This window comes from Pituophis catenifer, unplaced genomic scaffold, assembly GCF_029215685.1.
Source record: "Pituophis catenifer annectens isolate HBS135680 unplaced genomic scaffold, rPitCat1.0.hap2 SCAF_1, whole genome shotgun sequence".
NCBI lineage: Eukaryota > Metazoa > Chordata > Lepidosauria > Squamata > Colubridae > Pituophis > Pituophis catenifer.
Genome location: NW_027256881.1, coordinates 139,553,196 through 139,625,284, shown reverse-complemented (window position 1 = coordinate 139,625,284; position 72,089 = coordinate 139,553,196). Strand labels below are relative to the sequence as shown.

The window sequence follows — 72,089 nt, the reverse complement described above, 5'->3', positions numbered from 1 at the left end:
TTGAATTCCTCCTCAACTGATACAAGATTACTTGTCCTTATATACAGGCTTCACCTGGATGAAGATGTAATACACAAGGTCACTGCACCAAGGAAATTCCTGTCAAAAGGGAAGTAAGACAAGGCTGTATTCTGCTCCCCTTCTTTTTAATCTATATATTAGCTCTTTTATAGACAAACTGAAAAGTCCATCTGTTCATCCATCAAAATGGACAAACAGGCACATTTTTGCTATTTTGTATGCAGGTGATACCTGGTGCTGTTTCAGACGCAGATTGGCCTGAAACTGGTATTTTATACTGTATACTTGCTGAAGACTGTCGACAAGAATAACTAGAAATTAATTATTGCAAAACCAAGGTCATGGTTTTTGCTAAGCACCTTAAGGCACATGACTGGCAGATAAATAATCATTCAGTAATCCAAGTCAAGAGTTTTAAATAACCGAGGATGGTTTTCCATGCTACAGGCAACCGAAAATCTCACACCAATTATGTTACTTTAAATGTGCACAAAAAACAGCATAGGCTTTACAGTCATTCTTGTTCTCCGAAGGAGCTCAGCATATACCTGAAGCAATTAAAGTCTTTTCAGCTAAGATCGCACTCCAGCTCCTTTTGGGAGTTCAGAGAGGAAAGAGTTCAATCCAAGTTCTTGAGATCAGTTCTTCAAGCACCTTACTGCATTCCTAACGTGGTGCCTTGCCATGAAGCCGGCCTATTTTTATTTTTTTATTATTATTTAAATTTTTTATTGGTTAAAAAGTACAAACAGACATACAAACAACAGTAAAACATACAAAACAAATAAAGATAAATCAAGTCTTTACGACTTCTTTTTAAACTTGTTGCATTGATAGTCTAATTTATATTTATACTTATATATCTATTATAAAATTATAGATAAAAATTAAATACTAATTAAGGAACATAGTAAATTAAATACGTAGATTATGAAAATCCGAAGAGACGATGTGCTAGGAATGGAGATACAAAAGATATGTTAGAAAAATATAAATAGATATATTTTATTCTATATATAAGCATATAGATATAGAAGCCAGCCTATTTATAATAGAATATAACAATATAATATGTAGTTTTCCTTTACTACAATTGGCATAAGCTCTCCTTTTGTTCAGCTTGTTTGACTCCTTTAATTATGACTGGTAGCTTTCAGTCTTCCAGGTGCCAGGCAATATAGGCCAAACTGGCCTTTTCATGAGCAGTTATCACCCTGATGACTTATGAAAGTACATTAGCAGATTTTAAACAGTGGGCCTTTGATTTAGAATGGCAAGCAGATTGACTGGCTCTACTTAGAAATATCCCCCTTAAACCACTTTGCATATCTTCTCCAACCAATCTGATATTTAAATACATAATATTCCAAAATTTAGAAGGGCCTTATTATCCCTGACCAAATTCAATGGCTTCCCAACAGCTATTACTAAAGGGAGATACCAAAAGATTCCCTTTAAACAGACACTGTCCATATTGCAGAGGAATAATTGAAACAAACACATTTGTATTATCCCCGTTACCCAGACACTCACTAGGAATTATCATCTCCATTCCTTAGGAAAAATCCTGGTCATTCCTGTTTGTTTTATCTTCAATTGTTATTATCAGATTTTACTTCTTTGACTACAACTAAGTTCTATAGTTTGCACAATATGCTATATATTTCTTCTACTCTTTTTTTAGATATTTTAGAACAATATTTTTTCTTTTTCTTTTCCTTTTTGTCCTAAATAATGGTTATTTTCTGTTTTATTTTCTGGTCAATTACTAAATAAAAATTATCAATTGATTGAAAACTGAGACTTTATAGTCTGACTCCTTGATAGGAATATAGCAATTGAAAAATATATCTGTTCCTTCAAGGAGAACAGAAATGCCAGAAAAGAGGAGTTGTACTGCAAATTAAAAGTATCCATACTGGCTCAAAAGTACAACTGCATGTACTCGGAAATACTGTGGAGGAAAATACAAAGGTTATACTGTTATCAGTACTGAAATTCAGGTATTTCAAAGAAGTTATTCAGTATGATAAGGAACTTTAATTATTGCAACGTTTATTGGAACTGTAGTATATACTACCAAGTGTGCTCATTCCAGGAAATTTTAAAAGGAAGCTTCAATTGGTTCAAAATGTGGTGGCCTGTATAGTTTTGTGCAAATCTAGATTTCTACAAGTATCACTTCTCTTGCAGGAGCTGCTTTGGTTGCTGATTTGCTTCTGGGCCCAATACAAGATGGTGTTTATTACTTTTAAAGCTCTACGTGACATTATTTGAAGGACCATCTCTTCCCAGTTACATTTACATGGCCCACCAGATCACAGAGGCAGGATATGTAATGGATCCTCCCCATTAAATAGGCCTAGTAGGACCAAGAAGAAGGGCCTTTTTGGTTGTGGCTTCCAACCTATGGAACATCAATCATTTCTGCAGAGACAAGCCTGGCCCCCAACTTGAAAGGCCCTGAAGGCATGGTTTTGCCAATGGGGATGGAGTCATCAAACAAGGAGGGGATGGAGCCCGTCCCCCGTGTGTGGGTAGGTGGGTGAGTGGGTGAGGGTATATTGGTTTCTGTATTTCTGTATTTTATTCCTGTAAACCACCCAGAATTACCATGAGTGAATTGGGAAGCCATATAAATTTTCTGTAAAATTAATTAAATATTTGGTTTGTCTTACTACTTTCCCCTTCAGAAGGTGGAGGAAAGCACACGATCAGCTGTACTTGACTTCATCCAACATAACAAGGAAGATTTAGTCAAAAAAAGCAAGTGAGAAAAATACAGGGGGAATATTAATAGTAGATGCAAATGTATCTAGGACTTTAGCAAAGCAGATTTTAATAAACCCACAAAAGTTATAAAAAATCCACAACAGGAAAAGCCAATGGGATGAAGAATTTAAGTGGAATGGAATTGCTATATAAGAAGGTAATAAAAGCGAAGTTTTTTGTTTTGTTTTTCTGTTTTGTATTTTACTTTTTATGTTAAAGCAATAAATAATATTTTAAAAATTAAAAAGCTAAAAAGGAAAGCATATGCAATATGAAATACCATAAATATGGGAGGGAAGTGAAGACAGAAGCAGCACAAAAAGACTGGTAAAGATCTGAAATCAAAAGGAGACAATTTGGAGATTTTAAAAAAGTTTAAAGTTTAGACATAAGTTTTCAAAATATTAGATATTGCTTGATTCATTAAAACTAGGATAGTTTGATTAGTAATCATTAATTCTTTATTCTGATTGATAACTCAGACTACACAGACCATCTTGTTAATTACTGAATACAGTATTGATTTAATTTTAATAATATTTCTGAAGTGCCAAACTGATGTAAGAGCATCGGTACAATGCAGCAATACAATGCGGTACAAGTAAAATTAATGTAATTTTACTTCCAAAATCCTTGCTCTCAGTCTCATATCTATTAATATAAAATGAAAACCAAAAAGAAAAAGAAAAAAAGTCCTATAGAGCACCAAGGAAAAAATATTAACATGAATAACTAAAGACCCTCAGAAAAGTTATTCAGTTTGCATTTGAGCCAAGCTTCATAGCATTCCAATATTGTTCAGCTGTTATGGTTGTGATATAATCAGTGAATACATTAAAACTAGATATTTTTAACAGCTTGAAAAAGTATGTTTTCCTTCAATGATATATAGTGCTTCTGTTCTATGTTTATGTGTTTGTATGTGTGATTTTCCTTTTATGTAAGGTATGTATGTATGTATATATACCATACTGTATGTATGGTATCTATATGATATATCAGATATATCTGATCTGTTAAGAATCAATGAAAAAGAGAAGTTAGATACTGTAATTTCAAGATAGAAGCATTTCTAAATTAATTGTTTAAAACAAAATGAAATAAATATGATTTATGGATTTTGAAAATAAAAGAATGTAACGTGCAAGACAATAGATAAAATTGTTCATGTTTAAGCTTACAAAAAAACAAAATGCCATATATTTTGATAAATCATTGTGGCAGTTAAAATGAAATTCTTAGAAAAGATATCCATAAAAGTTTTCTATGTAGAATTTTGCATTAGATAAACAAAAGTGATATTTAATAAGAATTTGTGAATAATAGGAGTAGGAAATAATTTTGCGGAATTATTTTGTACATTTTTGTCATTCCCTCATTGCAAGTCTGTATGGATTGAAGTTTAAATGAAAAAAAAAGATGGATGCACTCACCTTCATGCAATATCTCTGTTTCTTTTCCTGTTTCCCATATCTAGTTGTCTTCGTTCTGATTCTATCCAGCACATCCTCCAGAGCCAGTTTTCTCCTTTTTTCTAGCAGCTCACTTGTTTCTCCCGCCATCAACTGCACATACACAAAATCTGAGCACCCAAGGAGAGAGATTGGATCTGTTGCTATACATCAGTGATGGCTAACCTTTTTGCCATCGTGTGCCATAAGCGGGGGGGGGGGGGGGAAGAGGGGGTGTCATGCATATGCGTGCCCACATCCATAATTCTATGTGCCCCACCCCTGTGCATGTGTGCATGACCTCCCTCCCCCCTGCTCCTGGCAGGTGATGGCACGTTTCTCTCTCTCCCCAGGCTCCAGAGCCTTTCTAGGAGCTTGGGGAGGGTGAAAACAGCCTTCCCCACCCCCTGTAGGCCCTCCAGAAGCTGGAAACGGCCCATTTGCCAACTTCCAGTGGGATTGGAAGGCCCGTTTTTTGCTCTCCCCAGCCTCCAGAGCCTTTCTAGGAGCCTGGGCAGGGCAAAAACGGCCTCCCCCCCCCCGGAGGCCCTCTGGAGGCAGGAAACAGCCTGTTTCCCTACTTCCAGTGGGCCCAGAAGGCCCGAAAATCAGCTGGCCGGCGTGTGCATGTGCACTGGAGCTGAGCTCGTGTGCCCACCAATATGGCTACACGTGCCACCTGTGGCACGCATGCCATAGGTTCGCCATCACTGCTATACATTGTATTACAAAATCGGGGGAGGGGGGGAATCTCGAATCCAGGCATCACTAATCAATCCAGATATCAGTCATCAATCCATATACCTGAACTTTTTGTTTTACCCTTATTGTGGTTGGAAGTGCCAGTTGGCAGCATTGCCACATACCCAGAGATTTTTTCCAATGGCACCAGGAAGTTGACTCATTTGGTCAGAGACATCTTTTTCTATAAAAAGGATCAACGAGAAAATCATTCAAGGGATTAGGATTATTTCACAATTCAGAGAAGAAGAGCCATGGTCATGTGGATGGTAAAATAATATAATATAAACTGCTTGAACATTTTGCTGTATTTTTCAGTGTGCACATATGTCTATATAGTGTAGGTCTCTGTCTGTCTTAACTTACTGGAATTGAGTTAAATTTATTTTGTTTCAGGTTGTGAACAATATGCATAATTGGGGGTGGGATATATTTTGCATGAAAATATATATAACCAAATTCTGCGATAGGACTGGTGATATTTTGGCCCTCTGCATTATTTAAAGTTGTCTGAGATGTATTTGTAGCTTCTATCATAGCTAATTGGTTTGATTGCTGAATTCTTACCAGCTCAAATAGATAGAACAATAATTGCTGGAGCCTAGAAGTTTATGGAACCTGCAGAAAAACTAAAATAGATTATGTCTAAGGCATTTCAATTTTATAAATTATGCAGCTTCACTTTCAATAGCAAAAAAACCCCATCTTACTCTTGTTCTCAGTCATATTGCCAATTTATTTATTTATTTATTTATTTATTTATTTATTTATTTATTTATTTATTTATTTATTTATTTATTTATTCCATGTATTTATATGCCGCCCTTCTCCAGAAGGACTCAGGGCGGCGAACACAAGTTAAAAACATGTACAACAAAATCCCATTTTAAACCAAATTAACTAATAAATAATAAATAATAAAACCCAGAATCAGAGTCAGCCTATTTGCTTGAACAGCCAAGTCTTCAGGTCCCAACGGAAGGAGCGTCCTTACCTATTACCTACCTATTGCCAAATTTCTGCTAACTTCTATAGATAAAACACTTTGGTTCTATGTATTTAAACCACAGTGTGTGTTTCTAGTCCAAATAAATGGATTATTATGAGCCACGGTGGCACAGTGGTTAGAGTGCAGTACTGCAGGCTACTTCTGCTGCCTGCTGGCTGCCTGCAATTTGGCAGCTCAAATCTCACCAGGCTCAAGGTTGACTCAGCCTTCCATCCTTCCAAGCAGTGGTGGGTTGCCCCTGGTTCGCACCGGTTCTATAGAACCAGTAGTAAAACCGGCGGGAGGTTCCGCCCACTGACCCTGACCTCATCAAAATGCTTCTGCACATGCACAGAAGCTTCTGCTTCTGTGGGACGCCTTGTGCACGGTCACTCATGCCCTTGTCACCTCCTGGCTGGACTACTGTAATGCTCTCTACATGGGGCTCCCCTTGAAGAGCACTCGGAGGCTCCAACTGGTCCAGAATGCGGCCGCGCGGGTAGTTATGGGCGCGACCCATTACACCCATGTAACACCTCTCCTGCACGAGCTGCACTGGCTCCCAGTGGTCTTCCGGGTGCGATTCAAGGTGTTGGTCACCACCTTTAAAGCGCTCCATGGCTTAGGGCCTGGGTACCTCCGAGACCGACTTCTGCTGCCAGTAGCCTCCCACTGGCCAGTTCGCTCCCACAGCGAGGGACTCCTCAGGGTGCCATCGGCCAAGTTATGTCGGCTGGCGACACCCAGGGGGAGGGCCTTCTCTGTGGGTGCTCCTGCCCTTTGGAACGAACTGCCCCCGGAAATACGTAAGTTTTCTGATCTCCGGCATTTCGCTGCACTCTTAAAACCCTACTGTTCCGCCAGGCTGGGCTATCTTTGTGAATGATTTTAAATTGGATGTTTTAATTAGGTTTTAATTCTGAGCCAAAATTATTTATTACTTTTAATTGGTTTTTAAATCGATGTATATATATTATATTTTAATTGGCTGTACACCACCCCGAGTCCTTCGGGAGGAGGGCGGTATAGAAATTAAATTAATAATAAATAAATAATAAATTCTGCGCTTGCACAGAAGAGTGTGTGCGCGAGCGGCCCCGTTGCGAACAAATAGTAAAGGTAAGTAGAACCCACCCCTGCTTCTGAGATGGGTAAAATGAAGACACAAATTGTTGGGGCAATATGCTGACTCTGTAAACCGCTTAGAGAGGGCTGTAAAGCACTGTAAAGCGGTATATAAGTCTAAGTGCTATTGCTATTATAATCAAAGGCATTCCAGCACATCACATTGCATATATATCCAATAGACCTCTGAAATTAGGTTTATAATTAGGATGAATAAATACATGATATACCTGTAACGTTAAGAACATTTTTTTAAAAAAATCTTTCAAATCAAATCAGGAGTTTCAGGGGTCTTCCTTGATAGCTTCCTTTTCCCAGAGGCAAGTAACTGATTAATTAAGGCTGATTAATTATACGAGCAGAGTAAGCTGCCTTATTAGTCCATCTAACTAGTGCTGATGGCATCAATTCTCCAGATTCTTTGTCTGAGCACAGCTGATTAAACCTGGAATCTTCTGCACACTGAGTCGGTCCTCTATTATTGTTTCATTCCTCACTATCTGCGGCATCAATTATATTTTTTCTCACACTTGAAGCATGCCTTGGGTCATTCTTAGTATGAATCCCTCCACTGATAAAGTTCAAGACAACTATTGCCAGCCATCTGGTTTGGAATACATACCTCTAATTAAAATATAACTGTTGCAATATTTTCAGGATCAGACTCAATAAATTATATAAGAGTTAAGAGTTCAAATATATTTTCTTTTATTTACATAAGGCATTCTATATTCACTGAATATTCACAGATAGAAGCGAAGAAGAGAGTGTGTGCAGCTCCTTATATATACAATGGGTGGAGCTAGGTATGGGAGTGGTGAAATATGAATACATTAAGAAGTGAAGAATAAATTAACCCCTGATATCCCGTTCATATACTATTTACATATTAGAGAATAAGGCATTTACATGTGACAAATCCCCCTCTAAATGCCGATTCGATATGCTACATTTATTACATTCAGATTCAGAACAATATAATACATATAACTTGGAAGTCAAGTATTTATGTTGTTTAGATGGCAAAGGCTTTGTCAATATGTCAGCTAATTGTTCTGATGTCTCACAATGCACTGCTTTAATAAATCCATCTTGAGATAATTGTCTCACATGTTTAAATTTTATGTCTATATGTCTAGATCTCTGTCCAATGGCGTCAGATCTAGATATTTCAATGGCTGCTTTATTGTCTTCATGCATGACAAAAGGTAGGGCAGGTTTTTTCCAAACATCAGAAATTAGATCATTAAACCATACAAGGTTATTTGCTGCTTTAGATAAACAAGCTTCTGTCGTTGAAGTGGCCACTAAATCTTGTTTGCCAGTGTACCAGTAAACTGGACAACCGTTTAGGAGAAATAAGTAACCAGATGTACTTTTTCTGCATGAAGTGTCTCCAGCCCAATCTGCATCTGCGTAACATGTGAGTTTTGGTTCCTTGACATTATTAGGTTCTAACATTAGGCAAAAATCTAAAGTATTTTTTAAATATCTTAATATTCTTTTAACAGCTTCCCAATGATACATTGTTGGTTTGCTGACATGTCTGGATAATAAATTGAGGGGTAAAGCGATATCAGGTCTTGTCCAATTAGAAATGTAAAGAAGTGAACCTATGATTGATCTATAGAACGTGTTATCTTTGAATTCAGGGGATGATTCATCAGCATTTCTTAGGAAATCAGTTTGCATTGGAGTGTCACAGGGTTTTGCATCTTTTAGATTACATTTGTTCAAAAGTTCTATGATCTTATCTTTCTGAGAAAGCTTGAATCCCCTTCTAGTTTTACTAATTTGAACACCAAGATACTTATTTACTTTACCTAAGGATTTCAATGAGAAATGTTCATTTAACTTTGTTACAAATGTTTCTCTTCTTTCTTTATGTTTACCTATATATAAAATGTCGTCCACATAGATCAATACAAATTCTATGTAATCATTACCCTTTTTAACAAAGAAACAATTATCAGCAGTAGTAGCATTGAATTCCATAGTTTTAAGTACTTTCACTAAACAATCATACCATCGTTTACCAGATTGTTTTAACCCATATAGACTTTTGTTTAATAACCAAATCTCATTCTTGTTTGTGTATTGACTGTGAGGTGCTCTTACATATATTTCCTTATCTAATTTTGCGTGTAAATACGCAGTCTGTATGTCATACTGGAATACATCGAGATTGAGTGCTGATGCTACAACTAGAGCCGTTTTGACACTTTCAGTTCTTACTGTGGGGGAGTATGTGTCAGTATAGTCCTCTGGATATTTCTGTGCATAACCTTGTGCAACTAATCTAGCCTTGTATAGAGTATTGCCTCCCTCTAAATTTTTAATTTTATATATCCACCTAGTGCCGATAATTGTTTTGTCCTTTGGTGCAATTGCAGGTGTAAATACATTTAATCCTTGTAAACTTTCCATCTCTTTTGCCATTGCTAATTCCCACTTTTCTTTTTCTTTAGGAGGAAGTTTTAACACTTCCTCATATGTGTTAGGTGTCGTAGATTCTCCATCCATATGCATTATATAATCTTTGTATTTGTTTGGCATTTGGTTTCTAGTGTTTCTAATTGTTTTCTCAGGTTTACTATTATTGTCATGCAAATATCTTGCTTCCTTTTTTGTTAATGTATCTGTCTTTATTTTGTGTTGACTGTTTGTCCATGTCTTAGTTTTGTTTCTATGTTTGTTGTCATTTTGCTTTTCTACAGTTCTTTTCTCTTGGGATTTTGTATCTGTGTTGTTGCTTGGGAATATTTCATTAAGATGTATTTTAGACCAGTTGGCCTGTTCATGAAACACAGCTGTTCTGGAAACTATAAATTTGTTATTATTATCAATGAATCTGTATCCTTTTGTACCTCTGCGGTGACTCCAAATATGTGCATGTGCGCTAATTTTGGTTTCCTATTATACATCACTTCATATGGTGTCTTATTTATAATGCTGGACCAAGTTCTATTTTGTGTGTAATTGGAATATTGTAGGGCTTCTGACCAGAATTGTTTGCTTAAGCCAGCATCTTCCAATGTGCATCTAATCATGGTTTGTAATGTTGAGTTCTTCCTCTCTACAATCCCGTTCTGGAACGCGGAAAATGGGCTAGATGTGTAATGTAACATTCCTTTGTCCTTCAGCCATTGGGAGAATTCCTTAGACATGAATTCACATCCCCTATCTGTCATGATTTGTTTTATTTTGATATTGTGTTGTGTTTCTACGCGTTTGTAAAACTCTTTAAATTTCTGAAAGGTTTCATCTTTGTGTTTTAATGTGTAAACAAATCCATAGCGACTATAGTCATCCACAATAGTTAAGAAGTAACGTTTTTTATAAATGATTGATGGAGTTAGTGGACCAACCAGGTCCATGTGTACTAAATCAAAAATTTTGTTAGTTGACCTTGTTGATTTTCTAGGCCTGGGACTAGTTTTTAGTTTTGTAGATTTACATACTGAGCATTCCAAATAGTTTTCACAATTTTTTATTTTAACACCTTCTGCGTGTTCAGTCATTTTCTGTACTACAGGAAAACTGGCATGTCCTAACTTCCTATGTAAGACATGAGCACACTCATCATGAATTGGCTTACCTATTTTTGGTTTTTTCTCATTATGTGCATCCTTGTTATCATGAGCTATTTTACATTCATCATTGTCACTGTTGCTAATGTTTCCATTATCTGGTTCAATACAATCTTCCATATTTGAATCAATGTTGTGTAACCATTTCTCCTTAGTTATTAAATAAGGTAGGCCTCCTTTAATCATTACTGTACCTATATCTGTTTTATTTTTCTCCAAAGTTGCTTTTCCTTTTGAAAACACAATATTAATATCAGAATCTCTGCTTAGTTTTATGGCACTTAATATGTTATGAGGTATCTCAGGTATCAGTAATACCCCCTCTATTTTTCCTAGACCAGGTAAGGTTACATTCCCTCTACCTAATACTTGGACCTTTTCTTGGTTAGCTACCTTTATTACAAATTCATCTTCTATAAATGAAGATAATATATTTTTATTATTAGTGGTATGATTGGTTGCTCCAGAATCAATAAGCCAATTATTATCCTCAGTTTGCTGTATGTTAGTGTTGTCTTGCTTGTTTAGTCCATTTAGTGAACCAGATTTTCTGTCCTTTGAATTATCTCTGCCCCCTCTATACTCTTTGTAATTTGGTGGGCTTCTATATCTATGTCTATCAATGGAAGACTGTCTATAGGTGTATTTGTTTCTGTGTTCTGACCTATGTCTTTCTTTTGTAATTTTGGGACAATCTCTTCTATTGTGTTCCCTGGATCCACAATTGTGGCATCTGAATGTTTCATTATATCTTTCTTGGAAAGCTACTTTTCTATATGGTTTGTGTTCTATGTGATTGTTAGAGCGACTCTTCCTTGAATTGTCTTCAGCTATTAACTTATTGGATAGACTTTCTATGGATAAGTATCCTAGATTGATTGTGTCTAAATGTGACATATAATTGTTCCATGATGGGTCAAGTGAGTTGATGATAACACTTTTCATTGTTTGGTCTGAAATCACCTCCCCCCTTAAATGCAGTTCAGCTCTTATTTTGTTTAAAGATATTAAATGTTCACTTATGGAAACCCCTGGTTTTATCCTAGAAGAAAAGAAATCTTTAGACATTCTTGTGGTGGTAGCTACACTATCACTGTGAAACAAATTGAACATGCATTGAATAATTTCTGAGACAGTCAGATTTTGCTTAATGCTGTGATACATGGCAGGAGATACACTAGAAATTAATAAGAAAAATGCTCTATGGTGTAAGCAGTCTAACTTTAAAGTCCAAGGTCTTTTTGGGGGATTAGTGATGAAAAACAGTAAGTTTTCTTTCATAAAGACAACCTGGAGCTGCTGATACCATTCTTGTAAATTAATGCCATCTATTCTCAGCTTTGGGAAGTCACTGGGCAAGTTTCCGACATTATTAGGTCCATTACTTACAACCGGAGGTAGTCCGTGGTCTTGTAAATGGTGGAAATTACAAAACGGCGTGGGAATGCTCGCGACGAGTCTGCAGGGTCCTTTCAGCAACTCATGTCTTCCCGGGCCGTCTGCATAGTCTCGCGCATGCGCGTTGCTCATTTCGTTCCTGGAGTCGTCGTGAGAGGTTCTCGTCGTTGCGGCTCACTCGTTCAGCTCCTCCTCAGATGAATCGGTCTCCGGCTCGATCTTAGGGGTTCTGACGATGGCGGTTGTTCTTTTTCTTCTCTTGAGAGCGTTGGTGCTTGCATCGGTCTGCGGTGTGGGACGGTATTTGCAGGGCTCTCTTGGTTCAGGCGTCGGTGCTTTCGTCGTCAGGATGGGAGCGGGTAGATTTTGAGACGTTGGCTTGCTCGTTCGTTTTTTTGGTTGACTTTTTGGTAATTTTTAGTTTTGGTCCAAATGCAGCAAAAAGCGTCTTCATTGCTGACTTTATTTGAGTATCTGTTGAATCACCTTCACTTTCTGATTCTGATTCTTCTGAGGTGTTTGATTTTTCTTTTTCGTTTTCATTATCTAGTAGTGCCTTTCGCGCCAGAAGTTTTGAATCAAGTTTTCTGATTGGCTCTGCTTCGCTCACTCTGGAGGTCTGTTGAAACCAAGATGGCTGCCATTCAAAATTTTGCGCGGGATCACCGTTTTTCTTCTTTATAGCGTTCTTTTCTGTAGTCGTATCACTTACTATTTTTGAGTCTTTTGACTTTTCGGTAGCGATGTGCTTCTCTCTCGCTGCTCCGCTGTTTTTCAACATGTCTTGGAGGTTCGCGATGAGGCTTTCATCGTTTTTCTGGCTCTTTAACAGTTTTAATATTTCTGACCTGAGTTCGTTGTTTTCTATTTTAATTTCCTCTCGGTCATCATCTTCATCTATTATTTCTTCGTCTTCAGTTGTGTATTCTTCAGATTCTCTCGAAATTGCATTTGTGGACTCATCTATTATTTCTTGATCTGTTTCCATTTCTTTGCTGTATGCCCTGGTGTTGGGCCTATCTCTCTTAGACATATTTAAGTTTTTATTGAGTCAATTCAACCATCCGCTGCTACCAGCTTGTTGCAATATTTTCAGGATCAGACTCAATAAATTATATAAGAGTTAAGAGTTCAAATATATTTTCTTTTATTTACATAAGGCATTCTATATTCACTGAATATTCACAGATAGAAGCGAAGAAGAGAGTGTGTGCAGCTCCTTATATATACAATGGGTGGAGCTAGGTATGGGAGTGGTGAAATATGAATACATTAAGAAGTGAAGAATAAATTAACCCCTGATATCCCGTTCATATACTATTTACATATTAGAGAATAAGGCATTTACATGTGACAATAACATCAGTTGCTTCTGAGACCAGAGAACTGGTACATCTTTGCTGGCTTCCAACAGGCAAAGTCAATGGAGAAGCCAGCAGGAAATTGCAAATCATGGGCACATGATGTCCTCATTTTATGACCTGCAATTAACAGCAACCAGGACTGCAAGAAATGTCATTACCAAGTGGCACAGTCATGTGATTTTCAAATTATGACCACCCACTTAATGATGTGGTTTCTGGTTTCAATTAGTGTCGTTAAGCAAAGACTATTATAAATTGATTATGAGTCAGCAATGTGGGTCGGCTGCAAAAAAAGGCAAACGGAATATTAAGCTCCATTGAAAGAAGTATGGTTTGCAAATCACAGGATACATTTACATAGAAAAGGGATGGGATTTCAATCACCATGCCACAAAACCATCTTGCCTCTTTCAATCACCTCAGCAGATCCTACCATGGTATTGGTATTGGATGTATTGAGCCAGGCCACCACAATTTAGAGAAACTGGTACATATTCAAAGCAGGGGAGGATCAGGGCTCAAAATCCTTGCTCCTATGAAGAGAGAGTGAAAAGATTTTCAAATGTTAGCCTGGAGGGGAAGTAGGATGGATCTCTTCTTCACTGCACGCATTTAAAGGCCAGAGAACCACATGATTTGCATACCTTAATTTGGAGCCTATTCAGAGCAAAAGGGTGAGTATGATAGCCCAGAGCAATGTTTCTCAACTATGGCAGTTTTTAAGATGGGTACCCAGCATGTCAGCTGGGGAATTCTGGAATTGAAGTCCACACATCTTAAAAGTTGCCTAGATTGAGAAACTCTGGCCTAGAGAACTCTTTCAACTCTTCAACTACAGAAATCATCTAGCTATGAAGCAATGTGATTTTTAAAAAGCCAGATGCTTTATTGTGGCATATTTCTTTAATATTCATTGCTTATTAAGTCCCACTGCTTGTGATGAACTGTGTGGATCCAACCAAAAAGCTCTGCTTCTTGTCCTATTTTCTTTACTTGACTGTTCTTTGCATTCCTTTGTTGTAACTTGTCATCTAGATCTAACACACTCTTGCAGCTGTATCTTTGGGGAAGGAATTATCTGCTGAATTTCTGGGGAACTCTCTGACCTAGCAAGTGCTCAGTGCATGAAGGGTAGGCAAAATGAAATACTGATCCACTGGGGACAGGGATATTACTATGCCAGTAAAATCATTAACAGCTGGCCATGAAACTCTGGAAAGGCAGATTTTTTTTTTGTGATGCTTTCCAATAGCATCAATTTCAAATCAGGCCAAGGGGTATTTTGCTCAGCATTTACACAAACTATTATCAAATCCCACGAGTCTAAGAAAATCCAGGAAACTTTCTATATTCAGCCATAGGTTATTGCTAATAATTAGCTACAATCAGCATCAGTTTGTTGGATATTTTAGAGCTTTCAGAGATCATTGCAATACTCCCTGGTGTATATTGCTTCATTATGAAGGGATCAAAAGATTTTAAAAATACTATTTATGGCACTTAGTGAGTTAATTATTACTTTTTTCCTCATTAAGATGAAGGGAAATGCATGATGAAACCATCAGGGCATGAACCACTGAATATTTCAGTCCTGTTCATGTATACATAGACATGAGTGCATGTGAAATTGATACGCAATCTGTTTTCTGTTAGATTTGGGGGCTTGTCTACAGTCCTATAATCCACTATCTGAAATATTTATCTTCATAGTGTATTCCTCGATTAAGCCAAAGTATGGCCTATTTCAAGCATTCAAATAACAACAGGTGCTGATTTTTAAAAAAAAAAAAAACACTACACATTTCTTTCCTTAATTACTTTTCTCAGAGATTTGGCATAAGATGAGCCAGACGCTAAATGAACTGAGGGAAGATTTGAAAGTATTTTTTTTCCTTTTAAATGGGGAAAAAAGGCTGTCCTGAACACCTGAGTTAAATTAAAGCGACTTATCAGTTCAAGCAGAAATTGAATATAGCAGAATTCAATACAGCCTCAGGCCAAAGAAGATTAAATTCCTGTCATGATGTTGCAGTAACTTCCCATGTTATTTTCAGTTTCATTACAGAATTTGAAAATGACAGGGCCACCATCTTTTCTGAGAATGTGATTTAGTTTTCTGTTAATTTTAAGTGAAAAAAAACCAAAAACCTAATTACTGCTACCCTGTTTCAGTACTTCCCTTACTATAGTATTTAGAGGAAAATCTCATATCTTTTTTGTTCCAGTGTTTTGTTTCTCCTCTGCTGGGGAACTATCATTCTTCATGGGTTCAACCAAGCACCTAACGTTCATTGCAATTCTCAGGGGGGAAAAAAGTTCTTTAAACCCAATGATCACTAACAGTAAATATGTCATTTTACAGAGGATGACACATCTCAGGACCTCTTAGCAACGGAAGTGGTACCATCATCTGCCAAAACATCAGGACAGTTGAGAAGACTACAAGTTTTTCCAGCTGAAACTGGACAATTCTTTCATGGCAATTTCAGCTCCCTCAAGCCATTTCACCGATAATGCTTCTTTGCAAAGTGGTTTGGAATTCCATTAAAATGAAAGGCTGCATTTCTGCTGGCTGAGGGAAAAAGCTTTTGCAGACCTTTTTTGCTATTTGAATCTTTATATTAAGAAGCAAAATGCTGCATGAAATTTGAAGAAAGAGCAGACGTTCTATTTTCTTTAGTGCATTAAAAAGTGCATTAAGCAGCTGATAGAATTAATGCATCTTTTGAAAGAATAAATACAAATCCTGAGTCCTACAAACCTGGAGAATAGGGACCAAAAAGTCTGACCTATCCCCAATCCATCACTGCCAGACACTCTCTGACCCTTGCCGGCTTCACCCCCAGGCCCAGGATATTTCCATCCAAGATGTCTACTTTCAACCTGCCAGATTCATTGCATCTAATCAGTTCTTCTGAGCTTCATTTTTTTTTCCCTCCCAGAATGGAACCATTGCCATTGCATTAGTACTTTAGAAACAGATTAATGTCTCATTTTATATTTGTACATTTTCATTATTTCTCATTTTGATCTCTCATCCTGAGAAGCGAGGTTACTGAATGTTTTTTTATTCCACAGTTTGATGTAGTATAAAATTGTCAGAGTATAAAAGTGCCTCAGTTTGACTGTCCTGACAGCTGCCAAACTATTAAAGAATCATTTTCTCAAATCCGTTCTTTTTAAGCAGTGTTAAACAAGAAAGGGACACAGAAAGTAAAGCATAGAAAACAACATTTTATCCATGTCATGACTGCAGAGTTTTGCTGTGGGCATAATATATCTGCAAATTATATTTCTTGAACTTGGATAGTCTATTGACAGCTTATGCATAAACAGTAAAAGAAGCAAACAAATTGTTTCAGATTTTATTATTCCAGTCTATATGTCAGAAGTTATTTCAATATTCTGCCTTGAACAAAACTATTACTCATATTAAAAAAGAAATTTAGATGTCATGGATTCTAAGCTTCTCTGTGAAATGTGAACTTTGTAGAGAAAGTTTAATGTTATTACAGGTATTAATATTAATATCCTGCTCTTACTCCAAAGATGTGGGGAGAATACAGATGCTACTTACTTTTTTATTTTATCCTCAGCTAGCCTATTTTAGGAGATTAGATTGGAGCTTCAGGTTTCAGAGGTGAGATTTGAACTTGGTGTTTGGTTTGGTCCAGTCATCACTTCTATTATGAGTCATTTTTCACAGTCTGAACAACTTCAGATCTATATATTAATACAAATTTATAAACTTCCCAGGTTTTAATAACCCACATGAACTATTCTAAATATACTAGATTATGCAATGCCACAATTGTAGTTTCTTTTTTTAACACAAGTGGTTTGCTATTGCATTTCCCTAGGACTGAAGGACCTGACTAGCTTAAGACCACTTAGCTGGCTTTGTGCCTAAGGTGGGACTAGAACTCACAGTCTCCCAATTTTGAATATGGTGACTTAAACAACTAAACCAGACACTTGTTTAGGTAGCTCCAGTGGTGGGATTCAGCCAGTTCACACCACTTCGGGAGAACCGGTTGTTAACTTTCTGAGCAGTTTGGCAAAGTGGTTGTTGGAAGAAATCATTAGGGCAGAGAACCGGTTGTTAAATTACTTGAATCCCACCACTGGGTAGCTCCATTGTTGTTGGTTTTATAAAAGTTTTTTTTATTTTTATTTCTCATAAAACATATATAAATGTACAATCTCTTTAACCATTCTTATCACACATATTATCTTTTGGTTTCCATATTGGTTCATTCTTCTTCTTAAAGAAGACTTTAAAATATATTCGGAGTTGCTCTTCTACCATTCCATATCTCCCTTTTTCCACAACAACCATTCCTCTCCTTCTCCCCTCTTACCCTTCCCTCTCTTCTATTCTTTTCAACTTTCTTCTGTCCTCCTCTCCTTCCCCTCCCTTTCCCCCACTCCTCCCCTCTTCCTCTCTTTCTAACCCTCTCTTCTACTCTTATTTCCCCTCTCTTTCTTCCTCTCCTTTTCCCTTTCTTCTCTCTCTCTCTCTCTCTTTTCCTCCCTTCTCCTCTCTCCCTCCTTCCTACCTGCCCCTTTACTCCTCTCTCCCTTCCCTCTCCGTTGTTGTGTCCATTTTCAATTCAATATTTTGTCAAGATGGTGTTCAAGCATCCCCAATCTTTTACCAACATTTTCCTTTCAATTTCTTTTCTATTTTGCTGGTTAGACATATCATCCTTAACGTACATTTACATAGTACCTCTTTTTTCATTTTCCCCCTCCTTCCCCCTCTTTCATTTATTACATATTATCATATGTGGTGGTCATGTAAGGAAGCAAAGAATTATTGGGTTAAAATACAAACATGGTTCGAAGGAATGCTACACCAGCGTATAGAGTTAAGACCACAGGCATTTTTATTGGGAATTTTACTGGAGAAATATGGCAAAGAAGATACATATTTGATTATATAATAACAGCGGCTAGAATAGTATTTGCACAAAACTGGAAAGCAGAAAAAATCCCGTTAGAAGGAGAGATAATCAAGAAAATTTTAGAATGTGCAGAAATGAACAGGTTAACATTAAGAATAAAAGATAAAGAGGAATCGGTGTACTTCAAGACATGGGGACGTTTTTATGATTGACTAGAAAAAGAATATGAATAAAAATAAATGAGAGAAAAGAGGAAAAAAATAGAAATCCAGATGACACCTAGGTAGCTCCATTGTTGAGGGGGGCATTTTTATTTTCTCTTTATTTGTGGCTGTATTTTTTATTTTTAGGATATTTATTACTATGATTTTTATTTTTGCATTTGCTGTCTTTATACTTTTTATCTATTGAGTGTGCTGCCCAGAGTTGCCTTCAGTAAGATGGACGGTTACATATTTGATTAATAAATAAAATTGGATTAATAAAATAAACCAATCTGGCTCTCCTTTTTTTTTTTTTTTTTAACATAGTAGAGTTTATTTTGCACAATTTCTTTCACCGATTACAGGGAAGGGCAAAGGATATTGAGGCCCATCTCAGTGGATTACTGGGATTTCATTTGTCCTGCTCTTATATCCAGCTCTGTCTTTGCATCCTTAAAAGTTATGACATTGCTTTAAAAAAAACATAAATAAAAGTTATGATTGTCAGGGACTATATCCTGTGGTCACATTCTCCTTTGCTTGTTTCCAAGAATCAGTATGAACTGTAAACCCAGGGATTCAGTGACTCCTATATTATGACCACTCTGAGACCAAGATGAAATATGGTTCTGGGAAGAGAAGAAGAAAATTGTTTATATGGAATTGTTTGTTTGTTCAGAATGAAAGCAGCAAAAGTTAGACACAAATCCTTTAATAAATTGCAGGACTCTGCTGAAATTGATAACAGTCCAATAGGATGTCACCAAAAATAAAAAAAAGTAGCAATTACTTATGAGATGCTAGCAGCAGCTGCAACTCAATAAATTACAAGCAGAGACTAATCAGAATTTCAAAATATATTGTTGATTTATACATCAGTTAGATTAATGTAGAAACAACAGTATCATTTTATGGTGTCATCTGGGGAGAATATTTAATTACCACAGGGTTTGGATAGAATCTTATGAATAGATTTTCCTTCTGCCAGCTGCTCAAAATTCCTGTTTTCTGCTGTCTTTGGTCAGACATGTACAGGTAGTCCTCGACTTACAACAGTTCATTTAGTGATTGATCAAACTGAAAAAGTGACTTATGACAGTTTTTCACACTTATGACCATTGCAGCATCCTCATGGTCATGTGACGAAAATTCGGACACTTTGCGATTGACTTGTATGACCAATTGAACTGAATTGAATTGATTCGTATTTATGACTGTTGCAGTGTCCTGGGGTCATATGATTCCCTTTTGCAACCTTCTGATAAGCAAAGTCAATGAAGAAGCCAGATTCACTTAACAACTGGGTTACTATCTTAACAACTGCAGTGACTCACTTAACAAATGTGGCAAGAAAGGTCATAAAATGGGGCAAAACTCACTTAACAAATGTTTCACTTAGCAGCAGAAATGTTGGGCTCAATTGTGGTCGTAAATCGAGAACTACCTGTATAACCTTTAGCCAAAGTTACACAGGTTACACAGCAAAAATAAAAATCATAGTAATAAATATCCTTTAGCCAATCAGTCATGTGTCTTCTAGATTTTGGAGTACTTTGGGAGCATGGAATGAACAACTCAATGCACCTTGAACTTCTGGCCTCTCTGGTTAGAACTGCAGGAAGTTGGAAAACCACCAAAGGGCAAGTCTATCCATCAAAGCTCAACAGATCTAAAAACAAACCACTTAAACTGATCCTAGAAAGAAAGCCATTCACTTGGTTTTAAAGTCAAATTAGTCCATTTAATAACCAATTGTTTTTCTAAAGTGAAAAATCAGACCACCATCTTTTACTCCTTTGCTGATGAATTTTGACAGTTCAATTGTGGTCGAGACAAAAGATGTGAAAAATGGATTGCCCACTCCTAGAAGAGCATCTAAAGGGACCGATGAATTCATTTCTGCAGCCTTTCACTGAAAATACTGGTTGTGAATCTATTTGAATTGTGGACGTTTGGCTTGGAGGGGACTTTTAGAAACAGTTGAAATATTGTGAGCTTACTTAATAGCATTAAACGTCAAAAATGGTATCGTCCATTTTTGCAGACAATATCAGATTGGGAAATTAAACTTGGATAATACAGAGCAATTGACAAAATTCATTGTATATATTCACAATAGAAGCTTAATCAAATTCAGGTAAGAATGCCCCCTCCCCCCTTATATTTCATATATTACATAATGCAAGGTAAGCTTAGACATTTAAAATACAGTTTTTAAGGGAAAAAATAGAAAAAAACCTAACTAGAAATCAGAAATAATTCTTAATGCAGGTAGTCCTTGATTTATGACCACAATTGAACCCCAAATTTCTCTTGATAAGTGAAACATTTGTTAAGTGAGTTTTGACCATTTTACAATCTTTTTTTGCCACAGTTCTTAAGTGAATCACTGCAGTTGTTAAGTTAGTAACCCTGTTTTTAACGCTTCCCCATTGACTTTGCTTGTCAGGTCGCAAAAGGTGCTTACATGACCCTGGACATAGCAACTGTCATAAATATGAGTCAGTTGCCAGCATCTGAATTTTGATCACATGACCATGGGGATGCTACAATGGTTGTAAGCGTGAAAAACAGCCATAAGTCACTTTTTTTCAGTGTCATCGTAACTTTGAACGGTCACTGAACGAAGTGTTGTAAGTTGAAGACTACCTGTACTTACAAATATATGGACATGAAATAACAGTCAGCATACAATAAGAGGGAAGAGTATAATTCTCAAATATAGTTGTATTTGTATAATAATTTCTCAATAATGTTTTTTATTGATTTTACAATTGCATTAAATCTGCAAGAAAAGGTTCAACTCCAGGAAAAAATCATAAACCACCAGCATAGAAAGAATATATCAGCCAGCACATTTGTCAAACTACTACAAACTAGTTTGTAGCCAAAAATATTGCTTAACGCATTGTAAGCCGCCCTGAGTCTTCGGAGAAGGGCGGTAAATAAATCAAATTTTTAAAAAAAATGTAGTATAGCTATCTTGTTACGTAAATGTTGCTGTAATTCAAGGATCGGACTCAATAAAGGATTCAGAATTATAGTATTCAAACAAAGTAATGTTTATTTACAGAAGGCATTCTATATTCACTGAGTGATTGTAGGTAGAAGCAAGGAGGAGGAGCGTGCATCTCCTTTTATATCATTGAGGCGGGATTAGGAGGTAGGAGTGGTTACAGAGGAATACATTAGGGAAGGAAGAATAAATTAACCCTTAGTACTCTATGAGCATATATCTCTTTCATTTAAGAATAAGGCATTTATCCATGACAAATCCCCCTCTAAATGCTGATTCGACATACAACAGTAATTACATTCAGATTCAGAACAATATAAAACATGCAGTTTTGAAGTTAAATATTTATGTTGTTTTGATTTTGGGACAATTCCCCATCCATGTTTTGGTGTTGCCCTTTTGTGTACTGTAGTTTTGTCCTTCTCTTTCTGTTTTATCTTGTGTCTTAGTATCTGGTCTTGCTGTTGGAAGTATCTCATTAAAGGTTTAGTCAATATATCAGCTATTTGTTCTGTGGTTTCACAGTGAATAGCTTTAATGAATCCATTTTGAGATAATTGTCTTACATGTTTATATTTGATATCTATATGCCTAGATCTCTGACCAACGGCATCTGCTCTGGATATCTCTATAGCAGCTTTGTTATCTTCATGTATAATAAATGGTAGTGAAGGACTCTTCCAAACATTGGTTAATAGATCATTGAACCATATGAGATTATTAGAAGCTTTTGACAAGCAAATATACTCTGCCTCAGTAGTTGATGTAGCTACTAGATCTTGTTTTCCAGTATACCAGTAGACTGGACAATTGTTAAGAAAGAATATATAGCCAGAAGTACTCTTCCTGCTTTTAGTGTCGCCTGCCCAGTCAGCATCAGTGTAACAAGTGAGAATAGGCTCTTTAACATTGTTGGGCTCTAACAATAGACAAAAATCTAAGCTGTGTTTCAAATACCTTAACACTCTTTTAATAGCTTCCCAATGATAAATCAAAGTCTTACTGATGTATCTGGACAACAAATTGAGGGGTAGAGCAATATTGGGCCTGGTCCAATTAGCAATATATAAAAGGAAACCAATAACTGATCTGTAAAGTGTATTATCATTAAACTCAGGGGATGATTCATTCATATTTTTTAGAAAGTCAGCTTGCATTGGGGTATCACAAGGTTTTGCATCATTCATATTGCATCTATTCAAGAGTTCAATAATTTTGTCCTTCTGGGACAATCTAAATCCTTTTTTAGTTTTACTAATCTGTACTCCAAGATATTTATTCACTTTCCCCAGTGATTTCAAGGAGAAATGTTCTCCTAATTTTGTTACAAATGTATCTCTCTTATCTTTATGTTTACCAATATACAAAATGTCATCCACGTAAATTAACACAAATTCTAATGAATTACCATCTCTCCTAACAAAGAAACAATTGTCTGCAGTTGTGGCGTTGAAGTTCATAGTTTTGAGTACGTTGACCAAGCATTCATACCAACGTTTGCCGGATTGCTTTAATCCATACAAACTTTTGTTTAGTAACCATGTTTCGTTTCTATTTGTGTTCTGACTATGAGGAGCTCTTACATATATTTCCTTATCGAGTTTTGCATGTAGGTATGCAGTTTGTATATCGTATTGAAAGACTTCAAGATTAAGGGCTGAGGCTATTACTAAAGCTGTCTTAACACTTTCAGTTCTTACAGTGGGAGAATATGTGTCGGTATAATCCTCAGGATATCTTTGGGCAAATCCCTGTGCAACCAGTCTTGCTTTATATAAAGTGTTGCCCCCTTCTAGTTTTTTAATTTTAAATATCCACCTAGTGCCTATAATTGTTTTATCTTTTGGAGCTGGTGTTGGAGTGAATACTTTGAGTTCTCGTAAACTGTCCATTTCTTTGGCCATGGCTAATTCCCATTTCTTTCTTTCTTCTGTGGGAAGTTTTAATACTTCTTCATATGTATTAGGTGTTGATGTATCATTATTTATATGCATTATGTAATCCTTATATCTTTTTGGTACTTGATTCCTGTTACATCTAATTGTTCTTTGTGGTCTGCTGTTGTTATCATGTAAATATCTTGCTTCCTTTTGTGTTAATGAGTCTGTTTTGATTTTGGGACAATTCCCCATCCATGTTTTGGTGTTGCCCTTTTGTGTACTGTAGTTTTGTCCTTCTCTTTCTGTTTTATCTTGTGTCTTAGTATCTGGTCTTGCTGTTGGAAGTATCCCATTAAGATGTATCTTAGACCAATTGGCCTGTTCGTGAAATACAGCTGTCTTAGAAATTATGAATTTGTTATTATTGTCAATAAATCTATATCCTTTTGTACCTGTTTCATAGCCCATGAATCTGAGCCTCCTAGATACATTATCTCCCTTACGCCTCAATTGTTTCGGTATATGTACATCTGCAGTAACTCCAAATACATGCATGTGGGCTATCTTGGGCTTTTTACTATACATCAATTCGTATGGTGTTTTATTTATGACACTAGACCAAAGTCTGTTGAGAGTATAATTGGAATATAATAGTGCTTCTGACCAGAAATGTTTGCCTAAACCAGCATCTTCTAATGTACATCTAATCATGGTTTGTAGTGTCGAGTTTTTCCGTTCTGCTACTCGATTTTGAAAAGCAGAGAAAGGGCTAGAGGTGAAATGTAACATTCCTTTGGCCTTTAGCCATTGGGAGAAATCCTTTGACATGAATTCAGATCCTCTGTCTGTCATGATCTGTTTTATTTTTATGTTGTGTTGTGTTTCTACACGTTTATAAAATTCTTTAAACTTTTGAAATGTTTCATCTTTGTGTTTTAAGGTGTAGACAAAGCCATAACGACTATAGTCATCTACAATGGTAAGAAAATATCATTTTTTGTATGTAATTGATGGAGTTAATGGACCAACTAGATCCATATGAACCAGGTTAAAAATATGATTTGATGATCTTGTTGCCTTTTTGGGTCTGGGCTTGGTTCTGAGCTTTGAGGACTTACATACTGAACATTCCAAGTAATTTTTACAGTCTTTTATTTTAACACCTTCAGCATGTTCAATCATTTTTTGTATTACAGGAAAACTGGCATGTCCTAATTTTCTGTGTAATATATGTGCACATTCATCATGGATTGGTTTTCCAATTATTGGTCTTTTGTTAGTATGTGTATTGCTGATAGGTATGGTTTCATCATTATGTTCTGGTTCGTGTTCCTCATTGTCACTGTCATTATCATTTTCATTCTCTATGCTATTGTCATTTTCCATGTTTGAATCAATATTGTGTAGCCATCTTTCCTCTGTGATTAAATATGGTAAATCTCCTTTGGTAATTATATTACCTATGTTTATTTTGTTTTTCTCTAGAGTTACTTTTCCCTTTGAGAATATTATATTTATGTTAGAGTCCCTGCTTAGCTTTATTGCACTAAGAATGTTGTGAGGTATTTTGGGTATTAATAGGACCCCCTCTATTTTCCCTAGACCGGGTAATTCTACATTTCCTCTTCCAATGACTTGGACTTCTTCTTGATTAGCTACTTTAATTACAAATTTATCTTCTACGAAGGAAGATAATATTTTCTTATCATGTGTTGTGTGATTTGTTGCCCCGGAATCAATGAGCCAGGCATTATTCTTTGAGTCTTGGTTTTTGGTTATAGTGTACTTGTCTAATCCATATAATGATCCAGACTTTCTATCTCTTGAGTTATCTCTGCCCCCTCTATGTTCTCTAAAGTTTGGTGAGCTTCTGTGTCTGTATCTGTCAATAGATGATTGTCTTTCGTGGTATCTGTTTCTAGTGTCATGTTTTTGTCTTTCCCTAGGAGGTTTTGGACAGTCTCTTCTATAATGTTCCTTGGATCCACAATTATAACACTCAATTGATTCTTGATACCTGTCTTGGAATACTACCCTTTTGGTTTGTTTGTGTTCTTTGTATGTACTGTAGCGGTTTCTTCTCAAATTATCTTCAGCTATTAACCTATTTGATAAACTCTCTATAGATAGATATCCTAAATTAATTGTATCCAAATGTGATATGTAATTGTCCCATGATGGGTCTAATGAATTAATGATAACACTTTTCATTGTCTGATCAGATATTATTTCTCCCCTTAAATGAAGTTCTGCTCTAGTTGTGTTTAGTGATAATAAATGTTCACTTATGGTAGTTCCAGGTTTTATCCTGGCTGAGAAAAAGTTTTTAGACATTCTTGTTGTGGTTGCCACACTTTCACTATGAAACAGTTTAAACATACAATGAATTATTTCTGAGACAGTTAGATTATGCTTAATACTATGATAGATAGCAGGTGATATACTAGATATTAGTAAATAAAATGCTCTGTGGTGTAGGCAGTCCAATTTTAGGGTCCATGGTTTTTTAGGAGGGTTAGTTATGAAAAATAATAAATTCTCTTTTAAGAAAACAACCTGGAGTTGTTGACTCCATTCCTGCAAATTAATACCGTCTATTCTCAATTTTGGAAAATCATTAGGCAAGTTTCCAATGTTATTTGTTGCATTACTTACAACTGGAGGCTGTCATTGATCTTGTACATGCTGATAGTTGCAGAATGGTGTAGGTATACTCGTGATTAGTCTGAATGGTTCTCTCTGTTCTTTATTGTCTCTGTATTCTTCTGGGTGTATTTGCGCATGCGCGTTGTTCATTTCGTTCCTGAAGCTGTCGGGAGAGGTTCTCGTCATTGTAGCTCCCTCATAGTGCTCTTCCTCTGATGATTTGCTCTCCAGTTCGACTTTGGGTGTCCAGGTGATGATCGGGGCTTGCTTCTTTTCATCGTAGTCGTCTCGATTGAGGCCTCTGGCTCCCGGAAGCGTTTGCGGTGTGGGCGAGTACTTGCAAGGCTCTCTGGGTTCAGGCGTTAATGTTCTTGTCGTTCGGGTTGAAGTGGATGGATGCCGAAACGTTTGCTTGCTTGCTTCTGCATCTTTGCCTTTGGATTGTGCTGTTTGTCTTTTCTTTGCTGTTTGATCGGCTGGCTTTGGTATTTTCGTCGATTTCTTCGATATTTTTAAATTTGGACCGAAAGTTGCAAAAAGTGTTTTCATAGCTGTTTCGATTTGCAGTTCGGTTGGTGTTTCTTCGGTGTCTGTATCAGATTCTTCTGATGAATAGAATTTTTCTTTTTTGTTTTTCATGCTGTGTAAAGCTTTTCGCGCCAGCCATTTTGAACTCTGCTTTCTGATTGGTTCTGAGTCGGCCATTTTGCTGGACTGGCAAAACCAAGATGGCTGCCATTCAAAATTTTGCGCGGGACCGTTAGTCTTTCTTTTAGTTACATTCTCATCTATAGGTAATTCGCTTACCATTTTGTGGTCTTTAGATTCTGGTGCGTTGGTGTGATTTTCTCTCGCTGCTCCGCTATCTTTTATGATGTCTTGGAGGTTCGCAATGAGATTTTTGTCGTCTTTTTGGCTTTTCAGCAGTCTTAGTATTTCTGATCTGAGTGTGCTGTTTTCTGTCTCGCTCGCTTCTTGGTCATCGGGTTCATCGATTACCTCTTCGTTGTCTGTAGTGAAGTCTTCAGATTCTCTTGCCATTACAGTTGTAGATTCATCGATCATTTCTTGATCTGTTTCCATTTCTTTGTTATGTGCCCTGGTGTTGGGTCTTTCTCTTTTGTTTCTGAAGTTTTCTTTCTTTGGCATGTCTGTTTCTTATTGAATCAGCCAACCATCCTCTGCTACCAGATTGTTGCCGTAATTCGAGGATCGGACTCAATAAAGGATTCAGAATTATAGTATTCAAACAAAGTAATGTTTATTTACAGAAGGCATTCTATATTGACTGAGTGATTGTAGGTAGAAGCAAGGAGGAGGAGCGTGCATCTCCTTTTATATCATTGAGGCGGGATTAGGAGGTAGGAGTGATTACAGAGGAATACATTAGGGAAGGAAGAATAAATTAACCCTTAATACTCTATGAGCATATATCTCTTTCATTTAAGAATAAGGCATTTATCCATGACAGTAAACATGCTTTTCTTCACGTGGAAGTGTTAGATTAAAGCTGGAGCGATCCCCAATATTCAAGTTTGCTCAAGTTTATTTTCAGCCACAGAAGTTCACTGAGTGAGGCTAAGTCAATCATTCTTGTACAGCCCAAACTACCTTATTAAGACTATGGGTGGAAAAAACTGGAGGAATATAATGCCTGTCATCTTGAACTTCTGGAGGAATTGCAGAATATAAATCCAAGAAATAAATTTTAAAATACAACAAAATACAAATAAGCTATTATAAATATAATAATTATTTATTTAGGAAAGACAGAGAGTCAGTTTGGTCTAGTCTAGTGTAATAATTAAGGCTCCAGGCTAGAAACCCAGAATCTGTGAGCTCTAGTCCCACCTTAGGTCTGAAAGCTGACTGGCTGATCATGGGCCACTCATTATCTCTCAGCCCACGATGTCAGGCTTCGGTGATAAATTGGTCAGTCAATTCTTGTTGCAACCAATGGATCAATATTCAGGTGGTTTGAAAAAAGCAGATCCTGTGCTTGCAGGGAAACAATTAATGGTAAAATAACTACTGGAATTGAGATGTTTATGCAAAAGTGGCAATGTTGAAAATTAAAGTCACTTTTAAGGATTGAGAATCCAAAGTGACCACATGCAGCCTCAGAAGCTACAAATGGGTCTTTCTCTAATTTCAAAAGCCCTCCCAGTTAATAAATATAACTGATCAAAAGCCCTGGAGAAAAAAATGGTGCTATCTAGCTTTGTAAGCTTTTATAGTTTAACAGTTTTAGATAGTGGATAATCAATATATTCTGTAGCAATGAAATGATATGGCCTACAGATCTTAAATACCTATTTGGATCATTCAAAAGACTATTTAAGAAAAAAAAATAGGTGGGCTCTATAATGGATTCAAACAAGAAGGGAAAAGATTTATCATAGTCTGTCTTTGGATTTCTGAAGCCACATTATCTTTCGGTACTTGTTCTCCCAACCCTGCCTAATGGACAATTTTCACTGAGCCCATGATTCTTTGTAGATGAAATGATTTAATGATGTTGCAGAACATTAGCTGTTAATGAGCTTTTGCTCTGGGTTTAATGGAAACATTAGCCAATATACTTGGAGAAAGGTAGACAGGAAGATAAAAAAAAAATCAACATTATGGTTCTCCATAAAATAAGCAAAGTATGTGTTTATATCTCTGCAGTTGCTTTAAAAGAGGATTTATTGGCCTCAAAGAACTAAGGATAGTCATTTTTCTATCAGAAGGGATTAAGAATGAGCGCTTGCAAAGAATACAATATGCATCAACTTCATTTAAATATTGGAAGATGAGGTGGCTCTTAAAACTGATATAGTTCAATAGAGTCATAAGTACATACTGTACATGCATAGAGTTATTTCTCTTTAATTTTGTTGGATTTTGTTGGATCTATGTTCAAACAAAGGTTTAAACCCTGCTAAAGCAAATAAAGCATTGAGCACACAACCATAAATTAGTCACCCACATTTTAGTTTAATGCAAGGAGAAACACATTTCCAGGAATTCTCTAGAGTTTTTGGACTTGGCTTGATCTAGGATGATCAGTTTTCCATTTGGTTAATCTTGTCCATGTGTTATGCAATTAAGGAGTTTTCATCATGTCTTCTTACTGCTAGTTGGTCTTCATGATGGGATCTACTAGTTTTCTGGCTGCTTGTGCTATGGAGTGGCTGTTGCAATCCTTACACTGTGTTGTAGGTGACTCCTGTTTCTTCTTCTGGGGCCATGTGTGATGACGTGATGTGTGTAACTGCAGAAGAGACATTCTTAAGATGTTTTAGGAAGCAATTTAATGGAATTATTATGATATCTTGGGGGCCAGACTTGGTAAATGGTATTTTAGGATTAATCTGGTACCACAAATATCTTTGGGCCAAATTTGATAAACATCCCTGGAGGACAGGGATGACTAATAGTTCACATACTGCTAAAATGGAAAGGCTGAAAGGACTGTTCTAAGGTATTGACCAACTGAATCCTACTGCAGACGCGGTGCAGAGAGAGGTTCATTCAAGATACTGGATGAGCTCATTAGGTCTCAATGTAATGTTCTTGTTGTTGTAAGCCATTCAATCATGTCTGAACCTTGGCCACTCTATGGGTCAGCATTCTCTGTGCCCCTCTGTCTCGCACCATTTCCTTCAGATCCACCATGGTCATTCTAGTGTCATCCTTTATAGTATCCAACCAGCAGGTAGTAGGGCAGCCCCTTCTCCTTTTTCCACTGATCACTCCTAGCACAATTGACTTTTCAAGTGAGTCAGCTCGCATGTCGTGACCAAAATATGACAGCCTATGTTCGATGAACTTGGCTTCAAGTGATTTTTTGGGTGATGTTCGTTTTAGGATTTTGTTTGTTATTTTTGCAACCCACGAGATGTGCAATAGTTACCTCCAGCACCACAATTTAAAGGCGTCCACCCTTCTCCTATCTGCCTTTTTCAGAGTCCACATTTTGCAGCCATAAGTAGCAATTGGAAAAATTATTGCATTAACTAATCTGCATTTGTTTGTGAGGCTGATGTCTTTACTCTTCTGGATGTTCTTCATGCCAGACATTGCAGTTCTTCCAAGTGCTGTACACCTTCTGATCTCAGGACTGCACTCACCTAATGTAATATGGAGCCAAAAAAGAAGTCTGTGAGTAGAAATTTGTGAGAATATCCTGGGCCCCTGAATTACGTATCCACTTAGAATAACCTCTAGTCTAGGCAGACCAAGTAGCCCTTGCAAGCTGTAACTCAATGTAACCTGATGTAAGGGAAGGAAAATTTGCAGCATTTGGCTTCAATTAGAATAATTACATCAACTGTAAATCACAGCAATTCATTCATGCCCTCTTTTTTCCCACTATCACTGGTGCAACAAACAAACAAAACCCAGAAAATTGATCAGTTCAAAGGAAAATAATGAATGAAAATACAATACCAAGTTTCTTTGAGTGACTCTGAATAAATGTCACTCATGGTTTAATTAAGATCATCTTGTGTGTAAAATTGTCTATTAAATTTATCTTCTATACATCATTTGCATGTGAAATCTCTATTTCCTGATTTTTTATAAATCATACTTTATTTTGATGTCTGAATTAGCAATTCATTTATTTATATAGGGACTCTATAGTTATTAATCTGGTGGTTTTTGACTGATAAGACTTGTCTTGTGATATTTAATATTAAATATTTTTTCCCAGTGAAATATAATTAATAATTTTAAACAACCTTATTGTATTAGCTGAAGAACATTAGTAAAGCAATTGATTGCAATGTTGGCTTAAAATAAATGGACCTCTATAGGCTTTGCCTTTGTCCTTTTTTTTTTTTTTCCCCTTTCCTTCAATCATCTCCAATTCTTGGAGACTGCCTGGACAAATCCTTGCAGGTTTCTTAGCAAAGATTTTTATAAGTGGATTGGCATTGCCTAATTCCCCAGCCTGAGAAAGTGACTGCCTAAGGTCAACCAGTTAGTATATGCCTAAGCACAACTAGAGCTCATAGTTTCCAGTTTCTAGCCTGATGCCTCAAGCACTACACCAAACTGGCTGGATGTCTTAATTATAGTGCTATCTATTTATTCTTAACTCAGCAGAAAACTATGGAGGCATGAAATTTGCTCTCTATTGCCAATCCATATTCTGCCTCACACTAATTCCCAGCTACTGCAATCATTTGACTTTCCTCCAAGATAATTAATGATAATGATAATTTTTTACAGTGTCTGACCTTGGACAGTGTCAGAATAAAGGGAAATACAGCTAAGGCACTTTTAAGATCTCACTGATGAGCTGAGAACAAGCTAAAAGCAAAATGATGCCGAGTATGTTCATGCTTTAGTTAGCTACAACTAGGTTAAAGTCCTAGATAAACCTATATTTCTTGGTAGGGCAATAAATTCAATTTTCTGCATATTTGATAATTGCATGCATTGAAAAATTAAATGATTTATTATAAATAAGGGAGCAAAATGTCTGATCTTCTATAGTAGACATTTTAAGAGTCACATTGACATCAATGGGTTATTGTTTTATAGTAATTAAAAGTTGTTTATAAATAACTGGACTTCAGTTAAGTCTCAATTTATCATGTAGACCTTAAACAAATCAAGTCATGCTTAACTGAACATGTGAGAACTAGCCAAGATTCAATTCAATTCAACTTTGAGATGTGAAGGATTCAAAGGGCTTCAAATGAAAGAATTCTTTATAAAAGCACCTTTGTATATTTTTGTTTATAATATTCCATTGAGCTGGAAAAAATAAGAGTGGGAAACAAAAGGATTCAGAATTCCAGATTTTTAAAAAAATCTTGAAGTACATTTGGCTTTTATAGCTGAATAGAATCAGGGATGTTTGTATGCAAAATTGAATCCCCACTCAAAACAAAAAAAAAAAAAATCAAAACTCTTAACATGCAAACTGAATAACAACCAGATTCAATCTGATCCCCAGACTATTCTTTTTTCTTTCAGTCTTTCTCCTAAAGGCTTTTCTTGCTAGCTTCCTTTAATCCTTGATATTGTCAGGTTTCCCTAATAATCACTATTGAAAATGACCAACAAGTGTCTTTGAATTCATTAGTTTAGTTTAGTTTAGTTTGTCATTGCACCTCGTACAACGAAATTAAATGCCATCTTCAGGGTACACTATAATTATAAAAATAAAACACAAACACACATCCTTCACATTCTATACAATTGAATTAATATTCAATTGTATTAATATTGCATTAATATTGCACTATGGAATTCAATATAGTTACTGCCCCGGGATAGCAGCTGTTTTTCAGCCTATTTGTCCCCGTTTTTATTATCCTGTACCATCTGCCAGATGGTAATAGTTCAAAAAAAGGGTGCCCAGGATGAGATGGATTTTCAAGAATGTTTTGAACATAAGGGGAAAGCTCTATTTAACTAGGGAACTGTAATAACTGAGATACTATTAATTGTATATTGTATTGAAAGCAGAAATGGTTAAGTTGTAGTTTGGAGGAATATATGGGGGAAATTATTTGGTTTATTATTATTGGTAAATATAATTAATTGATTTGTAAGAAATTGGATTGCATGGAAATAATTGGAATATTCATGTTCATATTGATTAATATAAAAAGTTATATAACTAATTGATTTATATTAAAATGTTGAATTTGTATTAAACAATTGTAATATTACATAATTAACCAATGTGAGGATGGATATAAAAATAGATGACAATGAGAAGGGGTATAATATAGAAGGGAAAAATTGAATTTGATTGAGATTAGAGATGAGTATGAAGGGTAATATTGGTTTTTAAAAAATAGATGAGGAATAAATATGGCAAAAAGGAAATATAGAAATTGTAAATTTAATTGAAATGACTAAACACTGTTTAAATTTGTGAACCGGCCAAATATTCTGTTCAAAGAAAATATATTGTATGATTGTATGTGTGTTTGTCTAAAAAATAAAAAAAAACTTTTTTGGGGGGGGGTGAGTTATAGCATGGCAAATTTTTCAAATGAGAAAGCTGCTGGAAAAACCCCATTTTTAAAATATTCCTAAAAAGACCAGCAGTTCCATCACTGTGTAGGTGGCTTGCCTTCTGAGATTCTGCTCTAACCCTGCAAAGGAAAGCACGTTTCTCTGTGATCACTACTATTCTTTTTCCCCAATTCCTGGAAACATGATCCATACTGGTTGCCTCCATTTTTTCAATACTCAAGTCTAACCCTGGTGTTCCCACTGGGTCTCCCATTTACTTCCAAACCAGGGCTAACCTTTTCAAGATCAGCTTGGTGCTAAGGAAAAACAAACGGGGGGGGGGGGGGGTAGAGCTCAGAAGAGTTGGGGCAATGATGAATATGGGCTAATTAATATTATCCACCCATCCAAACTTTTCCTGTTGTTGGCTCAAAGCCTCAAACCAACAACATGACACTTTCCCTAATCAAGGCTCTGTTCCTCCAAATTTGGAATGAAGGTCAAAGAAAGGAGCGTTAGGGACAAAAAATTACGCACTCCTATCGAATTTCTGCCTCAGCTGTTTTTAAAAGATACTCAGAGCTTGAATAGGATTTGAGTCCAAAAATACAATTAGACTGAGAGTGGCTACCGCTGGAAAAACAACCGGGAGTTGGGCGATATATAAATGTAATATTTATTCATCCTGCCCAATTCGCAGGAAACAAAAACTATTTCAAGGATCCGATCTTTTTATTTTCGGCGCTTCTCTTTTCGTTATAGCTCAAAAGCGTTTAGCTTCCAAGGAAAGGATAATAAAAGACACCGAAAACCCCGCTCTTTCCCTTCCCCCAGCGGAGAACAATCCACTAGAACGGCGGTTGAGAAGGCCGCTAACGGTCCAAAGGGACCAGACCTTCCATTTCCCTTAACCCGGAAGCGTTGCGATTCGCCTATTGTGCTTCCGGTTTAGGGTCGGTTGCCACGGCGGCCGCGCTCCGGCGCCCGTTGTTGTCATGGAGACAGCAGCTCCGGCCAGTTGAAGCGCCTATCCCGCTGGCGCAGAGGACCAGGCGGCGCAGCGACAAGGAGCGATAAAAGCGGGCAGGATGTTTGTCTACTTGAGCAAGAAGGTGGGATCGGTGCTTTTGCTGTGGTTTCTTCGTCTTCCCTCCTATCCCCGCCTCTTTTTGCAGGAAAAGTGCCCCAGCGTGCCTATCGTCCCTGTCCTAATATTCCTTTTTACTTACTCTTTTCATGTATTCAAATTATGTTTATACTTTTACCTGTTATATGATTATGATTAAAAGTTAGGCGTCTAAATCCGAAGGGGCCAATGGGATGCGGTCAGAATTTCTCCCTTAAATAACTTTTCTTAACGATTTCTTTCCAGTTTGGACTTCGCTTTGTTGCTCTTATTTAATCTCTAAATTGCCTGAAATGTATTAAGAGCTATGTATTAATCCCAGTGCGGATTAAAAGGCAGTGAGGAGAAGGGACTTGCAAGAGTTTGTGGTTCCAGTCGGAACCCTGCCTCTTTATTTTAATTTAATTTAATTTAATTTCGAATTTATATACCGCCCTTCTCCCTGAGGACTCAGGGCGGTGTACAGCCAAGATAAAAAACATAGAATACAAATATTAAAACATTTAAAAATATATATAAAATTTGGCCCAAAAAATTAAAAATCGCAGACTAATTAGAAGGATTTAAAAAATTTAAAAATTTCTTCTTAAGCCAACCCGGCTTGCTGAAAAAGATAGGTTTTCAGGGAACGACGGAAGGCATTGAGGTCCTGGATTCTTCTTATCTCCGGGGGCAACTGATTCCAGAGGGTGGGAGCCCCCACAGAGAAAGCCCTCCCCCTGGGGGCCACCAGCCTACATTGTTTGGCTGATGGCACCCTGAGGAGGCCCTCTCTGTGGGAGCGCACGGGTCGATGGGAGGTCATCGGTAGCAGCAGGCGGTCTCGGAGATAGCTAGGCCCTATGCCATGGAGCGCTTTAAAGGTGATAACCAACACCTTGAAGCGCACCCGGAAGACCACCGGGAGCCAGTGCAGCTCGCGCAGGAGTGGTGTTACATGGGAGCGCCATGTTGCTCCCATCACTACCCGCGCTGCTGCATTCTGGACCAGCTGGAGCCTCCGGGTGCTCTTCAAGGGGAGCCCCATGTAGAGAGCGTTACAGTAGTCAAGGCGAGAGGTGACGAGGGCGTGAGTGACTGTGCACAGGGAATCCCGATCAAGAAAGGGCCGCAACTGGCGAATCAGGCGAACCTGATAAAAGGTCCCCCTGGTAACAGCCGTCAGATGTTCCTCCAAAGACAGCTGCCTATCCAGGAGGACTCCCAGATTGCGAGCCCTTTCAGTGGGGGCCAAAGACTCGCCCCCAATAGTCAGTGATGGAGTCAACTGACTATATCGGGATGCCGGGAGCCACAGCCACTCAGTCTTGGAAGGGTTGAGCCTGAGCCTGTTCCTCCCCATCCAGATCCGCACAGCCTCCAGGCACTGGGACATCACTTCAAGGGCATCGTTGGGGTGGCCTGGGGTGGAGATGTACAGCTGGGTGTCATCAGCGTACTGGTGGTATCTCACCCCAAAGCCACGGATGATCTCGCCCAGTGGCTTCACATAAATGTTGAACAGAAGGGGCGAGAGGACCGATCCCTGCGGCACTCCACAAATGAGAGGCCTCGAGGTGGACCTCTGCCCCCCTGCCAACACAAACTGCGACCGGTCGGAGAGAAAGGAGGAGAACCACCGTAACACGGTGCCTCCCACCCCCAACTCTTCCAGCCGGTGCAGCATGATACCATGGTCGATGGTATCAAAAGCCGCTGAGAGATCTAATAGGACCAGAACAGAGGAATAACCCCTGTCCCGAGCCCTCCAGAGATCATCCACCAACGCGACCAATGCCGTTTCCGTGCTGTGCCCAGACCTGAAACCTGACTGGAACGGATCCAGATAGGATGTTTCCTCCAGGAATTGTGGAAACTGTTGCGCGACCACACTCTCAACAACCTTCGCAATGAAGCGAAGGTTGGAGACAGGACGATAGTTAGCCAATATTGCTGGATCCAGGGACGGCTTCTTGAGGAGAGGCCTCACCACCGCCTCTTTCAGGGCAGCGGGGAAGTGACCCTCACTTATATACAGGTAGTCCTCAATTTACAACAGTTCATTTAGTGACCGTTCCAAGTTGCAACAGCACTGAAAAAAAAAGTGAATTTAGAACCGTTTTTTACAGTTACAAGCATTGCAGCGTCTCCGTAAATCATGGGATCAAAATTCAGATGCTTGGCAACTGGTTCATATTTAGGACTGTTGCTGTGTCCCAAGGTTCAGTGATCTCCTTTTGTGACGTTCTGACAAGCAAAGTCAATGGGGAAACCAGATTCACTTAACAACCGGGTTACTAACTTATCAATAATTCAATTAACAGTGGCAAGAAAGGTTGTAAAATGGGGCAAAACTCACTTTAACAAATGTCTCACTTAACAACAGAAATTTTGGCCTCCATTATAGTCGTAAACAAGGACTACCTGTAGAAATATTCATACTTCTAAACTGTATATTGTCATATTTTTGTAGATGGGTATTTGGATCCATATCCTTGGCAATAAGTGAAACCTTCACAGTACTTATAGATGTGAACATATTCTTCTTTTTATATGTGTGAATGAATTATAAGTTTCTCCTATATTTTTACCAAAGTGTTCACTGTGGCGTCTCTACCTCAATTTTATTTTCACAACAATGTGTAACGTAACCTATGTCGGCACATGTGTATGCCTATGGAGAGAATAGATATGTGTGTGTATTATATATATTATTCCCCAATATTTCAATTTCATGATTCTTGGGGGAAAACATTCTACAATATTTCCTTTCAAATATTTTCTCTTTGTTAATGTCAATTTATGGCATGACAACTAATTTCACAGCATTATGAATTCATTGTACTACTGTTTATGAGCATTATAAGATCAATTATAACTAGAATTCGAAGAGACTTAGCAAATTTCATGGGGGTGGAGGAAATAATCTTGCCCATTAAACTTGGGCACCTGAGTTGGCATAGAGCTGGAAAGAACCTAGTTCCTGAATTTGAGAATGCCCAATACTTTTGCAAATACTTTCACACACATACACCCAACAATATGAACCACAAGTACTTCAGGCAAAAAGCATATATTAAATAGGGGTCAAGTCTTTATATAAGGTACAGAAACAAATTTGATAATGTGATGCATCAGAAAGCAACAGATCAAACAAATGATATAAAGTCTTTGTTTTGTTAGATTTGTGAAAAGACCCTCTTAAACTATGTTGCATCTCCTCGTTTCCCACTGGAGTTTGTTTCTGTAATACTTTCTACTTTAATCAAGGACTTCGGAATATAGCCTTATCCTTTCCTCAAAGGAAGTGGCTTTAATTTATAAAAAAAACTTGAAAGCAGACATGAATGCTTTCTAAAATGCTAATATCTTTATTAAAATATTACTAAGAAAGCCTAAAATTATATTTGGTAATTTCTACTTACAGTAATTGTGAGAGGGACTTTGGAGTCCTAGTGGATGATCACTTAAACATGAGCCGGCAGTGTGCGGCAGCAGCCAAAAAAGATAATACAATCCTTGGTTATATAAATAGAGGCATAGAATCAAAATCACATGAAGTATTAATACTGCTTTATAAATCCTTAGTAAGACCACACCTGGAATATTGCATCCAGTTTTGGTCACCACATTACAAAAATATGTTGAGACTTTGGAAAAGGTGCAAAGAAGAGCAACTAAGACAATTAAAGGCTTGGAAACAAATATATATGAAGAAAGGTTGCAAGAATTGAGTATGGCTAGCCTAGAGAAAAGAAGGACTAGGGGTGACATGACATGATAGCAGTATTCCAGTATTGGAAGTGCTGCCACAAAGAAGAGAGGGTCAACTTACTTTCCAAAGTATCAGAAGGCAAGACGAAACAATGGATGGAAACTAATCAAGGAGAGAAGCAAGCTGGAATTAAGGAGAAACTTCCAAACAGTGAGAAACAGCTTGCCTTCAGAAATTGTAGATGCTTCATCACTGGAGGCTTTTAAGAAGAGACTGGACAACCACCTATCTGAAATGGTATAGGGTCTCCTGCTTGAACAGCAGGTTAGATTAGAAAACCTTCCAGCTCTATTCTGATTGATTAATTGATATAATATTATTATACAATATTATATGGCATAATAATATGGAATGTTATGGATGAAAGTGTTGCAGGCTTGTTATTTGTATATGTATTCCATAAAATATTTTGTACCTAAAAATTCTGTATATGCCAGCTTTGATTTGAGTTAAATTAATTGCTGGAACAATTCACAATTAGAGTCCAGTTTCGGTGTTGTTATTGCTTTCATTTTATTAAAAAAATGTATTTATTTCAGATTACAATTCCTGGTAATGTTAGACTTAGATCTATTTGTTGGAGCAAAGACCAAGGTTATATAGCCTGTGGAGGTGAAGATGGTCTACTGAAAGTTTTAAAGTTAGAAATAAAAACAGGTAAATGACATTTGTATCAATATAAATTCGTTGACAACCTAGGACATAAAGTGATTTTTTTTCTTTTTTGCTGTGTTGTAACTTGTTCATCTTGTTCTCTCCATGCATTGCTCACATTATTTGTTCTAGGACAATCCCACAATCTGTGTTATACTCTCATCTTCCAATATTTTGGACCCTTACTATAACTACTGTAACCTGAACAATATAAAGTGTATTTGAGACACATTTTGTTGAGACGGATTTTATTAAAATTCCATATACTGTATATTTACATAACAGAGTTAGGTAATTTGCAGTTTTCCTATTCATATAGAGTACAGGTAGTCTCCACTTCAGGTCTGTTCTGTATCTATTGAATGTGCCAAAAAAATGGAATTGTGACAGATCATTATGACCATTGCAGCACCCCTGCAATCACATGATAAAAAATTTGAGCCAAACCACATTTGTGATCACACATACCCGTCACTTCTGTCACTTCTGCCACTTCCCCCAGCAGATGATCATCTTTACCTGCCTCTCTCTGCTGGTCTCCCCATCCTGGCCATGCATCAGGCGGGGGGGACACTATAGCGCTGGTGCTAATTGCACCATCACACAATCTCATTCACCCAACAATGCACTCCCAAACCTACTATGCCTAGCCAACCACCTGTTCACTGTCACACATCATCTTCCACCCAGCAGTAGCCATTTCCTGCCTCCTTGCAAATCACGTGGGACTTGCAACTCCCTGTTGGCTTCCTCACTGATTTTGGTCATTGGAAGACCAAAACTATGACCACATCACTTAGTAGCAGAAATTCCAGTCCTTATTTGCGTTGTTAACTGAAGACTATTATATGCAAAATTACCTCAATGATGAAAGCCCAGAATATGAAGTATTCAATATCAAAGGTATGAATAAAGGATATATCTTTTCTAGGTTACAGAAAAGGTCTTTTGAGGTCTTTTCATGCAAAGCCTAATAAGATCTTAATATAATTGATAACAAGGAATATGTTATTTTATAGATCTTAATTGTTGTGGGCATTTTTTTTATCCTTTTTATCCTTTGGTGCTAGGCAGGATTTCAGACATAATTATCTAATTAATTTAGTAATATGGAATGAACTTATAGTTTATAATTCCATTCAGTGATTTATATTGTGCTGATTCTGATTCTTGATATCAACTTTTAGCTTAAGTTTAGTAGTGATTTACAATTAAGTAATGATATATTACAAAACTATAGCTTCCACAAAGTTTTAAAATTTCTGGTTTATTTATTTGTATTACATTTTTTATTCTTTTTCATGTTCTCTTTTGTACTTTATAAGTACTAATGTGAAATATATATTTTTCTTTAAAATGTTCAATTGAAGAATTTAAAATCAGGAAACTCTTTCCCCCTCCCATTTATGTGAAGTCACAATATCTTGATTGCTTGCCATCAGTTGATGAAAATAAATACATAAATGAAATAAATAAATATATAAATGAAATACATAAATGAAAGGTCCACACGTAAAGGCCTGATTAAATTGATTTATTGCTAAAACGTTTTTAAAAAATACAAAGAGAAGTTGGATTTGGGATTTCAACTTCTTTTTAATGAGCAAAAGAGGAAATTCAGTTCCTTTGGAATTCATGCTTGTCCTTCATCAGTTTCTGCAGGACATACAAAGGTTAAATATTATTAATTGAAAGGGGGCACCATTTAGGGAAAAAGTAAGATAGTAAAAATTATAAATGCTGTTTATTTAGGATGTGTGCTTTTTTGGGTTTTAGATGAAGCCAAATTAAAAGGACTTGCTGCACCTAGCAATCTCTCAATGAATCAGACACTTGAGGGCCACACAGGTAAGAGTAATTACTAAAATAAAATTGCTTTTTGACTAATTTGTTCAGAAAACAATACAGTTTCAGTGATGAACTTTCCATTTCTTCTAGATAAATTCCAATGAATTTCTTGGAATTGACACGCTTAGAAATAAAATAATAATAATATGGAAATATCTATTGCTATATATAAAATAAAACAAAATGCTTTCGGGGCTATTTGATATATATGTATGAGGATATAAAGTAGAAATATGCCTGTACCTCAGCTCTCATTGTATACTGAAAATTTTCTCCTTGCAACTTCAAAATAGCCTATGTGTGGTTCAGAATATATTTACACAGTGTGCAAGAATAATCAGAACAAAATGCCAGAAATGCTAGCAGTAAGAAATTGATTGTTTGCACATTTGATACAATTACCTTCAAGTTCCTCTAAAAGGACTGGGACAATACAAGGAAATCTTTGCCTTTCCAAAGCTTTCAATGTCAGCTGAGATATTGATTGTAGAAATAGCCTTCTGTAGCCTCTGGTGTTAGAAGGTTCGACAATGGGGGGAAGCCCCACTGTACCCAGACAGCACAACTCTGTAGGTGAAAAGGAAGTATCAGAGGTTACCCTGTTGACAACAGTAAGCACAAGATTTTGAAAGGGGGCATTTCAAGAGACAGAAGAAGGTAGCTGTTTCAAAGGTCACGACGCTTCCCTTAAATGACAAAATACATCGATGGTTGGAATTTAGCAAGCCATTTCAGGAGCAACAGATACTTGCAGTTGCTCTGAGATTGCTGAAGCAGAGGAAAGCATATCATTTGGAGGCATGCGTACAAGCTATGAAATTTTTGTGCCTTCAAGATAATTCTTTCCAGCTGAAAAATCTTCAGAGAGTATAAGACGCTGTGTACTATTGAAGCTTGACATTGTCAAGGAAGGTAGGATGTTATGTTTAGAACATAAATTGTTCTGTAATATCCTAAAAATTACTGGTTTCCTGGTTTGTAGTTTACACTATCCTGTAAACAGCCTTCATGGTAGAGATTTTAAATAACTGATCCAGAAAAATTAGTGTAATTTCTGTAGGTGAAAAAAGCTCCAAGTCAGATATTTAAATTACTCTTAAGAACAATATCATGGGCAACAAAAAAAACAGCAAAGTATATACCAGGGCAAGTAGGTGGGTTGATGAAGGTAGTTGTGTAATGATACTGTAAGGTAGTCTGTTGTTTTTATTTATTTACTTTTTTTCTGCCTTTATTGTTTTTAGAAATAACTCAAGGCAGTGAACATATTCCACATACCTTCCTCCTCCTATTTTATCCACAACAATAACACTGTGAGGTAGGGCTGAAGTGAATGACTGGCCCAAAGTCGCCCAGCTAGCTTTCATGGCTATGACAGGACTTGAACTCACAGTCTCCTGCTTTCTAGCCTGGTGCCTTAACCACTAGACCAAACTGGCTCTCCACTTAGATGTTAGAATGAAATTAAATTTCACAAGGGTTAAATTAACAAAAGGAACTCCTTTGTGTTAGGCAGTAAAGAAAAAGTGATAAGCCTGGTTCTTAAGGAAGGTAGTGCTAAGATTGTGTCTTCAAAAAAGAAAATTTGGAATATCCAATTCTTGTTTTGATTCAGCCTTATTATATAGATATTATGCTCAACCTGAGACAAGTAGCTCAACTGATGTTAGGAGCAGGTGATGGACATTTATGTAAATTTCTTTAAGGCAGTGGAGATTTTTGTTAATGGAAGGAAATTTCTAGTCTCCAAAATCTGATTCTATAAAATTATTCAGATATTTTTATAAACATATCCACACATATATTTGTATATGTATGAATCAGTTCACAATCCTATTATAATGAATGTAAAATTATTTTTTTGTTAAATTTATTTGCCGCCCATCTTGCTCTAGGGCTACTCTAGGGGGCTTACAACAAAATGGGGGAAATGATTAAGAATGTAAACAGAACAATAACAAAACAATGAAACAAAAATAAACAATGAAAATATAATAATATGAATTAAAAGATGGGCAGAGGGAGAGGAAGAAGTTCAGGGCAGAAGGTGGGGTCAGCTAATTAGTCCAGTAGCTACCTCCAGTGGGGTATCCCCTATTGGGTTCCCAGGCCAGGTCTTGCCCTTGCAAAAGGATAGAATGGTGGGGGCAGACCTCATGCTGGGAGCAGGAGATTCCAGAGGGTTAGCACTATAGCAGAAAAGGTTCTTCTCCTGGATCCTGTTAGTCGGAGTTCCTTGACCAACAGGATTGTTAGCAGGCCTCCTCTGCTGATACGAATGGGTTGAGCTTGTCTTAGTGGGATAAGACAGTTCATCAGGCAATCTGACTCCATACCAGGGAGGACTTTAAAGGTCATAACTAACAGCTTGAACTATCTTGAACATAAGCATACTGGCAGCCAGTACAGCTCACGAAGCAATGACGTAACAAAGACTGCTAGTGCTGCCACATTTTGTATTAATTGAAACTTCTGAATACATTTGAAGGGTAGCCCGATGTAAAGCACTTCACAGTAAGCCAGACGAGAGATGAACTAGGGCTTGAGTGACCAAGCACAGGGAGTTCTGAACCAGGAAAATCTGAGGCTGGTACACAAACTGAAGCTGTGCAAAGAAAGGGTCTCCTAGCCACAACTGCCACCTGTTAGTGAGTTCAGGAGAATCTCTTAAATTGCAAACTGGGTCTGAATGGGTCTTTATATATGATGCTTATTTTTAATAGAAAGCTCATTACTTTTTTCCCCAATCATCTTCTTGTTACTAGTGTAATTCAATAGTATTGTTATACAATTTTCTAGGTGCTGTGCAAGTAGTGACTTGGAATGAACAGTATCAAAAGCTAACTAGTAGTGACGAGCACGGACTTATTATAGTGTGGATGCTGTATAAAGGTAGGTAACTTGCTGGAAAATGGCTATTATATATTTGTGGCATTTCAATTCTTAGTTTGCTCAGAGATTTCTACAGTATTCCTTTGTATCTTTGCAGGCTAAAAGGTTCTAAAAAGAATTATTTATTCCAAAAATATTAATATGATAATTTATTCTAAGAGATTTATTTTTAAATTAATATCATGTTGGTATTCTTCCCTCCATCTAGATATATTGCTTTGGTCCCATGTTGTGTTAATCCTAGTATATTTGGGGATCTTATTCAGTTTCCCAGCGTCTGAGGCTATGGATTGGGAGCAAAGTGTGAAAAACCACAGACACCTAGATGAAATCTAGAGCTGTATGAGCTTTTTAAGAAAATCCGAAACACATAAACAAAAATATGTTATTACATACATGTCAAAACTTCCTTTTGCTCCGGGAATGGAAGAGCAGTTTTTAAGAGCTCCTTCCTTGCCACCTCCAGCTCCAGCTCTCAGCGTTGGCATGCTCTTCAGAGAACTTCAGAGCAGTGACACAATAACCATGAATCAATGTCCAGCTCAATAGAAGTTACTGAGTTTGCAAATAATCCCTTTTGGATTACTTTCAGCAAGAACAGTTCAGATGAAAAATAGGAGTGTGGAAGATATGGATGATTTCTTTTCCCCTTTGGCTTTAGGTGCTTGGTATGAGGAGATGATCAATAATAGAAATAAATCTGTGGTTAGAAGCATGAGATGGAATGCTGATGGGCAGAAAATTTGCATCATATATGAAGATGGTGCTGTAATTGTTGGTTCTGTGGACGGTAAAGTATTACTTATGCTAATAGTATATGCAGTTTTTTAAAAGGTTTAATAACTCATATAGTGTTAGTTTCTTTCAGAAATCATTCCCTTGCACATTCGTCCCATTAGCTCCAGAGCTGAAGAAACTTCTTGGATGAGAAACGAAATGTCTTCAAAGAAAAACCAGAAAGTTGCCTCTTGAAGAAGCATCTTTGGACAACCATGAATTGGATGACTGAGAATTTCCATAGACATTCAGCTGAATGCATTTAAGATCTTCCCAATAACTCTAATTTTCAGATTATGTAGGATTCAAAATTTATTTCAACTGTGCAGTTTTTCTGTTCAATATACAAAGCTGAGGGAGGAACCCCAAAAAGTGTAGGGGACATGAATGTTCATATGTCCTTGAGTGGTAGAGGTTAAATCATATATTCCCATATACTGCTTCAAACATTTCCATTCCAAGAAAAGTTACCATCACTGGAGTGATTGCTCTCCAAAAAGAATATGCCACTATTTTTCAATAACTTAGATTCACTGGGCAATATCTAACCACGGAGAAGATATTTTCTATATATTTTATCATTTGTTTCCCTATTAAAGGAAACATTTGAAATTAAGTCACATTTAAGTTTTGCTTTCTCAGTACATTAATATCATTTCTAAATAACCAATTAGCTTTATTAGAATATAGATAGGCATATATGTTAATGTATAATTATGGGGATGTACAATACCAGGAAAACAATAAAGCCAAAATAATATGATTTTATTACAATTCTATTTCCGTTTTTGATATATATTCTTAAAGCAGTTAATGTCCTAATTCAGTTAATCTCCTAATTTAGTCAGTGTGAAAGGAATAGTTGTGTTCCAAGAATGGAACCTTCCTGTCTTCCACAATCCCTTATATTTTTTATACATTTAATGTTGAATGAAATGATCTGGAACAGAATGGTATGTAACAACACAGCACAAAAAGGAAACTGAAGACTGAAGAAAACTTATCAACAGAAAGAATGACATATTTGGATCAAAGTTTATATATTCAAGAATATATATATGAGTAATTTTGAAAAGGTAGAACTTAGAGGGATGCATTGATAAAAAAAGAAATAAAGCTTTCATTCCTGTTTAAAAGATAAAATTATTTGCAAATTTCCATTTTTAATATTTTCAGTTTTGAACGTTTTGTTCTAGTTGTGAGATGCATTGAATTTATTTTCCTTTAAAAGGAAATCGTATTTGGGGAAAGGATTTAAAAGTACAACTTCACCATGTTGCATGGTCTCCAGATGGTAGAACTCTACTCTTTGGAATGGCCAATGGAGAAATACACATTTATGACAAAAATGGGACTTTTATGGTAAGTTTAGAGATATATTCCACTAAGTAGTCACCTTTTGAATACCTTAGTATCCAGTTGTTAGAAATGTTTTTCTAAGCATTCCAGCCCAATCTACAGTGATAGAATATAAAATCATGATTTTTAAATCTGCAATTGCAGAGTTTAAAAAGATTTTTCCAATCATCACAGGGATTTAAAGTAATATATTATACTATTTAATATAGCACAACACAGGGCTGATAATTAGCCTATTTGTGAAGTTGATTTAATATTTGTGATATATATATATATTCAATTCACTTTTTAAAAGAACATTGTGATTTACATATTAATATTAAGCTGATTGTATTGTTATGTGGTTCAGGTTTCTTCACTTAACTTGCGAGTAAGCTCAGTTAAACGTTTGTTAGTTAAATAGTGTTTCAGCCTATCATACAATAATTAGATTTGTGAAAATATATATTTACCTGTGTATATTGAATTACTATTACAGATGAAAATGAAAATGAACTGTTTGGTGAATGTAACTGGAGCATTCAGCATTGCAGGAATCCATTGGTACCCAGGAACAGAAGGCTATGTAGAACCAGATTGTCCTTGCCTTGCCATTTGTTTTGACAATGGAAGATGCCAAATAATGAGACATGAGAATGATCAAAGTAAGCATACCTTGTGGTAAGAGTTGTAAAGAAGTACCATAAATTTAATTGCCTAAAGATGGCTGAGAAAATATCTAAAGACCCCTCACATTCTCGTCATAAACTTCTCCCCTCAGGACACCTCTTTAGGCCATTGCATGCTAAAACAATTGGCACAAAAATATTCCCCCCCCCCCCATGTTATCATTCTGTTAAACACCTAACTCCCAGAGCACTGTCTTATGTCTAAAGAAATTTACCCACGTAGTAGGGCTGCATTGCTATTATCCTGTATTGCTATGAAAGAGCCATGGTGAGGCAGTGATTGGAATGCAGCATTTTAGGCTAATTCTGCTGACTGCAGGCTGCCAGCAGTTTGGCAGTTTGATTCTCACCAGGCTCAAGGTTGACTCAGCCTTCCATCCTTCCGAGGTCAGTAAAATGAGGACCCAGATTGTTGGGGGCAATATGCTGATTCTGTAAACTGCTTAGAGAGGGCTGTAAAGCACCGTAAAGCATTATATAAGTTTAAGTGCTATTGCTATTGTTATCCTTCTCATCCTTTTCATTTTTTCATCTTTTCCTATTAGTATTTTATGATTTATCCCTTGTTTGTATCTTATTATTTATGATTGTGTCTTATAATTTATGATCTATGACTTATCATTTTGCTGTTTGTACGTGCACTGAGAGATTATGCTCTGGAGACAAATTTCTTGTGTGTCCAATCACACTTGGCTATAAAGAATATTCCATTCCATTTCCATATTTCATTCAAGGGATAAATATTATAATAAGAATTATCTTTCCATTAATATATTTGTATATGCCCTTTATATCAGTATTTGTTTCTTTATTTAAAACAATAACCAGATCCTGTCTTAATTGATGCGGCTCTGAGTGTTGTGAGCATCCAATGGAACCACTGTGGCAACGTGCTGGCTATTGCAGGTGTCCAGAAGATACCTGTGCAAGATAAAGATATAAATGTTGTGCAGTTCTATTCTCCATTTGGTGAGGTAAAAATTATGGATTTTGTGGATTTTCCTATTTCTATATTCAGTGTACAATAAAAGAACCAAATATTGATAGTTGAAAAACCAAAATGTTCAAACCGTGCTCCGTGAAAGTGAGAAATGATAGGGTAAAGGCAGAGAAATATTCCTGAAACTTAACTTGCCACACTACCAATTTTCGTCTGTAACATCTGGGGTAACCAGTCCAAAAGACTTACAGACTGCCTTTTGTAACTTGTGTACACAAAATGTGGATGAAAAAAACCCTCCTTTTAATATTCAAGTGATAACTGATGTTCAACAAGTTTGGCAGAAAAACAAATAGGACAGAGTTTTCCAAAAGTCAAAAAATTGAATGCTTATACTGTAAAATGTGCTGTGAAGATTAGCAATATTGTAAGGTTGAGGTGGAGACTATTCTGAATCTTTCTGCCAGTTTGTATAACATACAGTACTTATCATTATAGGTGAACTGAATGAATGGACAGAAAGAATTTGATTTATAATTCAGTTGTAGTGATTGTGAAGATATTATGAATGACTTGTATCCTCTAACATTAGCATTTCTAATGTTTTGTTTAAAATAGTTACAGTTGTTTTTACTGTGAAGTGCTTATCTAATTCCAATGTATATGTGATTTTCTCAATCATTTTCACATGATTGAGATGATATTTTTGTCATCTGGGTTTCTTTGCATTTATTCAAACCTGTTAATATCTGATTTTTTTTTACAGCCAGAGGCTCTATAATTAATATTCAAAACAGTAAGGTTTACATTGGAAGTAGTCAACTTTCAAGTAATTTATTCACGTAAATATGTAACATTATTAGGAGATACAATTTTTTAAAATTTAAGAATGAAGACAAATATTTTTCAAGATTTTTCTTAGCTCATTTAACCTCTTTCTGTAACTTCCAAAAAAATATTCAATATGCTACTTATTTATTTCTATTTTCAAAATACTTCTAATAGTATGCGGCTAATTTATGGTTGATGTCATTTCAGCATTTGCGTACATTAAAGATTCCAGGGAAACAAGTATCGGCTTTATCTTGGGAAGGAGGTGGTTTAAAAATAGCATTAGCTGTTGATCAGTGTATTTATTTTGCAAATATTCGACCAGACTACAAGGTAAGGAACATGTTAAAATATTATCAGATCCTGAACAGGTTTTAATTGAGCATCTACTTGCTACTGTATTGCTTAATATGTTTTTGGGTGGGTTTTTGGTATATTATAGTTCACTAGTTATGATTATTTTTATTATTATAAATTCTATTCCAATTATTGGAATTGTGATTCAGAACATCAGTTTGGGGTGTGTGTGATAGGGTGTTTCCTTCAAGACCCCTATACTATTCTAACAAACAATAATTATCTGAAGCGTTCAAAATTTTAAATGGGATTAATTATCGGTATGAGAAAGATATTTGTCAATGTTAACTTTATAAATACATTTCTACACACTGTTTTGCAACGTTATTGAGGAATTTTAATAATATTTTTTTTGTTAACAGTGGGGTTATTGCACGAACACAGTAGTGTATGCATATACCCGACCTGACCGTCCAGAATATTGTGTTGTCTTTTGGGATATAAAAAACAATGAAAAGTATTTGAAATTTGTCAAGAGTTTAATCTCCATAACAACCTGTGGAGATTTCTGCATTCTGGCTACTAAAGCTGATGAAAATCAACTACAGGTATTACTCCTTATTTTATAACCTTATCTGTTAGTCCAACTAACAGATCTTTCTTGATCTATAATTGAATTCTTAACATGAAATTCTATATTGTTCCTAGTACAACAGAACATATAAATTGGAAAGGATATTATAGGTTACCTAGTCTAATCCTCTGCTCAGTATAGAAATCCCCTAAACCATCTCTTGATAGGTGCCCATCCTGCCCGATTTTCTCCAGCAAAGAGTGTACCACTCTTCTAGGCAAATTGTTCTGTTGCATAATAACACTTACCATTTGGAAATTCCTTCTAGTGTTCAGCTTGTACTACTTTTGATTTCAATGAAGTACAAGTCCATTCCTTCTGTACCTGACAGCATTTTAGAAATTTGTAAATTTTTACCACATACAATAGCAACTACTTCAGAAATCGAAATGATTCAGGCAAGAATGTTCTGCTATACTTAGCTATAACAGCTACTGCTTTATCTTCTGAAAAAAAAATCATTTCTCATATCTCTTGTACAATGCTTACAAAGGAGGAGGATGAAACAGAATCCGTTGGTGGAATGGTAAAACAATTCTTTTTAAATGTTGCCTTAATTGATAGGGTGGTGGTTATATAATAATACATCTATCAAAATAGCATTTTCTTACAATGCAATTAGTATAAATCATACCTCAGTTCATTATAATTTCTGGAATTGTCTTTTCTTGATTCACAGATATTGCTAGATGAGAAAAATGACTATCTACTCACAGGGTGAAATGGGTCGAAATGCATATATCTACACAACTGTCTTTAGTTCTCTGGAAAAAAATGTTTATTTTATGTTTGTTTTATTTTAATTCTTCAGAACAGATATTCTAGTCTGGTTCATGATAGATATTCTAAATGATAAAAAATAGTAAAACAAACAAGAAGCAAAGTACAAAGTAATATAAAAATCAGAAAGACATGATTTTTAGACCATGAATTCTACTCTCACTTTAGCCGTGAAAGCCAGCTGGGTGACCTTGGACCAGTAACTAGCTCTCAGCCCAACCTACCTCACAGGGTTGTTGCTGTGGGGTAAATAGGAGACTTATGGGAACGTGGGCACATATGGGGAGACTTAAAGGGTCAGAATGGACTAAATAAGCTGAAGATCAAGACCCTAGTGACCTGTACCAAGGTGGACTGGTAAACTTATGTTAACTCTGTCCAGAATAAATTGAAACACGAGGGACAATGGGAAGGAAGAAGAGGCTAGAGGCCTCTAGTGAGGAAATCTTGAAATTAACACAATCTTGGAAAAACCTCCACTTTGTAAGATTGTCATATTTTATGTGATTTCATTTTTCTCACTTGAGATTTTGTACTTCTTTTGATTATGAATGATAAAATTGGGGGGGGGGCTTTGTATTGTGCAAGAATATATACTATATATTGTTGTACAAAGGAAGAGGTTGATAGCTCTCTTTACATAATACTGGTGCTTCTATTTATGAAAAGGAGTCTTTTAAACTCTTATGTTTATTTTTTAAGTTGAAAAGCCTTTAATGTAATATTAATAAAGTATAGGTATTGCTGCTTTTTTCTTCTCCAGTGAATTAAAAATATGTTTATATTTTCAAATAATAAATTGTTCACTTTGTTCTTTATGTAATCCATGCAGAATCTTGGCTTATATTGGAGAGGGTTGGATTTCTCTTGTAATAATTGCATGTGTTTTTATTTTTCTCTAGTATGTACTTGTGCTTTGTAATTCCATTGGTACACCCTTGGATCCAAAATATATAGATATTGGTAAGCAAATATTTAAAGTATATCTGTATATGTTTGTATGAACATTATTCTCAGTCTGCTGTCCTCATTAATAGTAGTTGTTTGGTAGACTTTTTGTTACAAATTACAAGTTGTTTTACTTAGGCTTTTCTGATTTCTGCATTGTTTTTAAATATATTTCCCTAGACCCAGTTCCTAAATTGACACAGCATATGATATTCAGTATAGAATAAGATAGATCACATTATAATAATAAAGATGGACAATATTATATTCTTAGTGTCAATGTAGTCTGTGGCTGAGAGACAGCCTCTTATATAACTAATATAATTTACATCACTAATCTTGTGAATTGGTGGATAAGATGTTTATTCTTCCAAACTACAACTCAGACTACAAAAATATTTATGCTTTTTAAAAGAACTTTTTTTTTTTTTTTAATTTGATTTATATGCCGCCCTTCTCCGGAGACTCAGGGCGGCTTACAATGTGCTCAGCAATAGCCTTCATCCTTTTGTATATTTATACAAAGTCAGCTTATTGCCCCCACAAACTGGGTCCTCAATTTACCTACCTTAGAAAGGATGGAAGGCTGAGTCAACCTTGAGCCTTGGCGAGATTCGAACCTGCAGTAGTTGCAGGCAGCTGGTCTTAATAACCAGCTTAATAACAGGGTGCCTTAGACCACTGTACTACCAAGGCTCTTATACTGCCTAATATGTTTAATTAAGCCACAATTTTGCAAAAAGCTATTCAATGTTACTGTTCATTGTTCACATCTGATACTAGATGAATTTGCATCATTGATGGGCCTTTTCTAATTATTATTTATTTTATCTATTATTATGTATTTATGCCACCCATCTCCTTTGTATGGTGACCCTTTAATTTGTGTTTTTTGTGTAATAGCCCCACTGTTTGTTACAGTGACTAAAACTCAGGTTATAGCAGCTTCAAAAGAAGCATTTTATATCTGGCAATACCGTGTAGACAAGAAGCTCACAGCAATGGAAATTAATCAGGTAGCACGGACCAGAAAAGAAGGCAAGGAAAGGTTTGTCCATTGGTTTTTTATTTTATGACATTTGATTAATAATCTTAGCAAGAGAAAAAATACTTTCTAGGAGAAGGATTTAGAAAATCACACTCACATTGATGCCAAGAACTTGCATGACTGTGTCCATGTAGTCACCAAAAGAGCAAAAGCAATTTAAAGGAATGTTTATCTAAAAAGAATTAAAATGGCCATTTTATGAATAATTGCAAATACAATTGAAATAATTTGTTACTTGTAAATACCGGTAGATCTGTTTTGTAAAATGAAAGTATGCTGATATTAGGAGTCACAATTGGAATTTAAAACTCTTATTTGAATAAGTTCTCCCAAATTGTTGTACACTTTCTCAGTGTAAACTTCAATGCAATATTTGCTTGGTTTCTTTCAGGATTTACCATGTGGATGATAGTCCTTCTGGAGCAGGTGATGGAGCTCTTGACTATGCTAAGGTCCTACAAGTAAGTTCCCCTTTAAAACAGTAGCTGAATTCCAGGTGCCAAGTTTGTTTATGGATTACTATTTCCATCTTAAAAATGAAGTCACCTTTCTTATTTAAACAGACATGTTCTGTGTTATAGCTCAGCAACATTTCTTAATGTTATTTCACCTAACCTAGTGGCTTGCTTTGCATCTTGTTCTAGAGAAATAAGTTGATTTTACCTATTACACTGTTATTATTTATATGGTTTCAGGGAACAAGGGATCCTATTTGTGCAATAACTGCATCGGATAAGACACTGGTTATTGTAAGTAATAGAAAAGTAATTTTGCTTTATTTTACAATATTTGTTCTTTGCTTTTCAAATATAACGGTTCTTAAAGCAGTTGAGAAGAGTAAAATTAGTTTAAAAGTAAATAGTGTATCTGGTCATGATGGATTTGAATTTATATATTGTACATATATTGTACAATTTATATATCGTACAAACAGAATTGTACTAAGAATAGAGAAAAATTATAATGAAAAGTAATCTGCAACAATGCACACACACAGAGTATAGTACTTGGTACTTTAACAATATTCTAATTAGTTTATTGGAAAATTGAAGGCCAAGTGTTTCAGCCTAACCCCAGCAGGGATTATAATATTTTACATAAAAGTACAATGCAACCACATACATGAAGAATTTTACACATTAAATATTTTTCTGGATAATAATTAAAATAACAGTTAAGAAATGTAGAATTAGAGCTATGCATCATTTGTATATAGATAAATTGACAGACAAAATTTAGGAGTGAAACACAATAATCCATTTCAGGGAGAAAATCTGCATAAGTATTTTGCATTTTGTAGTTTAAGTATCAGGCTTATACCAAATGTAATAACAGTATTTTCTTAATTATGACTAAAAAAGCCGCTATAATCATTATATGTTTTGAAGGGAGGAATGGTAGATGCACAGGCAAAAAGATCTTCCATGTCAGTTTGTTAGGCTAACATGCATGCGGGAATGCACCAATTATTCATTTAGCCAGTTATTAATTTAATCAGAATATTAATGCAGAAGTTTTTCCAAAACGTAGCAAATATTTATTAAATGACATAAGTGCCTCTAATGAGGAACTGTTTTGCTTCATAGTGCCTCACTATTTATTTTTGCCTAGGGAAGAGAATCTGGCACCATTCAGAGTTACAGGCTGCCCAATGTTGGTTTAATTCGAAAATATATCCTAAACTGTCGGCCCTACCAAATGTCTTTGAATTGCAAGTCTAGGTAAGAAAAGGTTTGTTATTAAAGTGATTCTCAATTTTTTAGTTACAATTCTTATAAATCGGTTAAATGGGTCTTGAAGGATTGTAGATAATGTATTATACTGAAAAAAAGATTTTAAAAGAAGTAAAGAACAACTATAATGGGAATGTCAAATTTTGTTTAAACAAATATTCCTATTCTCTATATTTGTATTACAGAGCAAACTTCAGTTTAAAATTCTTTTTGTTTTTGCTGAAGAATTATCCAGATAAAATGTTTGTTTTTAATTTAACACTGAAATATTAATCAAAAGTATTTTTCCCCTCTGCATGTGTTATGTTTGTAGTCGTCTAGCTATCATAGACATGTTAGGATTGCTGACTTTCTTTGACTTGGATACACGAGTAACTGATGGTTCAGGATGCCAAGGAGTCGGCGAACAACTCAAATTGGAACGCAGAGATGTCTGGGATATGAAATGGGCCAAAGATAATCCAGATTTGTTTGCCATGATGGAGAAAACAAGGATGTATGTGTTTAGAAACCTGGATCCTGAGGTAGAGTAACTAACAATAATGAAAAAAATATTAATTTAATTGTGATCGCTATCATCACCGCCTCTTTAAATTTCAGAAAGAAAATAAGTAAAGGTCATTTAAGTGGGCTAAAAGTTCCTTGAATAATCATTTTCAAAGAGTTGTTCCTCTTTTGATTTTTGCCACTACCACCACTTCCTTGCCCCTCCATCTAACCATTTATAAAGTGATAATTGAATTAAACATTCATTTATTGGGCATAAAAATCCAGAACAATAGCAACATTTGGTTTAGCATGGTTTAACTTTAAAGATAGGTTATCATTTTGGAAGGTTACAAGTAAAATATAAAGATTATTTCTCTGAGGGTTTGAAATCATCTTTGATTATCCTTCAGAACAATTACAGTCATATCTGTTTTAATTGATACTTTTTATTCTCACTCTCCTTTAGTCACTGATTTAAAAGTTTCAAGTATTTGGGGAGGGGGGTTGTACCTATGGTGTTCAACCCCTTGAGAATTGTAATTGCATGTGTAGAAACTATAATAGCATGGGTAAAAATCTTATTAAGCAGGATTCAAAGAGACTTTGTAGAGCACTTCCAAAATGCATTTAAGTTTTTCTTTTACCATTAATTACTTTTATGTATTCCAAGGAGCCCATTCAAACTTCTGGATATATTTGCAACTTTGAAGATTTAGAAATCAAATCTGTCTTATTGGATGAAATATTAAAGGTAAATTTTTAAAAAAATGTTTTTAATAAAAGAAAATGCCAGAGGCAAAAAAATAGCTTGATTGGAAATGAGTAAGAGTTTTTTTTTCTATTTAAATAGAATCCTGAACACCCTAATAAGGACTGCATAATACATTTTGATACTAGATCACTACGAGATGCACAGGCAATTGTTAAAGAGGCAGGGATTGCAGAATCTTCTCAGTTCATTGAAGAAAATTCACATCCAAGACTTTGGTAAAAATCTATTTCCATTTTTTTTCCTAAAGTGTTTATGTATTATCAGTATAATGATTCATAATGGTAGCTAGTCCCTAAAGATAGGAGGGATCCTTTTAGAAAGTGGCAATGGCTTGTGCTCTTCCCTGTCACCTTTCCTATTGACTTCCTGGGGAAGCCAGCAGAGAAGTTTGCGAAAGATTATCACGGGGCATTTACCAAATGGTTGTAAGTGTGAATGCATTGCCAAGTGCCCAGATTTAATCACATGACAATGGGGCATTCTAATGGCCATAAGGTTGGGGACTGGTTCATAAATCTTTTTGTTCAGCACCATCATAACTTTGAACAGTCACTGAACAAATGTTCATAAGTCAAGGACTATCTGTATTCCAAATAAAGGTGATATCTATGTAGATATAAAATATGTGTACTTTATACAGGCGTCTACTGGCTGAAACAGCTCTCCAGAAACTTGATCTTCACACTGCTGAGCAAGCTTTTGTACGGTATAAAAATTACCAGGGTATTAAGTTTGTAAAACGCCTTCACAATCTCCAGAGTGAAGCACTTAGGCAAGCTGAAGTGGCAGTTTATTTTGGAAAATTTGAAGAAGCTGAAAGAATGTATTTGGACATGGATAGAAGGTAATTGTTCTAGATAAATTTAATTAAGAGTAAAAAAAAAAAATCCCAAGTATATAATAGCATTTGATGGAGAGAAGACATGTTTTTAAACTGATTAATTTTAAAGTGTGAGTGCATACATAAATTACATTTCCCAAACTGGACTCCTTAGAAAGACTAACAAGAACATGAAGCATGAAGAAGGATTACAGAAAGGTCAAAATGGCCAATTTAAATTTGCAGCATTCAAATTATTTGCTTGACATGAAGTTGTTTTCAGAGGTGTCCAGAGATGTCTAAATAACAAAAGCAGCTTTGTGTTGTTTCTCCCTTCAGGCTCTGCCCCTTTTGTACATGTGTGTGACATTTTGACTCATGTATAGAACAGATGGAGTTGTGGTACAACAACATGAAAGCTGCTATTGTCACTTACCCCCTCCCCGCCACCCATTGATTATCATCTTTGTTATTAAAACTGAATATTTTGCATAGCTTTGACATAGCTTCACAAAATTCAGAGCATTTCTGATCATGATCCAATAATTTCTAAAGCTGGTTTATGTAAAGCAGACCATTGTTACTGCAAATGATGCCAAAGCAAAGGAGATGAGATCTTGATTGTCCACTGAGATGAGATTTAAAACAATACTGTCTTCATTTGCTACCCTTTTTTCCCCATTCAGTCCTGTCTGATTCTTGGAAACTGCCTAGACAAGTCACTGAAATTTTCTTGACAAGGTTTTTCAGTTGTTTGCCCTTGCTTCCTTCTTAGGGCTGAAAGAAAGTGACTGGCCCAGGGTCACCCAACAAGCTTTGTGCCTAAGGTGGGACTAGAATTCATGGTCTCCCGATTTCTAGTCTGATGTCCTAACAGCTGATGTCCTAATGGCTACAACTAAGAATAAATGGCATTGGTTTTGTTTTGCTAAAGTTGTCTACTTGTCACATTTACAGAGATCTTGCAGTTGACTTACGAATGAAACTAGGCAATGGGTTTCGAGTAGTGCAGCTGTTGCAAACAGGCTCAGGCCATGGAGACGATAGCCTCCTTGAACAGGCACACAATGAAATTGGAGAGTACTTCGCTGATAGACAGAAATGGTATGCTTGTAACTTCCAGTTGTAACCAATTGTGATTGCGACTGACTTTTTTGGTTTTGCAAAGCCAAAATGGAATAGTTCCACGTATTTCTCTGATTGTAATTTTAATTAAATTGTTTGCAGCAAAATAGAGCATTTTTCTTTTGAGAAACTGAAGTATAAAATGACTCTAGTGCAAAATCTGTTAAAATTCTGTTACAGAATTATAAATAACTGGACATTTTTTTCTGAAATCATGCCTTTGCTTGATTACACCTTGAGTATTCATTATACATTTAACAATATTCACAAACCATCAGCCATTTCCCTTTTTTTTTCACCATTGTAGGGCAAATGCAGTTCCCTACTTTGTACAAGGTAGGAACCATGAGCGTTTAGCTGAATGTTATTATATGCTGGAAGACTATCAAGCATTAGAAAATTTGGCTAACTCCCTTCCGGAAAATAACAAGTTGCTTCCAGTGAGTATAAAAACCAGCTTCCTGGGATTAGTTATTGTAAACTGCTTATCTTGAATGAAATCGATTAAGAGCCATAATAGCTCAGTGGTTAGAATGAAGTATTGCAAGCTAATTCTACCATAGCTAGAAGTTCAATCCTGACAGGCTTAAGGTTGACTCAGCCTTCCATACTTCCAAGGTCAATTAAATGAGGACCCAGATTGTTGGGGGGCAATATGCTGTCTCTGTAAACCGCTTAGAGAGGACTATAAAGCACTGGGAAGCGGTATATAAGTCTAAATGCTATTGTGAAGTTCTGGGAGAATTGTTTCTGGTTACATATGCTTAGGACTATATTCTGTATTTTATTGATTTGAGCAAGATTTTTTATCTAAAAAAATAAATCCTTACTTCTCCTACCAGTAGCCTGATTCTACTGAGGGTAATAATACTGAAGAAATAAATGGAAAGTTTAAAAACCAGGTTGTTCCTCATGTTGAAAGGGAAATCTAATAAAAAATATAATGCCATCCAATAAAACTTAAAAACGATATTGTTGTCAGAGTTTGTTGCAAAAATCAAATCCAGAAAGCACACACAGGCAGACTGATGCACAGGATTCATTAACTTCTTTATATACATAATAATACATGAAGTCAATTTACAATATCAACAGCAGATTTCTTTCAACCTGGTAGCAGTTACAAGCAAAACACAAGCAGAGCAGAGCAGACTAGTTTCAGTTCAGAGTTCAGAGCACACAAGCCCAGACTTGTTTAGTTCTCAGCACAGAATCAGACTCAGAGCTTAAGCTGCAGAGCTTAAAGCAGCAGCCACGCCCAGACTTCTTACTTAAATTTCTGTTTCTAAACAGCCCCCATTGGCTGACTTAGTTGCTATGCCTATTCATTGGCTGACCTTGTTGCCATGTCTCCATTCCAGTTCATGAATATTCTGACAATTTTTTGTCATATATGACCTTCAGAACAAAAATAACATCAGTCATACTCTTAACACATTTTTAAGATCGAATACCCAAAGGGGCTGTGGTTATGAAATTGCTCTCTGTACATAATAAAGCAAAAGCAAAACAGCACAGGTTATACTTTAAATTTATAAAACTTGATATATTTATGTTAACTTGATATACTTCTATAAGTATATCAAAAATATAAAGAATAAAATACCAGAAACAATGGAAATAATTATTCCCCTGATTAATCTTGGTTACTAGAATATCACATTTTGTATTTCTTTCATCCCAAATGAGTTTCTTTGCTGGCACCTGCCACATTCAGTTTGTTAGAAATTAAGAAGTTTTGATATCGTATGATGCTACTCTTCTAGAATGTAACAATACCTTTCCATATCTTTTAGGATATAAGCCATAAATTTGTTACTGTGGGAATGTGTGAACAAGCTGTTGCTGCCTTTCTGAAATGTAACAGACCAAAGGATGCAGTGGATGTCTGTGTAAATCTCAACCAGGTAAAAATATAAGTATAATATAGGAGACATTGTTTGGGGGAGCTTGTCCATATTAATTTAATGGTTGATTTCAAAATAGCTTCCCTTTCAGCTTCAACTGGCAGATAAGAGATTGAATATATAAGAGAATATAACAACCTAGGGATTTATGTGTCTTCATATTCTGTGTCTCTAATGGCCAAATCAGAAATGACATGAGAAATATATAATCAGTTCTCTTACTGTCTAAAAGCATGTTTGGAAACACGGGGATCAGTTTGAGAAGCTTAAAAGATTTTTTTTCATGGGCCAATCCCCAAATATCAAACATACACTCCATCTATTTTTCAGGGGAATACACAGGTTCTCAAACAATTAACACTGGTGGAAATTAATTCTCTTCCATGGTTCCATTCAAAAGTTATTGCACAACTAATTTTAGAAACATAATGGAGGTCCAATCTAGGTATCTTTTGTCTCACATAGTTTGGCTACTTGTTTAAAATATGTTGTTGTGGGTAAGGAGAAAAGATACTGCAGCTAAACTAGGGAAGGGTAATCCATGGATATGCAACCTCGTGCCTCCATCCCATTTGCAGTCTCAAAAACACCATCTGAATCAGTGGGAACAAAATATTTGATCAACCCATTTTTGTGGAGGTTGGAAGAATATAAAGGAAAAAGGACCCATTTTGCTGTCTAAGTAACCCTAAACTTGCCCCCCCCCCAAGTTTGGTGGTGAATGCTAAGGGACAAAATGTTTAAAGAACCAATTTCACCTCTTAAAAACTCTTAATCTCCCTAAATGACAAAACAGTTGAAATTTAATTATTGTATCAACTATATTCCTGCTTTCCTGTATGACAAAAAATATTACCTTCAAAAGTAAGTACTACAGCATGTACTATAATGGTAGATGAATAGACAAATATTAAAAAATGGTGATTACAGCTGTAGCTGGAATTACATTGTTAGTTAGGAAAGAGATTAATGCAGTAGCAACACAAGTATATATTGATTCTCATGGGCATTTTATTATTATTAAACTTCTTCAAGCAGCCCATTTCTCTCCTTTTGAGAATCTCAATTACTTTATCCAACCATAGCCGTGTTGCTTTTTCATTTCCTTTCAACTCATTCTCTCCTCTGTATATTTATTTTGTAATTCAATCTAGACCATCTTAATGTATTTGTTTTGTACTGGGGACTCTCTCTTTCTCTCCCCCCCCCCCCCCGTCTCTCTCTCTCTCTCTCTCTCACACACACACACACACACACACACACACACCACACAATACACACTCTCTTTCACTCTGGGTCTGTTTTCCTCAAGTTTATTACACCCACTATTCTCTTTTGTTTTATAACACACAGTTGTGATGCACCCCACAGTCACTACTTTCATCTTACTGTTACGTTTTTCCTATCTTACCAAATTCTGATTTTCATATAAAACAATGGAGAGAAGCAGGCTGTTACGCACAACCTTTTCCCCTCCTTCTGATAAACATTCTTTCTACAGGCATTTAGTAAACATTCTGCTAAAGTACACAAATTAATTCATGTACAGGTGATCCTTGGATTATTTCCATTCGCTCAGCAACTGTTCAAAATTATGATGGTATTGAACTAGGGAGATTTACTAGTCCTCAAAGTTCTGGTTGCTGTAGCATCCCTACGACATGATTAAAAGCTGAATGTCAATTTCCATCATTCCAACTTCACACAAGCAAATTCAGTGGTAAAGCCATTAGGAAGTTGGAAGTCATGGTCATGTGTATTCCTTACCTAATGACAACAATTGGAACTGCAAGAACTGCTATCACTAAACAATAGTCATGTGGCATTGTGCTTTATGGCCAGTTTATTTAGCAATTCCAGTCCCAATTGCTGTTGTAATCCGGGGACTACCTATCCTCTATTTTTGCCATTGATAAAAGGCTAAAGCAGGGGTGAAATCTAGCAGGTTCTGACAGGTTCTGGAGAACCAGTAGCGGAAATTTTGAGTAGTTCGAAGAATCGGCAAATACCACCTCTGGCTAGCTCCAGAGTGGGGTGGGAATGGAGATTTTGCAGTATCCTTCCCCTGCTACACCCACAAAGCCACACCACACCCACAAAGCCATGCCCACAGAACCGGTAGTAAAAAAAATTGGATTTCACCACTGGGCTAAAGTCTTTGATTGTATGGATCACAACAAATTGTGGCAAGTTCTTAAAGAGATGGGAGTACCAGACCATCTTATTTGTCTCTCGAGAAACCTGTATGCAGGTCAAGAAGCAACAGTGAGAACTGGACATGGAACAACTGATTGGTTCAAAATTGGGAAAGGAGTCCGGCAAGGCTGTATATTGTCGCCCTGCCTACTTATATGCAGAGCACATAATGAGAAAGGCGGGACTAGATGAATCAAAACTTGGAATTAAGATTGCCAGGAGAAATATCAACAACCTCAGATATGCAGATGATACTACTCTAATGGCAGAAAGTGAAGAGGAACTAAAGAGCCTCTTGATGTGGGTGAAGAAGGAGAGTGCAAAAGTTGGCTTGAAATTCAACATTAAGAAAACTCAGATCATGGCATCCGGCCGTCTCAATTCCTAGCAAATAGATGGGGAAGAAATGGAGGTAGTGACAGATTTTATTTTCCTGGGCTCCAAGATCACCGCAGAAGGGGACTGCAGCAAAGAAATTAAAAGATGCTTGTTCCTGGGGAGGAAAACTATGGCAAATCTAGATAATTTACTAAAAAGCAGAGACATCATCCTGCCAACAAAAGTTCCTGCGAGTCCCTTGGACTGCAAGGCGATCAAACCAGTCAGTCCTAGAGGAAAGAGATCAATCCTGACTGCTCTTTAGAAGGCCAGATCCTGAAGATGAAACTCAAATACTTTGGCCACCTAATGAGAAGGAAGAACTCACTAGAGAAGAGCTTAATGCTAGGAAAGATTGAAGGCAAAAGAAGAAGGGGATGCCAGAGAATGAGGTGGCTGGATGGAGTCACTGAAGCAGTAGGCGTGAGCTTAAATGGACTCCAGAGGATGGTAGAGGACAGGAAGGCCTGGAGGAACGTTGTCCATGGGGTTGCAATGGGTTGGACATGACTTCGCAACTAACAACAACAAATGTTTTATAATTGGTCACTCCATTTTCCTGTCAGACTAAAAGTTAATTTTCAAATCTATACTCTTCATTGCATCTTACATTTGACTAACCACATGGCATTATTTGCATTCAATATGTATATTCATGTCCCTGACAAATATATCTTTAATATTACCATAATCATTTATTAAACATTTATACATAAATGCATTTAACTATTGAAGAAATATCACAGATATTTGTCTTATTTTCTGCTCCAAGTTGAACCATTCCTTAGGCTTTCCACATGTATAAGAGTAGTGCAGTAGTATACTATAGTACTCTTAATCAGTCAGTAAGGAACTACCAGTCTATATTCTCACAAAACATTCTGTAATAAAAGCCTATTCTGTTTATCGTGTTTTCTCTAATCCAATAATAAATGTACAATAAACTTAATTTCAATAGAAGAGAATATCTGTAGCTCATGGTTTAGTAATTGAGTCCATGTAACAACTCAATTAACACTAAGGCCTGCAAAATTTCGTTTTCACCATCATCCATCTTTCTATGATTTCAATTGTTATTTTTGAGGTTTTAGATTAAAAACTCAGTTCTAGCTCCAGTGATACAAATAGTGAATTACAGTCCTCAAATTATGACTGCAACTGGGATTTGCAGTCATAATGGGACTGCAACTCTGGAATTTCAGTCATAAATTGTGATAGTCATAAGTGGAGGGATCCACATCATCGGGCCCAATTTTACAGCTGTTCTTATAATGGTTGTTAAGCAAATCACACAGTAAGTCTGAATCCATTCTCTCAGATGGGCACTTTTTTGTCAGAAACCAGCAAAAAACTTTACAAATTATGGTCATGTGACTATGGGACTCCAGTCATAAATGTGAGCCAGCTGCCAAGTACCCAAAATGTGATGATGTGACTGTGTGTGTGTGTGTGATTTTTTATGATGGCTGGAAGTGCTTTACAGTCCGCAAAGCACCCTTTTCAAGGCTGTCGTAACTCCAAATGGTTGTTAAATCGAGGACTACCTATATGCTACTTAAACTGTCACCTTATCACAAAAGGCAGATTTTTCCATTTAAAATACCATTTAGTAAATCTTGTAATTCCATGACATCTAATTATCTTAAGAAGCATGTAAAAGGACATAACAATAATTTTAAGTCTTTAGGTTGACTCAGCCTTCCATTCTTCCGAAGTGGGTAAAATGAGGACCCGGATTGTTGGGGGCAGTAGGCTGACTCTGTAATCTGCTTAGAGAGGGCTATACAGTACTGTGAATATAACTCTTAAGCGCTATTCCATAGAACATGTTTATTTAGCCCTACTTTCCCACAATTCTGAGAACTGTGCCACAAGATTGCAGCCCTAATATATCCCTACAAAATGAAATGTACCCATGACCTAGTAATCCTAAAGTCCCCTAGATTACTTTCTCTGATAAAAGAGTACATTTATTTAAGACTTGTTCCTAAATTTAGATTTGCATTGATTAATGGTTGTTGCTTTTTCTTCTAGTGGAGTAAAGCTGTTGAACTAGCTAAGGAACACAACATGAAAGAGATTGGTTCTCTTCTTGCTAGATATGCGTCTCAGTTATTGGAAAAGAATAAACCTCTTGATGCCGTTGAACTATATCGTAAAGCCAATTATTTCTTTGATGCTGCGAAACTTATGTTCAAGGTACTATCGTTAAGGGATATCTGGACAAAAAAGAGAGAAATGGAGTAAACAGTGATGTTTTAAAAATATCTCATGGAATAGATTCTTCTTTTTCTGCTGCAGAACATTTAGGGCAGGTTTTGGCAGATAGAAAAGTGTATTACGGAGCATAGCTTGATTTTAACTATTTAAGAAATTAACAGTTTTTATTCATGGTAGATTTTTCAATTTGCCATTGATGCTTTTATTACTAGTCTTACTACCTGTGTTTCCCCAAAAATAAAACCCTGTCTTATATTTTTTTTGAACCCCGAAATAAGCACTTGGCCTTATTTTCAGGGAGATCTTATTATTTTGGGGCACGTGGAGCAAGATGGGGCTCTTCTTGCCGTCTTACCTGATTTCCAACTCTGCATTTAAATATTTTCAGGGAGGGCTTATATTCGGGGGAGGCTTATTTTAGCACATGTGCTCAAAAGCCCGATTAGACTTATTATCAGGGGATGTCTTATTTTCGGGGAAACAGGGTATATATTTTATCTATTAAAGCGTTTACAGGCTTAAAAGAGATTTGGTGCATATCATTAGCATCTATCGGTTTGTTCAGCAATAGTTTTATTAAATTAGAAGCTGCTTTTACAGCTTGTTTTTTTCTATATTTTTCTGAGTCACCAGACCATGAGCATGAAGACTAACCATGTGTGGTATTTTTGACAGTTTTTTGGATGAAGGTTTATGAATATACCTTTAACGTTGTATGCCTGTGATATTAAACTTGATTCAATTTACCTTTTATATACAAATTAACATTTGGCTCCTAACTAAAAAAAAAAAAAGTACAGATGTTTTTCACTCCGTCCAAAGACACCCATATTATGCCTATTTTTCCATTCTGCAACAGTGTTTGTTATGGGTCATATTCAGCTTAAGAAGAATGCAAAAAAGACTAATTAAGCAATCTTTTGCTTCCAGGCAAGAGAGAAAATTGTTAAGAGGAAAACAGTTTGGAGTATTGTCAGTTTTTCACAAATGTCTGCGTAGGATACTTTCAGATATTTACTGTGCAAAATACTTCCATAGTCTTAGTTGTGTATATGGCACTGTAACTAGAAAATAAATCTAATTTGTAATGTTTGCCTTTTTAAAGATTGCAGATGAAGAGGCTAGAAAGAGAACCAAACCTTTACGGGTTAAAAAGCTATATGTCATGTCGGCTTTACTTGTTGAACAATACCATGAACAAATAAAAAATTCGCACAGAGAAAAAGTCAAAGGAAAGACTTCAGAGGTAATATTTCAGAAAACTTCATCATCTCTGGTGTGAGTGCAAGGAACACCTATCAGAATAGAGCTGTGAAGTATTTCCATAACATGACAATTCACATGTCCTATCAATATTATCCAAAAATATTTAGAACACCCTTTGGAAAAATGGTTTTACAAATGCATCAAGTCAAAGTTATATGTCAAAATAGCATAGATTCCTCACCATAAGCATTTTGGAGTGAGAATCTGTAAGATGGTGGACACAACATTACGGACCATGCCCTGTCCCTTTTTTGCATGTTTGTGATAATTGATGCACAATCAAAACACTTACTCCATGCTCACCATCTTGCAGAAGCCACTGCTGCTCCTCATGCAGTTTTCCTTTGTTTACATCTTCCATAAAAAAAAGGGAAATCTTGGAACGTCTAATGACACTTCTCCCTTAAGAAAAGTTCTAATTAGTAGGAGGAAAACCTTGGGTGAAACAGCTTCTTGTTCCCTTTTATTGATATTTGATTGTATAGAATGTGGCCTCCCACTTCTGAAATGAATAGATTCTGTGCATCGGACCCAAATAAAGAGCTGTAGTGGCACAGTGGTTACAGTGCAGGCTACTTCTGCTGACTGACAGCAGTTTGGCAGTTTGATTCTCACCAGCTGCAGGTTGACTCAGCCTTCCATCCTCTCGAGGTGGGTAAAATGAGGACCCAGATTGTTGAGGGCAATATGCTGACTCTCTAAACTGCCTAGAGAGGGCTGTACAGCACTGTGAAGCGGTATTTAAGTCTAAGTGCTATTGCTATTGTTAATTATGTTTGTTTTTTATGATGAATGTGTAATTTAAGATATAAGCATGGGCTTATTTCCCTTTAAAAGGTTTTCCTGTTTATACTTTGCTGCCGTACAACCTAACATTGTTATATAGCATGAATTGCATTATTACAATGCACGAAATGACGCTAACTTTAATGTAAATAATAGGCATGCTATCGCTTGTTTACTTTCATTTATTACATCTTTTATGCCAGGCTACTTCAGCACTAGCTGGCTTGCTAGAAGAAGATGTTCTTTCCACAGACAGTCGCCTGATCGATAATGCTTGGCGAGGAGCTGAGGCTTACCATTTTTTCATACTTGCCCAAAGGCAGCTGTATGAAGGTTATGTGGATACAGCAATGAAAACAGGTACAATGACGTCTTTCTTTTTCGCTTTGGATTCATGGGGAAAATTTTGTGTTACGTATGGAGTCCTTAAGCAAATGTTTTCTATGTTGCTATTCTGTATATCTGGAGAAATTCTTTCCTCAAAAAAAACCCTACTAAAATCACTGAAGATCTAAAACTCCTAGCCAGAATCATTTATGGCTATTGACTACTTAAGTAGTCAACAATTGTATTCTGGATGTTGAACATATTTCTTCCAGTTTTTGGATTTAGTATAGATCTTAAGAGTTCTCTTCTATGCAGATCTTTCTTGTTGCTTGTATTAAACCACTTCATACTGTGGATCACAACAATTGGATGCCAGCCAATGGTTTCAATGCATTAACATAGGAGTACTTATGTACCAAAACTGCTTATTTAATTTAATAGGTGGATATGTTCTGAATCTATTGCTTTCTACATTAACAGCTCTTCACTTGAGGGATTACGAAGACATTATTCCTGCAGTAGAAATCTATTCCCTATTGGCTCTTTGTGCGTGTGCTAACAGAGCATTCGGGACCTGTTCAAAAGCCTTTGTTAAACTGGAATCTTTAGAAAATCTTAATCCAGACCAGAAGCAACAATATGAAGAGCTTGCTCTGCAAATATTCACAAAACACTATCCTAAAGATAGCAAAAAGTCAGACTTGGATGGTCTTCTTGAAGAGTAAGCATGGTGCTCTTTCTTGTAATTACAATACAATATTCTGAGTTTGATGGAAATCAGTGGTGCAACAGAAAGAAATATTGTAGGTGATACATATTCCCTTTCCTTCAGAAGTTCTGTGTGTTTCCAAAGTCTATTTGGATTAAGGGAGAAAAACATAGGAGAAGGGAGAGAAGAGGATTCTCCCTTTGCAAAAGCCTTCATACAGTGTTGAAAAGTGTTCTTTATATAGGTTGGTCCTCATTTAGCAACAATTCACAGTTATGACAGGGATGAAAAAGTAACTTTGAGACCCAATCCTTGCGTTTACAACCTTTGCAGGTCTGTAAAGCAAAGGGAAACTGAAGTAAGTTCATAAACACAGTTGGAGTTTCACTTAGTAATCGCTTCCCTTACTGATTGAGGTGCCAGCCCCAATTATGGTTATTAAATGAGGACTACCTGCACATCTCATTTTTAATGTATTCTTTCATTTTTGAAATAGTGATGGGGAAAAAATGAAAAAAAGAACAAAATGCAAAAATAAAAATGCATACATATTTTTATAGTGAAGTTAAAATACAACAAAGGAAAAAATACAATATATCATTTTATTTAGTTGTAAATAGTTACAATTCTATATATAATTTAATGCAATTATTCAAGTACGTATACATATATTTCTAATACCTGTATATAACTGGCCTGCTCTTTTAGCTTACTATATTTTGTATAAATGGGTTCTATGTTTTATTATACTTCATAGAAGTCTACATCTAGGCAGTCCATTTATAGGTGGTAGTTAAGTCCACAATCCATGGAGTAAAAGGTCATATATTTACTTTTCCAATACTGCAATATTGATCATTTGGCCATTGTAAGGGCATGGAGAATCCATTTAAGTTGTCCAGTTATTAAATTCCAAGTACTAGGTATGCAGTTCAAAAGAACATTATCATCTGAAAATTTTAGCTTTTGTCCCACAATCATATTTATACAGTCCACTAATTTCCCCCAAACATCCAATCAAAAGTGCTATGTATGTATATCCTAACGTTGCCCTATTTGGAAAATTAACACTAATTGTTGGCTTCCATTATTTAATGCTTGACAATAGATAAACATATGATACAGCTCCAGATTGGGAAAACCAAATCCTCATTCATTCGTAATTGCACTTTCTGTAAAGATATTCTCAGAATTGAAGAACCCCATAGTAATTTTCTAAACAAAGAATTTATTTCCTGGAAATATTTGTCACATATATAAATGGGAATTCCTCTCAGAAGATAAATTAATCTAGGAATAATACTCGTTTTGTGAGCATTCGTCTTACCTTGACACTGCAATTATTTTAAAAATAATTGTATTGCGATTCAAGCTTCTTCTTTTTTTAACCAGTCATATCTGTTGCATATTGATGAAATGTTTGTAATCCATATTTGTAATCTTAAATTTGAATGGATGGCTAATATAGTTCTATTAACATTGACATCTTATGGTACTGTTTTTCTTCCTTGTGTTTTATAGGGGAGAAGGAAAGCTTCCAACATGTGTTGCTACAGGAAGGCCCATCACAGAATATCAGTTTTGGATGTGCAATAAATGTAAGCACTGTGTCCAAGCTCAAGAAATCAGCAACTATAACTTCTGCCCACTCTGCCACAGTTCGGTGGCCTATTAAATTATGCAGGTGAAAGCAACCATCTGTGTCCATTAATGAAAGTATTTGCTCCTGGTGGAACTGGAATGGGGAGAATTCCCCTCAGAATAGCTTTTGTTACATTCTCAAAAGTTGTCCCAGGGGACCTAAACTTTGGGAAGCAAGGGACAATACAGGGGGAAAGGAAGAAGGAAAAAGAAATAGATCCTGATGTGTCTTTATGCATTAATTAGAAATATACATGGTCTGAAATACCGAAGGGAGTTACAAAGAAAAATAATCACCCACGCAAGAACAATTAAATCCATTCACTCTTATTTAAAAAAAATTAATTTGAATCCAGCTTTAAAATAGCCAACCAGGGAAGGGTTTTTTTTTTTTTTAAAGTATCCTTAAAATAAGAATTTGATATAAACAAATATTTGCTTTCTTAATTTATTCTTTACAGGGCTTTGCCTTTGCAATATTTCTTTGCATGAGTCATATTCTATATGTGGAGCATTTTTTGAAAGGTTGCGGGAAAGGTAGAGACAAATTTTAGTGGGAAAGGACTACCGTTAATAGTTTTGACCGAACAGCAAAAGTCATGATCACTTTTTTCACTGAAGTGCAGAATAATATATATATAAAATAAATATAGGTATGTCACTTCTTCAGCTCTTCACTGAAAAGATATCAGTTTAGTTTACATTTTTTAAATATGGGTATAAATAAAGACAAATAAAATGCATGGGTTGGTTATTGCCAACACTTGAAGCACTATCAAAATATTAGTCTCTTTGATCAGCTGTTTAGGCATTGATGGCAGAAGTCCAAGCCTTCTGAAATAGCTTACATTTTACATACAGGGTTCTCGGTCAAATTCAAGGCATGGCCTCTTCTGTGAAAAGTCTGGGAGAGATCTATAACAAGAGGAAATGCTTGGTTCAGAATATTTAAAGCCTATTAGCCCTTTTGCTCTCTTTTTCCTGCTCTGATCTTCCTTCAACACTTTGCTTTTTTCATAACATTATCTCCAAAAGCAGCAAAGAATGTTGCAACATTAAGTATTGGAGTAAAACAGCATAGCTAACAGAAGTTTTGTATGAAAGCTGACTTAAATTCTTGATTACTTGAATGTTCAATAGAAACACATTTCTTACATGAAAAAGACGATACATTTGTACAAAACCACTTGCTCCAGAATTTTGTTTATGTTCGTTGCATTATATGAGAAAAGAATTGTTTCTTTTTTAAGTAATATTTATATAACTTACCTTTCTTTTCTGTAATAATATTGAAATAAACTGTTCAAAGAAATCAATATATTTTTCCATGAAGAAGAAACAACTGTAAATGTAGAAAACTAAATAAAATGCATAAATAAAAATAAAAACAAATACATGGTTTATTACATAAAATATCGTTACATATATTATCCTGGAAATAATTTATTTAATAATTAAAATAATTTCCAGATATATTCGGAATTTCCTATTCTGTTTGTATGTTCATTTCATGGTTCATGTTCATTTCAAGTTCATTTTTCAATAAATTAAACATAAATCAATGATCAATACACTCAATGAATGTATTAATGGAAGATAGGAATTCCTGTGTATGTCTTCAACTATGTAAATTATCCTGGATTACACATTATTGAGCAATACATAACCACTGAAAATCAATTACTATTCAAGCCCAACTCTCTAACAGTCTACAGCAGTCCTAGCACAATTTCTACATTAATAATGTTAGTTTTGGGGTATAAACTTTGTGGAAATATATAGTTAAGTGCATACACTGCAGACATGGTAGGAATAAGCTCCTGATGATGGGGACAGAAATTACTCGAAGGTTGGGAATTTCTTTTAATGAAAACCGAAAAGAAATCAATTTAGCTACTGTGCATTAGTGGTGAACTCTTAAGATGAGCAAAGTCGTTAAAAGCTGAATGGAAAGCTTAGAAACCTAAAATGGGATTGTATAGAGAGGAAGATGAAAGAACAATGATATTTTTATACAAGTCATGACCACTGCATTGTACTAGTTTTAATATTTGATAAATAAGCTGCTACAGCCCTTTGGTAATTGGGATCATATCTCAGACACTGTATAGTGGATCAAAAGACCCATCCATCACTGGAGAGTGATCTCGTAGAGGGGATTCAATCTAGGTGTCCTTTTCTCTGATCATAACAGCAGAACAACAGCATTGGGACTGATGATAGAAGCTAGAAGCTTCAAAGCCCTTGCTCCTCAATAATACTCAAGACGTAGGAGAAAATTGGAATGTTTAAGAAAGACCGCACTCTGCCTATATTTTTCAGGGGTGGCTCTTTTTATTGATATAAACATATATAATTTAAACAGGAGCACTAACGAACATGTTTTCCTTTTTGCATGAAGCACAAATGTCAAGGAAATAAATAAAGACAGCATTTACCTTTAATAACTTGGAGAATGCACAGTGTCAAAACAACCAAAATTCAGGGATATGTCACTCAGTAGTTAATTCCACGACATACAACGGTTTCAGATAGTTTGCATCTGCTCTTGCAAAGGAATGGCTGAATAATATTTATGTCCCCATAATTACAATCTACACTACCTAAGCAACACGCTTAATTTACAATGTGTCAGTATTTCATTACGTACTTCAATTTTTCAGAGGTCAATAACTTACCAATTAAAAGGCTGCATCAGCAGGAAATAAGATATACTGACAACTTATGTCTCTTAATTTGTTTTTCTTCTAGTTCATGACAGAAGAGAAACTATTAAATTTACGGCAACATTTTGTCATATGCTATCTTCAAATTGGCTTGCTTCCTAAAATTAAAATGTTACTTGCTTCCTAAAATTAAAATGTTGGCTCTCAGAGAAGCAGCTAAATATATGCATATGCACATGCACACACACAGAAGCAGCCAAAATATAGCCACTGTCAACCTTACAGAGAGACCACACAGGAAACAGGACCACAAAAGCCAATTCTATGTATTGTAAGTTACATTAACAGGAACTTACAAATCTGTAAATTTTCCCACCATCACCCTTAGATTAGTGTCCAAGAAACTAGGGATGGTCCCTCCAGCATCTCTTGTTCTGTCCATTATACAGCTGCAGGCTATGCTGTCTCTTCTCTGACCATTCCCTAGGCAGCATCTGTTTGTCCCATCTCAGGCCTTTCCCACATACCATTACAGGCACTTGTTAAATAAGGAATCCTTAATAGATTACTCATCCTTAACAGAAGTTGAATTAAACTTTGGTTTAACAACTTATTTTCAGAGATAATAACACTTAATTATTTTCGTGCATAGATTTTGAGCTTATTAATTGGACTGTCCCTGCTAAAATAAGGCAATGACCCAGGTCCACTATATTAAATATGTATATCTTCAATATTCGGCTTACAGCCAATACATCAGTGTTAGGAATTTTAAACAAATCTGCCAATAAACAATACAAAATCTTACTTCAATTGTTAATACGTAATAATTTTATTGTAAATGGACTGTGAACTATTGGATATCCACTTGGATTGAGTCTCCCAGTGTTGAAATAGCGTCTCATCCACACAATGCAAACAATTTATGGAGCAAATTTGATCTTCACAATGAGCATTTGATCAACCAGAAAGCTATTTTACATTATTATTATTCTTCCTGATGTTTCCTTTTAGAAGAAATTGTGTAAACTAAATCAGTGCATTCATGTGATTATGATTTCATTATGCTATTATTTACTAAGTATGATCAATATGATTTGTGTGTATTATGTTAACCACTGTGAGCTGCTCAGAGTTTTGATAATTGAATCAGCACAAAAGCAACCTGATACAGAACATACATAACTGTGGAGCAGGATAATGTTGAGTCTGGGTTACGACTACCTATGGTGAAAAGCAGTTGTTTACACTACTCGGGGCCAAAATGAAGAGAGAAAATATCCCCCCTTCTCATTTCCTTTTACAAAGGCAACTGGATTTATAGTTTAATTCAATTTCAATGCCAGCAGGGAAAAATATCTCTGGCAGCCTCTTCTCTGAGTCTCAGATGGATATCACATTTTTTTGCAAGAGCACTCCCAGGTTCCATG

At 36.1% G+C, this 72,089-nt stretch overlaps 1 protein-coding gene across 2 annotated transcripts; it reads left to right on the top strand.

Moving 5' to 3' along the window:
• Positions 1-34,156: 34,156 nt before the first annotated feature.
• WDR35 (WD repeat domain 35) lies at positions 34,157-68,374 on the top strand. 2 transcript variants are annotated; one of them, XM_070955652.1, is made up of 28 exons: positions 34,157-34,180; positions 38,488-38,605; positions 40,379-40,450; positions 43,250-43,342; positions 44,004-44,132; positions 45,351-45,481; positions 45,957-46,122; positions 46,975-47,120; positions 48,125-48,250; positions 48,637-48,822; positions 49,342-49,374; positions 50,531-50,591; positions 51,480-51,624; positions 52,016-52,085; positions 52,320-52,373; positions 53,236-53,345; positions 53,671-53,881; positions 54,517-54,597; positions 54,697-54,833; positions 55,259-55,462; positions 56,396-56,542; positions 56,871-57,003; positions 58,360-58,470; positions 63,079-63,243; positions 64,370-64,510; positions 65,520-65,676; positions 66,124-66,364; positions 67,874-68,374. In XM_070955652.1, exons 1-28 carry the CDS (start codon positions 34,157-34,159, stop codon positions 68,025-68,027), a joined length of 3,546 nt encoding a protein of 1,181 aa, XP_070811753.1. In that variant the 3' UTR covers positions 68,028-68,374. The 2 variants fall into 2 exon arrangements, with proteins under 2 accessions (XP_070811753.1, XP_070811762.1); XM_070955661.1 differs by lacking the exon at positions 49,342-49,374.
• The last annotated feature ends 3,715 nt before the right edge of the window (positions 68,375-72,089 follow it).

What these genes read in the sequence shown, in the direction of transcription:
- WDR35 (XM_070955652.1), top strand. Translation starts at nt 34,157, where the DNA reads ATGTTTGTCTACTTGAGCAAGAAG. An exon ending in AAAATAACAAGTTGCTTCCA is followed by an intron (nt 57,004 to 58,359) that starts GTGAGTATAAAA and finishes CATATCTTTTAG; the next exon opens with GATATAAGCCATAAATTTGT. An exon ending in TCAAAGGAAAGACTTCAGAG is followed by an intron (nt 64,511 to 65,519) that starts GTAATATTTCAG and finishes CTTTTATGCCAG; the next exon opens with GCTACTTCAGCACTAGCTGG.